General features: G+C 44.7%; 1 long non-coding RNA gene and 1 other non-coding gene across 3 annotated transcripts; one reads left to right on the top strand and one right to left on the bottom strand.

Moving 5' to 3' along the window:
* The first annotated feature begins 8,359 nt into the window (after positions 1-8,359).
* TRNAG-UCC (transfer RNA glycine (anticodon UCC)) lies at positions 8,360-8,432 on the top strand. Its single transcript has one exon. It is a non-coding gene; the product is annotated as a tRNA-Gly (tRNA).
* Positions 8,433-27,263: 18,831 nt separating this feature from the next.
* Positions 27,264-46,460, bottom strand: LOC133241213 (uncharacterized). Of its 2 annotated transcripts, none has more exons than XR_009734550.1 (4): positions 46,245-46,460; positions 43,206-43,361; positions 30,948-31,097; positions 27,264-28,059 (listed from the first exon to the last, which is right to left on the bottom strand). It is a non-coding gene; the product is annotated as an uncharacterized LOC133241213 (long non-coding RNA). The 2 variants fall into 2 exon arrangements; XR_009734549.1 differs by lacking the exon at positions 27,264-28,059 and adding an exon at positions 29,465-30,387 and having other exon boundaries at positions 46,245-46,457.
* Between the last annotated feature and the right edge of the window lie 25,629 nt (positions 46,461-72,089).

Genomic DNA, 72,089 nt, shown 5'->3' on the forward strand with positions numbered 1-72,089 from the left:
TCATACAGGTTAAATGGCTGTCATCACAAAGACAAGAGAAAGGTGTTGGTGAGGATTTGGTGTATGCCCCCTGATTTCAGTTCATGCTCTAGCATGCCCCTCTGAGCAGCTCCTCTCCCCCAGCTGCCCCTCTGTCACCTCTGACAGTGAGAGCTTTGAGTGATGGGGAACACATGTGGTGACGTAAGTGTCCTGTCTCAATGCCTTTCACGGGGCTGGCTGTTTTGTACCCTAACCCGAATGTTACTATGTCAGAGGTCCTCGACAGTGCCTTCTGGGAAAAGCAGAGTGTGCCATGGCCTAGAGCAATGAGGAAAGCAGTGTTAGTCGCTCAGTCATGTCCAACCCTTTGTGACCTCATGGGCTGTAGCCCACCAGGCTCCTCTGTCCATGGAATTCTCCAGGCAAGAATACTGGAATGGGTTGCCATTTCCTTTTGCAGGGGATCTTCCTGACCCAGGGATTGAACCAAGGATTCCTGCATTGCAGGTAGATTCTTGATCATCTGAGCTACCAGGGAAGCCCTAGAACAATGAAGGCCTCCATTCAAATATTCCAAAATACCCCAGGCTTCCAGAAAGACAGAATTCTGAGTGAACACTGCACCTGGGGCATCTGAAACTGAGGTAATTGATCCCAGAGTATTGTGTGGACCAGAGAGCTGGGTGTGGCAGAAAGAGTACAGGATTTAGCTGAATCTTGGCTTTGAATTTGTTTCTGCCCCAAGCACGTGTCTTTTCCCCTCCCTTTCAATGGTCTCAAGTTTCCCTTTCAATGGTGCCAAGTGTGTCGAGAGGCATTACATGCACAGCAGCCCAAGAGGAGACTCAGTGCAGACACAATCAGAGCAGAAGTAAGAGTAATCTTGGAGACAGAAACGCCAACCCATTCCAGTATTCTTGCCTTGGGAAATCCATGGGCGGGGGAGCTATAGTCCAGAGGATTGCAAAGAGTCAGACGTGACTGAAGCAACTTAACAGGCAAGCATAGGAGTAATCTGGGAGGGCTTCCTTTAGGAGGTGAGTCTTACCAAGGACTTTGAATGTGCTAGACCACAGTCACCCTGGAAAACACACAGATGCCAAGGTTACCCCAGGGGCCACCGGCAAGTCCCCATCCTCCACTTCATCTGGGCTTGGCCTCCTTGGCTCCCACTTCAGGCCTTTGGGGAGAGGTTGACATTCACTAACAAAGGGATCCTTTGAGAATCCTGGGAGCCCAGAAAGAAAAGCACGATCTGGACTCTCCATCTGCCTGCCTGGCTGTTGTGTAAGAGCCGCAAGGGGAAGAGGAGCAGTCGGCCCAGGGTGGCTCACAGTGGCTGCAGTCAGTCCCCAGCCGCAGAGAAGCCAACTCCGCTGGCTGACAGGCTAGGCCTCTCCCACAGGCCTTCCCTGGGACTAGACAAAGGAGGAATAGAGAACAGGAAAAGGGCGGAGGGTGCAAATAAAAATTAATTAACACTATTTTTCTTTCCCTTTCTGAAGGTAATCCGTTAATCCTAAGAATTGGGATGCATGCCTGCCCCTTGGTCCATAACAAAAAGGGAAGGTCAGGAAGAATCCATCATGTTCAAGATTCTCACCTGTTAGATTTACTTTTGTCAATGGCTCTTTGTGTGGCAAACTCCTGTGGAGTGAAATGGGCCTTCTTGGCTTGGACTAAGATGGGACAGTCATGGCCAAGGATGGCCATCACCAGGAAAGTTTTGACTTGGACAAATTGGCAGCTGCAGGAAAACTGCATGTCAGGACTTGAGTTACTGAGGGAAAAAGAGGGAGTATGATTGTTTCTCAAGTGCTTTCCAAATAAATCTTTATTCCATCAACAGGTTTTTCTCTATAGCCCATTACACTCCACTTTTTCACTGCTTCCATCCAGGGACCTTGTTAGGGGTTAAAAAGGTTCTTTTTGAGGTCTTTGTCTCTAGGCTCCAACATAATCAATATAGGAAAGCGTTTACCATCCTGGCCTCCACAATTTGGAAATGGGCAGAAGGAGGAAGAAAAGGGATGACTGGAAAGGAAATATGAAAAGTAATTTGGAACCAATCGGAAAAACCGGGAAGCTACTCTCATGCTTAACCTAAGTAAATGGACCACCATTCCCTTGGTTGTTCAAGTCAGACACTTGTGTGAGCATCACTGGTCCCTTCCCCCACCCCCTCTGCATCCATAGTGAGGGATCAAGCCATTGTGGCCTCTTGTCTGGGTTATTGGAATGGTCTTAAATGATCTCCTGATCTAACATATCATTGTCCTTCAATCTAACTTGCAAATCACGACCAGAATTTTTTGTTCAACTACACAACTCGATCATATTTCTTCCCTGGTCTAATGGCTCCCTACTGCTTTCAGAATAATTTCCAAACTCCTAAGTACGGCAATACTTTGGTTACCTGATATGAAGAGCCAACTCATTGGAAAAGACCCTGATTCTGGAAAACAGTAAAGGCAGGAGGAGAAGGGGACGACAGAGTACAAGATGGTTGGATGGCGACACCGAGGACATGAGTTTGAGCAAACTCTGGGAGATGGTAAAGGACAGGGGAAGCCTGGCTTGCTGCACTCCATGGGGTCATAAAGAGTTAGACATGACCTAGTGACTGAACAACAACGTAGTATGGCAATGTCTGGGACTCCAGGGTCCAAGCTCACCAATCATCTGCTCTAATCCCTTCTTATAATAGATGAAGACAATGAAGCTTTGGAAAATGTAGTGACTTGCTTTTGCCCAAGGATACCAAGATATTCCAGCAAAACTAATCCCAGAAGCACAAAAACCCAGTCAAATACTCCTTCCACGCCGTTCATGGCTTCCTGTCACCATCAGAGAGGAAGTGGGGGGAGGGACTGAAACCCTGCAAGGCTCTGAAAAAGCCCTTTCTCTCATCTGTGTCTGTCATCTCCTTGGCAAACTAGGGAGGACACCAGTGAGCTGTCACAGGGCATGTGAAGCCTTTGGAAAATACAAATCCCTCAGTGAGGAGAGTCTAAGCAATTATTTACTTGTCATTTTGGGAGGGTAAGGCAGGATTAATCTGAGCTCAAAGAATCAGGGTAAAAACAAAGGTGTCATTATTACTTTAATAATGATAATCATTTACTAATCTGCAGACTCTATACAGGTATTACTCCACCCTCGAGTAGTTTACCTGTTACAATTGGGGCTAAGCCAGTGGTGAAGGTGGAGAAGAGAAGGAGCCAGGTGATCGACACTGTGAGGGTCAGAAGGTAGGAAAACAAACTGGAGAAAGAAAGGGTGCTGATGTGCTGCTGATGGAGGGAGAGTGCGGATGGTCCGGCAGGCAAGACATTTTACAGTCGTAAAAGTCATAAGCTGTTTCTCTTAGGGAATACTTTATAGTGGAACTCACATTTCTTATTTTTCTTTAAAAAGACTATAAAAAAACACATCGGGTCTTAGTTATGACTTGCAGGATCCTTCGTTGTGGCGCATGGACTCTAGTTGTGGCATGCAGGGGGCTCACAGACTCAGTACCTGTGGCTCACAGGCTTTGTTGCCCTGTGGCGTATGGGATCTTAGTTTCCTGACCAAAGATTGAACCAGTGTCCCCTGCCTTGCAAGGCAGATTCTTAACTACTGGATTACTAGGGAAGTCCCTCTCATTTCTCTTGTTGTTGTTTAGTAGCTAAGTCCTGTCTGACTCTTTGTGACCCCATGGACTGTAGCCCACCAGGTTCCTCTGTCCATGGGATCTGCCAGGCAAGAATACTAGACTGGATTGCCATTTCCTTCTCCAGGGGATCTTCCCAACCCAGGGATCGAACCTACATCTCCAACATTGGCAGGCAGATTCTTCACCACAGAGCCACCTGGGAAGCCCCTCATTTTTTCTTATTAGGAACCAAAAACAAGAATGTTAAGTGAACTGCCTAAGATCCCACAACTTGTCAATGACAGAATTTGAACTAGAACTTGAGTCTTTTTATAGTTAGTTGTGTGCTGGTCCAAGAAGAGCCTACATGGGTGCTGGACAATGTAGCACTTTGGGGAAGAGAAGGGCCAGAAGATAAGGTGTTAGGATGTAGGTCTAGGGGCTAGTTCACCACCTTCCCCCTCTCCCCCAGTGCATTTCAAAAAATATAAAAGGGCCCAAGTGTGAGGAATGGGCTTCCCTAATAGCTCAGTTGGTAAAGAATCCACCTGCAATGCAGGAGACCCTGCTTTGATTCCTGGGTAGGGAAGATCCACTGGAGAAGGGAGAGGCTACCCACTCCAGTATTCTTGGGCTTCCCTGGTGGTTCAGCTGGTAAAGAATCTGCCTGCAATGGGGGAGACCTGGGTTCAATTCCTGGCCAGGGAAGATCCCCTGGAGAAGAGAAAGGCTACCCACTCCAGTATTCTGGCCTGGAGAATTCCATGGACTGTATAGTCCATGGGGTCAAAAAGAGTCGGACACGACTGAGTGACCTTCACTTTCACAAGTGTGAGGAATAGCCAAAATCCTCACTTCTGGGGCTGTCCAAATCAAACTGGCATCTAAAAGTGGGAGAGAAATTGTCGGCTCTCAGTAAGAGAGTGTGTTGCTTCCTCTGGAGCTTTTCAATTTTTCCAGGAGTGAGAACTCATATAAAGGAGGAAGAAAATAAAAGACATCATGAAAAACTGCCTTCTAGCAATTGTCCTCTTTTCTTGAGTCAAGCATCCTCAGGTCTACGTATTCTCTCGGTAGTGTGCACTTCTTCTTGGCAGCACCTACCACTGAGGTGACTTTACCTGGAGTCGTGGGGCTACTTGAGTAACACCTGCTTCCCTTGCTGGACTGCAAGTGTGGTTGGGGCAGAAACGCCCTTGGCCTTTTCTTTGCTGCCTAGTATGGAGTTTGGCACTCTGCTGTAGTTAAGATGTGCCACCCAGGGTGCCACCCAGATCCACTTCAGCGAAGAACTTGCTGCCCACCTGTGGGGAACTCAGTCAGCACAGAGCCTCCTGCTGTCAGCATCTTTAGGGTCTGGTTCCACTGCACAACAGCATCTCTGAAGGTCATACCTCCCAGGTGGGGGGCACTCTACAGTGGTGAGCGAGTGGAGCAGGGGGTAGTGAACTGAATGGTGACCCCCCAAAAGATACGTCTGGTCCTAACCCCCAGACACCTTGTAAATGACACCTTATTTGGAGAAAGGGTCTTTGCAGATGGATTTAAGTTAAGGTTCTCAAAATGAGGTCATTTGGGGTTTAGAGTAGAACCTAAATCCAGTGACAGATGTCCTTATAAGAAAAAGGCAGGGCTTCCCTGGTGGCCCGGTGAAAAAGAATCCGCCTGCCAGCGCAGAATACATGGGTTCGATCCCTGAGCCAGGAAGATCCCACATGCTGAGGAGCAGCTAAGTCCATGTGCCACAACTACTGAGCCTGTGCTTTAGAGCCCGTGCTCTGCAACAAGAGAAGTCACAGCAATGAGAAGCCCATACACCGCAACTAGAGACTGGCCTGTGCTTGCTACAATTAGAGAAAAGCCCTCGCAGCAAGAAGACCCAGCACAGCCAGAAAAAAAAAAAAAAAACAGGCAGAGACTGGAAGGATGCTGTTCAGGGATACCTGGAGTCACTAAAAGTTGGAAGAGGCAAAGAAGTTTACTCCCCATGAACCTTAAGAGGGAGCACGCCGGCCTTGCTGACACCTCATGCTGGACTTCCAGCCTGCAGAACTGGAAGGAAAGATATTTCCGATGTTGCCATTGGTTATGCATCCCTAAGAAACCAACACACGGGCATAAAGGACTGCATCTGGGCCACCGATGACCGGTTCATGCTCTGGTCACTGCTGGGTCCCCGAGGTTCTGTCAGGCCTGAATCATGTGCAGCTTCTTTTTTTGCCCAATCTGCTTTCTTCCTTCCTCCTTTCACAGATTTTGATCCCTAATAAACAACTCACACTCCAAAGTTGGTCTCACTGACGGTTTCTGGAGCACTCAGCATGGCACACTATACTAAGATATTTGTTAAATGAGTAAATTAAGTTGAGAGTGAGTTCCTGCGAAGCAAGCAGAACGGAATGTTGTGCTCAGTCAAGCCCGACTCTTTGAGACACCATGCATTGTAGCCCACCAGGCTCCTCTGTCCATGGAATTCTCCAGGCAAGACTACTGGAATGGATTGCCATGTCCTCCTCTAAGGGATTTTCCCGACCCAGGGAATCAAACCCAGGTCTCCTGAATTGCAGGCAGATTCTTTACCAACTGAGTCACCTGGGAAGCCCTTATCTGGGAGGCGAGAACTATGTCTTATTCATGCTGACAACCTTAAAGTTTAGGACAGTTTAACACAGAATATGTGTTCAATTACAATGTCTTAAAGAAAGAATGCATGAACATATAGATAGTTTGAATTGAATTGATAGATTCAAATGAATTTTGGTAAAAATACTTTTGTATATTTCATGTGAGTCTCCACTGAAGAAGTAGGAAGGAGAGAAAAGAGGGAGGAGGGAGAGAAAGAAGAGAAGAGGGAAGGAGGGTGATCATGGCTCCCTGTGCCCTGAACTCAGCCAAGTATTGTCTTCAGGCTCCTGTGAGGGTAAGAACAGAGGACACAACCTCTGTGAAGGACAGCTTTCCCCCTTGAGGGCAACATTTTTGTTCCTGTAGCGCCAAGACTCTCCCTATCAACATGCAGTAATCATTTCACCACTATGCCCCTAGACACTCTGACATAAATCCTTATGGATAAACATTTTTAGTGTAAAGAGCAAAAATAAACCAGAAGGGACATGTTCCAACAAGGCGGTGGAATGCAGGTAAGGGAGAAAGAATTGCCACTATTTTCAACAGTCGGAAAGTCTCCGTGGAGGAAATGGGATTTCAGAATGACTTTCTATCTCAGCAGGTCTCAGAGAATCAGGGCCTCAGAGGTCATGGACCGCGGCACCTTCTTTTAGAGATGAAGACACTACAGCCCAGAGACAGCAGGGGTTCTGCTACCAGGTGCCCGGAGAAACGAGGCTAGAACCTCATAGTGCTTCCCACCAACTCTGAATGGGGCAGAAGGAAGGAAGGAAGAAGCACAGGAGGAAGTGGAGGAGAGAAGGGGTACTGGCAAAATGAACAAGGTTTTAGCATGTGTAGGGCTTTCCATGTGGCTCAGTGGTAAAGAATCCACCTACCAATGCAGGAGACACAGGAGACCTGGGTTTGAGCTCTAGGTCAGGAAAATCCCCTGGAGAAGGAAATGGCAACCCACTCCAGTATTCTTGCCTGGAGAATTCCACGGACAGAGGAGCCTGGCAGGCTACAGTCCATAGGGTTCAAAGAGTCAGACACGACTGAAGTGACTTAGCACACATGCAAGGGAAGGTAATCACCCGATTCTGGCTTGGGGCTTCAGACAGACTATAGCATTCATTCCCTGTAACAAGGATGTGCTCTCTTCATTTCATCATCCAGGAAGTGAACTCAGAAACATTGGGTGAGTTTCCCAAGTAAAGTGTAAAGTTAGGATTCAAAGTCTAGTCTGACCCCTAAAACTGTGCTGTCCTAGAACAGCATGTTATAAGGGAGAAGGTGAGAATAAAGTGGAAATGAAGGATTGGCTGCGATAGATGGTTTACCTCGGGGAAGCCAAGGAAGGAGAACAGGAGTGGGGATCGAGGAACTCAGGAACCCCCAGAAAAAAGTCTTAAAGCTCAGAGTGATAGGAAAAGGGCACTAGGAGCCGTCTTCTTATCTGCAAATGTCTAAGGAGAGAGGAGATACGGCGGTAGTGTCTGTGTCTGGAGTTGGAGCTAAAAGCTAGTGTTGAAGGTGGAACACTGGGTGGGCAAAGGGGCCGTGATTATCCCCGTGGGGGAGATGCTACTGCCCATCAGTACAGAGGGCATGACTCTGCAAGTGGCAAGAAACAAGTTTCTCGGACCTTTGGAAAACAATAGACAGGAAATGGAGAGGGTCAGAAATAGGAGCTTTCTTAGGAGTAAGGGAGGCCCAGGGGAAATAAGAAGCTATCCTACCAACCTTCACTGGGGGCCCTTGTTTTAATGTCCATCTTCCTCAGTAGACTGAATCTCTGGAAGAGAGTATCTGTTTCCCAGTCCTAGTGGAGTAGACACTCAAGAAACAAACCCTTGGGTGCCTTTCAGCTCCAACAGCCTACACTATTCTGCTATTCTGTTAGCACCATTTTCACTCTAGAAGGAAAAGTGCGCTAGTTGGCCATAATTTTGTCTCTAAAGATGCTCGAAGTAAATAAAAAGTCCTTTCTCTCACCCAGAGAGCTTGTGTCAGGGTAGATAAATAAACACAGATACAAAAATTTCACAAAAGTTACCTGCCCTAAACCCCTATTGTCTGTTTTTCTAGAGTTGTCTGCAACAATAACAATGTTTTTGTATTGTTGGGACTTCCCTGGTGGTCCAGTGGTTAAGACTCTGCACTTCCACTGCAGGGGGCATGGGTTTGATCCCTGGTCAGGGAACTTAAGATCCGGCATGCCTCTTGGTGTGGCCAAAATAAAAAGTATCGATAACTTTCACAGCCACATTTACTGAATGCTTGCTGTCTTTCAGGCGCAGGACTAAAGGCTGTAATCTGCCCAAGTTCACATATCTGGCCAGCAGTGGAGTCAAGGAGAATGGGTGCCTTTGGAAGGGTGATGCGGCATTCAGTTGCCTGCTTCACATGAAGCAAGGCAGTCAGGGCTATCATGGACAAAGTACAGGTGAGCAGGCTTCTCAGTGGAAGGCAGAGGTGCCAAGTCACAGATGGAGGAAGTCTGAAGAAATGGGAGCTTTCTCTGTGGGACTTGACTCCCCACCAGCTGAGCTGATGGCTTTCCTACTTTCTTGCCATGGGTTTTCCTGTAATGAGACTAATTACTGTATTAATCCTCTCTTTGCCAGCAGATGAAGATGCCAAGCCTGCCAGACGGGCTCCTGCAGCTTCCCCTGCTGCTCCAGGCCAGTCGCAGGTTAAAGCCCTGTTGGCAAGAGCTACCTATGGAGCTGGACTCCCAGTGTGGGGCCGCAGGGTGGGGGAGTCAGGTGTGATAGAAAGAATGGAGACTGAACGGAGCACCTTCCCCCATCTGCTGTTTCTATGCTTCCAACTCCTTCCAACTCCTCTTAATGACATCGAGGAAACATTTCCAAGCTGAGCTCAGAAAGCACGGGTTAAGCCCTAAGCCCTGTGCTGGGCAGTGGCTGTTCCAGCACAGAGAGAATCACACTGGCTTCTGTATGTCTGCCTTCCTCATTCCCAAGGAGGAGGTGGAACTTCAGTTGCTAAGACATGTCTGACTCTTTGTGACCCTATGGACTGTGGCCCGCCATTTTCCTCTGAACACGGAATTCTCCAGGCAAGAATACTGGAGTGGGTTGCCATGCCCTCCTCCAGGGCGACTTCCTGACCCAGGGATCGAATGTGCATGTCCTGCATTGCAGGCAGATTCTTTACCTTCTGAGCCACCAGGGAAGACCCCTCACCTTTCTCAATTCCATTGCCAATCATACAGGACTCTCTGACATCTCAGCATCTCTGGGCAGCCCTTCCTTCTCTGAATTCTCTAACAATACACCTCTGGCACAGGGTTTAGCAGAGGTTACACTTCACACTTGAGAATCAATCTGTCGGTTCAATGTGTGCAGGATTGAGCGAGCACCTGATCAGAACTGTAGTGGGTGTTGGAGACAGGGCAGGAGGGAAGACCCAGCTCCTGCCCTAGCAGGAAGACAGATTAACAAATGGCAAGTGGAGTGTTAAGACAGGGCAGGTAAGGACTTCTGGGGTGCAAAGAACAAAGGAACTTATTTGAACCAAAAGATTCAAGGGAAGCTAGCCATTTCTGAATTTTCTTAAAAAAAAAAATTATTGGAGTATAGTTGCTTTATAGTGTTATTTTCTGCTAGACAGCAAAGTGAATTAGCTATATGTATACATATATCCCCTCTTTTTTGGATTTCCTTTCCCATCTAGGTCACTCCAGAGCGCTGAGTAGAGTTCCCTGTGCTACATGGTAGGTTCTCATTAGTTATCTATTTTATACACAGTACAGTATCAATCAATCTATATATGTCAGTCCCAATCTCCCAATTCATCCCACCCTTCTCCTTGGTCTCCCTGTTGTTCTCTGTGTCTGTGTCTCTATTTCTGCTTTGCAAATATGTCCACCTGTTCCATTTTTCTATTTTCTGACTCTTTAGTCATTTGTGCCTGGAAATGTGTCTTCCCTGTAAACTGTATGTGCTTCAAGACGAAGAATCACACATGATTTAGCCCGAATGTCCTTTGTGATTGTTAGTCCATGCAAAATCATTTGAAAACACTGATGGGTTGCAACATGGTTAATATGCTTATTAATAAGCATATTAAGATATTAACATGGTTAATATCCCTGGGTTGGGAAAATCTCCTGGAAGAGGAAATGGCAACCTACTCCAGCACTCTTGCCTGGAGAATGCCATGGACAGAAGAGCCTGGCGGGTAGAGTCCATGGGGTCTTAAAGAGTCAGAAATGAATAACTAAGTGCCTAATACTTTCATGTGTTGGATTTACAGATTACTTAGGGAATTACTGCCATCTTAACAGTATTAAGTCTTCCAATCTATGAATATAGGATGTCTTTCCATGCTTCATTTCTTTTTATTGATGAATAATATTCCATTGCATGGATATAGAACATGTTATTTATCCATTTGGATATCAGGGTTTTTTTTCCCTACCTTTTTGCTATTATGAGTAACATTGCTGTGAGTATTCATGTACATGTTTTTGTGGGGATTATGTTTTCATTTCTTGCATTATATACACAGGGTGAAAATGCAGGGCCATATAGTAATCCTATATGTAACATGTTGAGCAACCACCAGATTGTTTTCCAAAGTGGCTGAATTATTTTACACTTATCATTTACATTCTCAACAATGTATAAATTCCAATTTCTCCACATCTTAACTAGCATTTGTTGTCATCTAATTTAGGCATCCTGGTGGGTGTGAAGTGGAATCTCATTGTGGTTTTGATCTACATTTTCTTGTTGGCTAACGACATTGAACATCTTTTCATGTATTTATGGGCTATTCTTTATCGTTGCTTCAAGGGTTTTAAAATTAATGAAGAGCTGCAGGCAACTCAGGTGGTTGACTGGTCATGACTGGCTTGAGCTATGGGCATTCAAACACAGTGAGCAGGGCCCACCACCCCTCTGGTCAGTTATGAAAGGTGTGGTATGATATGGTATGGTATGGTGTGTAGTGTGGCATGATGTGGTGTGGTATGGTGTGGTGTGTGTGATATGATATGATGTGGTGTGGTATGATATGGATAGTGTGTGGTATGGTGTGGTGTGCTATGGTGTGGTATGATATGGATAGTGTGGTGTGGTGTGGTATGCTATGGTGTGGTATGATGGGGTGTAGTGTGGTGTGGTGTGGCGTGATATGGCGTGGTATGGTGTGGTATGATGGGATGTAGTGTGGTGTGGTGTGGTATGCTATGGTGTGGTGTGATATAGATAGTGTGTGGTGTGGTGTGGTATGCTATGGATAGTATGGTGTGGTGTGATATGATATGGTGTGGTATGATATGGATAGTGTGGTGTGGTGTGGTATGATATGGTGTGGTATGGTGTGGTATGATGGGTTGTCTGTGGTGTGGTATGATATGGTGTGGTATGATGGAGTGTAGTGTGGTGTGGTCCGGTGTGGTGTGGTATGTTGTGGTGTAGTGTGGTATGATATGGATAGTGTGGTGCGGTATGGGTATGATATGGTGTGGTGTGGTGTGGTATGATATGGTGTGGTATGGTGTGGTATGATGGGATGTAGTGTGGTGTGGTGTGGTATGATATGGTGTGGTATGTTGTGGTATGATGTGGTGTATTATGGTGTGGTATGTGTGATTTGATATTATGTGGTGTGATATGGTATGGTATGATACGGTGTGGTATGATATGGATAGTGTGGTGTGGTATGGTATGCTATGGTATAGTATGATAGGATGGTGTGGTGTGGTGTGGTATGATGGGGTGTAGTGTGGTGTGGTATGATATGATGTGGTATGGCATGGTGTGGTATGATGGGGTGTAGTGTGGTGTGGTATGATATGGTGTGGTATGGCGTGGTGTGGTATGATGGGGTGTAGTGTGGTGTGGTATGATATGGTGTGGTATGGCGTGGTGTGGTATGATGGGGTGTAGTGTGGTGTGGTATGGTGTGGTGTGGTATGATGGGGTGTAGTGTGGTGTGGTATGGTGTGGTGTGGTATGATGGGGTATAGTGTGGTGTGGTGTGGTATGATATGGTGTGGTATGGTGTGGTGTGGTATGATGGAGTGTAGTGTGGTGTGGTGCGGTGCGGTATGATGGGGTATCTTGTGGTGTGGTGTGGTATGATGGAGTGTAGTGTGGCGTGGTGCGGTGCGGTATGATGGGGTGTCTTGTGGTGTGGTGTGGTATGATGTGGTGTAGTGTGGTGTGGTATGATGTGGTGTGGTATGGTGTGGTATGATATGGATAGTGTGGTGTGGTGTGGTATGATATGGTGTGGTGTGGTATGGTATGATGGGGTGTGGTATGATATGGATAGTGTGGTGTGGTGTGGTGTGCTATGGTGTGGTATGATATGGATAGTGTGGTATAGTGTGGTATGATATGGTGTGGTATGATGGGGTGTAGTGTGGTGTGGTGTGGTACGGTGTGGTGTAGTGTGGTATGGTATGTCCAGCACAGTTTCCTGCAGCCCAGGGCAGCTGGTCATCCCAGCACAGTAGGCAGAAATGTTCTAATTTAGGAAGTAGTTCATTCTGAGACCAGCTAATCACTGAACTGCTTCCAAAGGAATCTGCCTATTTCCTCCAATCTAAGACAGATAACACACAGAACCACACAGATCCTGGAAACCTGACAAAGACAAACAAGTGACAAAATGCGGCATCCCGGGAGATCCTGAAAGCAGCAGCAGCCCATCTGATACAGGCTTTGTCAGAAAAAGCGCGGGGGGGTGGGGTGGTCCCAGAGAAATGATACTGCCTCCTGAGCATTAGGGGAGCACAGCAGGGAGGCATCTGAATATGTGGGTGCTTGCTGGGCCCCCTGGGGCCTAATGACGAGGTCTGCTAATGAAGAGGTCCAGCTCCTTTCTCAGGGCCCCACGATGTGGCAACTCTGAGAAAGTTCCAGTCTTGAAGCCCCTCAATTATCATTAATCAGTACTGCATCCCAGTCAAAACCAGCTGTGGGAGGAGGTTCAGAATGAAAATCTAGCTGTGACCATCTCTGTCTTGGAACACTGTGAGGCTCAGAGGGAAGCTAGACTTGGGTTGCCACAATCAATCACAAGCCCTGTGTGCTTGGTTGGCATGCTTCTCGATATGTATCATTATTAGGAAGTGGGGGTGGCTGAGTGGCTCAATGGTAAAGAATCCGCCTGCCAGTGCAGGAGACACTGGTTCCATCCCTGGGTCCAGAAGATCTCCTGGAGAAAGAAATGGCAACCCACTCCAGTGTTCTTGCCTGGAGAATCCCATGGACAGAGGAGCCTGGAGGGCTACAGTTCATGGGGTTGCAAAGAGTCAGACATGGCTTAGTGACTAACCAAAAACAAGGTCATTTCCTGCTCTCAAGTAGGTCTCCAATAAGTGCTAAATGAAATAATGGCACAGTCATCTGATGCCACAGAGAAGTCTGAGGCAGAAATCATGACCAGCAGGGATACCATAAGAGCCCAAAACTGATTTTTCCCCAAACCTAGAAATCATCACCAAAGCATACCTGAGCTCACAGGCAATGGGGAATTAATTAGCAGGGTGCCCTTGGCAAGCTTTTGGGGCTAATGGAAATGGATGATGGGAAGTGACATAAGTCAATAGGAATCAGAGACAGAGTAGAAGAGGTAAGACAGTGTCATACTTCCCAAGGTCTCAACAAACCTTTCTGATGCCATGGATGACAAACATGAGCCGTTCACATTCAGAACCAGCCACCTCCAACTGAGGTGTGCTCAGTTCTGACACAGGCCTCGCAAACTCCCATTTCTTTTTCCCTGAAGTTCTCTGTTACTTCCTCAACCATTAGAGCACAGCTGCGCACTCCTATCAACCCCAGTTACTCTGGCCTCTTGACCCTCTAAGTCCTAACTTGAGCTTCCTATATCACTGAGCCACATCCCCTTTCACACACTGGCGAGCAAGATGCCATTGTGTGTAGTGATAGACATAAGGGACCCAGGAGTGGCCACTATATGTACATGGCATCAAAAATGTACAACCAAATCAAGTGTCAGCATATTCTATTGACTAAGCAAACAGTATTCTTGCCTGGAGAATCCCAGGGACGGAGGAGCCTGTTGGGTGCCACCCATGGGGTCGCACAGAGTTGGATACGACTGACGTGACTTAGCAGCAGTAGCAAGCAAACAGGAGGACCTGATAGTAACTGACAAAAGATCAGCAGGCTTCCAGAACTGAAGAGGCCCCATAATGTGTGTGTGTGTGTGTGTGTGTGTGTGTGTGTGTGTGTGTGTAGGAATGAGGGGGAAGATTCTTCCACAGCTGACTCAGCTTCCCAAATTTCACCTGCTCGTACATGGAGCACACAGGTTGGCCTCTGGGCACCATCTGTTCCAGGGCACTGGCGTGTAGAATGCCGTACATCACCCAGTTGTCCTTGGTCTTCCAGTGGGCGGTCATCAGTGCATGTGCAGTGGCACCCCCTGTTGCTTTCACTTGGCTCAGTCCCTTCCTCTTTCCCTCCCTCCACGCATCCCAAACTTAGCCTGAGACAGGGTTATAGCCCCAGCTCCTAGGAGCTCGCATCTCATGAGGAAACAAAAGCGGAGAGCAGGAGTCTTGTGCTTAGAGTCTCAGATCAGGACAGAACTGGAAGGAAATCCCAGTGGTGCCCTGCCCTCACTTTATTCCGGGGAAACTGAGGCCCAGGAAGGTGGTGCCACTGACCCAAATTCACACAGTGGACCTAAGACAAGAATTCAGGTCTTTGCTACTCCCTTAAGCCTTGGCTGCTTCTTCCAAGCTGTGGTTGCTTCAATAACAAGAAATTCGCATGAGCCCCCTCCTTGCCAGCCTCCAAGTCTTCTCGTTGATTCAGTACCTCTGTCCATGACTCCAGGGGCCAAAGACTTGAAAACCCCCTGTCATCATCCTCTGTTGCCCCACCCTCCCCAGGCTGCATCTTCTCCCTTGCTCCCTGGGATCCCCTGCTTCCTATTATCATGATTGCTTGCCTTTTTGACCAAAACTGCCACAAGGCCTTAGATAAACCATCTGTAGAGTAAAATCCCAGCTAGAGTAAGAAATTATTGAACTAACCAAATGTTGCCATATAGACTTGAAACCCCCTTTCCCCCAGAGCAGCCTACCCAGCCCCTGCCCCTCATCCCTCTTCACATCTTTGTTTCCAGGGCCCCTGGCTGTTCTCTTGTTTCAACGAAATGACTGAAATGCCCTACAAGGGACAGCTCAAGATTTGAAATGACTACTATATTGATTCAGGCAAGTTCTTACCTTAGGAATTTTGAACGGATCTGGGCAAAAATGTGTGAACGTTCCAACACACCGACTTTAATCTCATTAGTGCAAATTCAACTGACAGGCACCGAAACAACCCTGGCGGTGGGTGGGGGAGCGGGGGCCTGAAACATGCAGACACTTACAAGGGGCAATTTCCTTTGCACCTGGAGATGAGAAATCACAGTTGTCAGCTGTTGCTTTGAAAGGCAGAAAGATGGGCGATCGGGTCTGAGCTGCACGCAGAGCTTGGACACCTTTTATTCCCTCCCAGGGAGGGGGCAAGAGCACAGAGCAGAGGAGGACCAAGAGGCAGCTCGAATAGCTCACACCTCTCATGAGGGAGAGCAGGGATTAAAGCCATCAAAACAGATCAAACTGTCTCTGCCCCTGGCTCCCCTACAGCCTCCACCATGAGCATCATTCCATCTGCCAACCTCATCAGTGGAAATTGCTGAGAAGTTCTAAACCTTTCTCTGTCCTCCTAAGAGATTAATCGACATTGTACCTGCTCCTTATTTCCATATATCTCAATGACTCTCTAGCAGTAGCTTCAAGAATTTAGACCTGGAAACTTCCCTTCTGGCATAGAATTGCCAGATCTTTATTTTGTTGAGCCAAGATAAACAAAACATCTTGCTAAAACAAAATGAAATGAAAAACAAATCTCTCTCATCAGTATGATTTCTTTCTTTTTTCTTTTTTTAAGGGCACTTTTGAATAGAGAGGCAGCTGTAGAGAATGGACTTGCGGAAACAGCAGGGGAAGAGGGTGGGACAACCTGGGAAGTGGCATGGACATGTATACACCGCAACATATAAAACAGCTAGTGGGAAGCTGCCTTAGCACAGGGAGCTCAGCTCAGCCTCTGTGATGACCTAGAGGAAGGCGGGAGAGAGGCTCAAGAGGGACGGGATGTGGGTATACTTACAGCTGATTCACACTGTTACACAGCAGAAACCAGCACCACATTGTAAAGCAATGATCCTCTAATTAAAAATTAAAAAGGGGGCACTTTTATGCCAAATAAATAAATAAAGCTCTTTATGTAGCTGTTAATTTTCTCATTTGGACATGGTCTTCATTCGGATTGAGGGGATAAAGACCCCACTGGGGGTCTCTGGATATGTCTTTGGATAACTGAAAACTGTATTTCCAACTTCAGTCCCTCCTGCTGTCCCCGACCTGCTTTCCTCCCCTAAAATATACCCTTTAATCAGTCTCAAGAAACCAGACGCATGTGTCTTCCCACTCTCTGTGCCCTTGGAAATGCCCTCCCTGTCCTTGCTGGTGGCTCCTACTCATCCTTGAGCTCCCCTCCTTCTGCAGGCAGAGGGCCACCTTTCCCGCACCTCTGCAATGCAATTAATCATACTGCAGCCTGTTTACACCAAGACATCTGCCTCTTCTTCTGCAGCTCCCTGAGGGCAGAGGTAATCCCTCTGCCATCCTCAGAGTCAAAAGCATCCTGAACAAAGTCCTCCCACCTCCCACCGGCAGGGATGCTCAGCCATTGGTTGAGCAGGGAATGGCCAGCATAAGGGCCACTAGTTCACCAAACAGGCACACAGAACAGCGCAGGTATTACTGAGGCTACACCAAAGTAGCAAACGAGGGCCGTGCCCTTAGGGAGTTTACTTTTAGGGAATTGAGCAAATCAAACGGACTTAAATGAGACAATATAAACCATTCAAAATCCGTGTGACTCAGACTGTGGGCAGAAGAGCTGAGGGAGTTTTAAGTGAAGGAGAAGTCATCGCAGGGTGGGGTTTGCCAGAGACAGTTTCATGGAAGAGTTGAGTTTTAATCTGGGCCTTGAAAGAAGTGCAGAAGTCAAGTTGGCAGACGACAGCAAGGAGCATCAAGGAAGGTAAAGAGTATGACTGGAGGCTGGAAGGAATCAGGCAGTGGCTGATCAGCTGGGTGCCAGGCTGTGGGCACATGATTAAGAATGAAGGGACCCCACAGGGGAGTCCAGGTCTGGTGGGAAACCTTGGATCAGCCAATAGGGGAACCTGAACGCCAAGCAGAGTAATTGGGTTTTACAGCTGGAAACAAAATTTCATTTTTATTGGATAGATTAGGCATCCTCTTGTCCAACCCACCCATTTCACAGATGAGAAAACCAAGGCACAGAGATTTTGTGCATGTCTTCCCCAAGATGCAGGAACAGTGGCATCAGTAGTAAAAGTCAACGCAGTGGCTGATGTTTAGAGAACTCAGACCTGCGGGACCTTGCTCTAAGCAGCTTAGCTGCACACCTCACTTAATCCATAGCATACCTCCAAGGTAGGTAGTCTACTGATGCCCATTTTGAGGCCAGGAAGCCAGAAAGTTGAGCAGCTTGCTCAAGTTCACAAGGGAAAAGGGACAACTGATGCAGTCAGCACTTTGGAACTGATCTCACCAGGTACTAGTGCTAATGGAGAGAACACAGGATTTCCAATCAAAGGACACGCATTGAATTCTGGCTCCACCTCAATCATCATGTGACCTCCGGTGAGTTGCCTAACCTTGCTGATCCTCTGTATCCTCACCAGTACAAAGAGGATAATAATTCCTATCTTACAGGACTTCTGTGGGGATTAAATAAGATTATATGTGTCAAATTCCTGGCACCTAGTACATGCTCAGTCAACACTGGTCCCCTCCCCATCTCCTTCCTTCCAGAAGCCTTGATCCCACCTTCTACGGTCCTGTGGCTGCAACTCCTCCCCTCAGCCACGTCTCCTCCCTTGGACACTGTTCCTCCAGGCTCTGCTGTTCAGCCCTGGAAGTAACTGTAGGGTAGGCGGAGTGGAGGGGGAGTGCGAGGGGAATTGGGCTTTCTGGGTGGCAGGACAAAGCTGCTCACCTGCTTCGGCTTCCCAGGTGGTTCAGTGGTCAAGAATCTGCCTGCCAATGCAGGAGACCTGGGTTCAATCCCTCGGGGTCAGGAAGATCTCCTCGAGAAGGAAATGGCAACCCACTCCAGCATTCTGGCATGGAAAATTCCATGGACAGAGGAGACGGTGGGCTACAGTCCATGGGGTCTCAAATTGCTGGACACAAGTGACTGATTGAACATGAACACTTAGGGGGAAGTGCAGAAAGATCCACAAGTGGACCAGCAGAAAGACACAAGGGGAACCTCCCTAGTGCTCCATGGACTCACCCCTCCCCAGCCCAAGCCCTTGACTTCCTGGGTTTCTGGGTTTCTTGAGGTCCTTATCCTTTGCACACACTTCCACCCCCCACCCCACCCTCCTGCCCCACCATCCTGTCCCACACACTGCCTTCACTCAAACTGTCTTATATGCCAAGTTGTGCTGCTTAATTATTCAATAGGAAGCCTCCAAAAATATGTCTAGGGAGACTGGTTGGGAGGGGTCAAGAAATTATATCAAGAACTTTGCTCAAACAAGGCTGCTTGAGATGGAGAGAGAAGATACATGTATTCTTCCCCGGCTAGGAGATGGGATAGGATGAACAATTCCTCCCTGTACATTTTAAGTGTTTAACAGCTTCTTGGGCTCTCAGTTGCAAAGTACTATCCTCCACCCACTCAAGTGCCAGATAGTTTGAAATTCATTCGCTGGGTTACCAAGTCCCTCTGAAGGACAGGTTACTTAGGTAAACCAAATGGTAATAAATCTGCGTGTTATAGACCCTGTTTCCATCAGGTTTAACTGATGATGGAGGAGGACTCAGAGAAGACATCACAGGGATGGGACTGAGCTTTCTGAAAGCGCCCACTGTGTACAAGACACCGGGCTAGACTTTGTGCTTGCTTTTTCTTACTCTTTCCCACAACCTAGGAAGCTGATGACACTGAAGCACCCAGCCAGTCAGTCCTGGGCTGTGGTCAGCCTCATTTCCCAGCTGTGGACCCAAGACACACTAACCTCTCCCAGCCTTGATGTCCATATTGAAAAGCAGGGACGACAGCACCCATCTTCTGAAGGAGCTCCGGGGATAAAGACTGGAGGGCAGGTACCATCCTGACCTAGGGCTGATGCTTGGGACTGGCTGGGGCTCAGCAGAGAGGCCAGGGAAGTCTGGGGAGGGCTCACCTGGGCCCAGCTCTGAAGCTATCGATTGTGTCTTGATGCATCGAGTTGAGTTTCACGCTGCCGAAAACAAGTGTGAGCTGTTCAGCTGAGCCTGGAGTGCTTGGGAGAGTGTGAGAGAGCCATGCGGCAGAGGTTAGAGTGGCCTACGGCTGCCAGGTCCAGGTCACGGGCCTCTCTGCAAGTGACATGCTGGACCCGGTGATCGCTACAGTTCCTTCCCGCCCAGCAGAGAACCCTGTGTTCCAAAACGAATTCATTTATAGAATCTTAAGAGTCCCGTTCCGGCTTTTCACATATGACAGGCAGCTTAGGACGTACAAGGAAGATTTCTCTCAAGCAATTTCAAAACAAAACAAAGCAAGCTGCAGGCGCTGCCTCGGCCTGGGGTGTTTTCCACTTCTTACCCTGTTCACCTGCATGGGGAACAAAAACAAGAAAAGTTTTTTTTTTTCTTCTTCTCTTAAATAACACACACATTGTCTTTCTACCTGGCTTTCCCTTGGGCTGGGTGCCAGCAAGGTGGATAAGATCTTTAAGGAACTTTTATAATGTCACATACTTATGCAAATTGGCAAAGTGTTTATAGCAACAGGCACCACAACAGCGCCCTGAGGTTTCAATTAGTGAGAAAAGCAGGGCAATCTAAGCGGCTCCAGAGCATGGAGGGTGAGGTTGGATCTAGAACATTTGGGACTCTAGCTTGGCAGCTGCCCGGCCACACCACTCCATCTCCTGAGCCTGTCTATCTGTGTATGGAGATGATGTTGTCATTCCACGTGGAGTGCCCGACAGACCCCGGGCATGCTGGACACACACACAGAGTTGACTGTCCACCAATGCGATTCCGACTTCCATCACATTGACTCAGAGGCCTGTAAGCACTCCAGTCCAAAGGCCCACTGGGCACACACCCACACGCACAGTGCCAGGCAGGACACTGTCCTTCCAGCTAGGGACAGGCAGGACACTGCACTTTCCTGCTGGACAGACCTGGAGGGAGGCCTGGGCCATGCCCCACTCTATCACTTAACTTGTTCTGTGACTCTGAGCAAGATACCAGCCTTGAGTCTTACTTTCCTCATTTATTAAAAAGACAGTAGACCCGTGGTTTGGTCATGCCTATGTGGCGTGCACTGGTCTTGCTGGGCTGCCTGGGAGTTAAATGTTGATGAGGTGGTGCTAGTGGTAAAGAACCTGCCTGCCGATATAGGAGACATAAGAGATGTGGGTTCAGTCTCTGGATCGGGAAGATCCTCTGGAGGAGGGCATGGCCACCCACTCCAGTATTCTTGCCTGACGAATCCCATGGACACAGGAGCCTGGTGGGCTACAGTCCATAGGGTTTCAAAGAATTAGGCATGACTGAAGCAACTTAGTACTCAAGCACTAAAGAACCACCACTGTGCTTGACAAGTCATAAGCTTCAGTGTATCCTGTCACCATACCAGCATCATCTAGGATGAGTCCCAAGTTGTATTTGGGGAGAGGGATTAATAGGCAATATGTAGAAAATGGGTCTGGGATCAGATTCAGGAGTGAGGTGCCAAGCAACGGAGGAGCAGACATGGATGAGGTCTCCGGAACTTTCAGAGGGGGTTACAAGGCTCTGTTTCCAAATTGATTTGTCTTCAGAAGGCCCTCTCATTGTGTGCCATGTGGGGACCAGCAATCCATGAATCACCCCTGGGAAATCCTAACCATGGCCTGAATGGGAGAAGAGGAATCCCAAAAAGGAGCACCTGCAGACTTCCCTGCCGGTCCAGTGGCTAAGACTTCACACGCTCCCAGTGCAGGGGACCTGGGTTCTATCCCTGGTCAGGGAACTAGATCTTGCATGCTGCAATTAAAGATCCCACATGCCGCAACTAGGACCTTGCACAGACAAAAAAATACTTATTTATTTCAATATTTAAAAAGGAGAGAGAGGTGAAGACATCTGAAGAAGAAGCAAAGATAAAGGATTCGGAGAGAAAAGACAAGGACACCCATGTACGCTGGAGCCATCTGGACCCCCCATGAGACATGGATACCCAGGGAGCTGCTGTTCACAGTAGCTCATTTTGAATCGCCATACAAACCTTTTGGGAAGCTGGGCTGGACTGTCCCCACTTCACAGATGCCCACAGTCAGGCACTGACAGGTTCAGCTGCAAGCCCAGGACCATGGGACTAGCAGGCGGTGTACCTGGGATGCGAGCCCAGTGTCTCAAAGTCAAGTTCTAGAGTGTCCTGTGTGAGTGAGAGGAAGACCCATGTGGATTCTAGCAGGCCGATCATTCAAACTCCACTTAGCCTGGGGCAGTTCGATCGTTAAGATCACTTTGGGCTTCTTTTTGGCTTGAGATGTCACCTGATTGTTTTCACTTTGTAGCCTCTTTCCAATGTTTACATTTGGAATGTTGTAAAACTTTGCTCTGTTGAGAGGCATAATTGGAACCTTACCAAAAACACTGCAAATGAGTCTTAGATTTAGTTGAATCAAGTCCCCCCTTCCTGTCTCTCTCTCTCTCTAACCCCAACACTACAAGGGCCTTGGGTACCGTCTTCTGGACTCAGGTTACCCTCCCAGGGCCCTATGACCTCACTGCAGAAATTGCTGAAGTCAGCCTGTTCCCTTCACAGTCCTTAGAGAGAAGGGAAAAATCCCAGGGGCCTGTAAATACTGCAAGAAACAGCACCCCACCCAGCACTCTGTTTAGCTTGGATGAAAAACGTACGCGGTGACAACGCAAAGCGCCCCGGGCAGCGACAGGACCCAGCGATGTTCCTGTATCTCATCGCTGGTTGATTAATTACCAGGCTACATACATGGGCTGTGGAGTCAGGAGTGGTGCTGTGTGTGCTGTGGGATCGTTCTTCTCTCTGCTGCTGTGTGTGCAGAGCCAGGAATCCCTGCCTGCCAAGCGTGAGAGGTGCCAGCGATAAACACTCCAGCCAGGTGGTGGGGACCAATGAGGGACAGAGTGGAGGCCGCCTGTCACACCCGACCTTCTCAAAGCCGGCTCTCAGCACCTGGGGTGGTATGTGGAGGAAGGCCTTTCTCTTTTCTCTGTTTTGATGGCTGGCTTTTGGGTTTTGTTTTTGTTTTCCCTGGGAAACCAAAAGGCATGGCCTTCAGCCCCAGACTGCAAGAGTGGGGTCTCTTTCCCTCTTAACTCAGTCCCTCAAAGACCACTGATGAATGCTTTGTTGTGTACACAGCATTGGGGTGAGACCATGGAAGAAATGAGGTCTGAGGGCTTCTCACCAGGAGCTCACAGGCCAGCTGAGTGATGAGATCCTCCAACCAAGCAGAGGGGGGAAAGATAAGACAGGGTAACATCCCAGGGAGCTATAGTGGACGTTGGTCATTTGTGTCAGCTCTGTGGGGGCATCACCCTTCCATGCGGCAGATGGTCCCAGAGGGGCTGGCCACCACCATCTCCTATGTCCTCACCCCTAGCAGAGGAGTAAATGAGGAAGCTACGCTTTTCTGCAGAGGATCTGCAGAGTAGGGACACAGAGAAAATAAACTGAGGTTCATAAGGGTTTAACTTCCTTCAGGTTACTGCGTGGGAGGACTGAGCCTTGAATCTAGGTTTGTCTGACTCTAAGCTTGTGCTCTTCCTCATGGTATCACTTTAACCTCCAGAAAACGAAAGAAACAAGGACTAAAGAAGCAGAATCCATCTTCTCTATCCACTCATCTGCTGATGGACACTTAAGTTTCTCCCATATCTTAGCAATTGTAAATAATACTACTATGAACATCAGGGTGCATGTTATCTTTTTGAAATAGGGTTTTTGTTTCTCAGATATGTACCCAGGTGTGAAACTGCTGGGTCATATGGTAGTTCCGGACTTCTCAGGTGGCACTAGTGATAAAGACACTGCCTGCCAATGCAGGAGATGTAAGAGACTTGGGTTCGATCCCTAGGTCAGGAAGATCTCCTGGAGGAGGGCATGGCAACCCACTCCAGAATTCTTGTCTGGAGAATCCTACGGACAGAGAAGCCTGGCCGGCTACAGTATAGGATCCACAAAGAGCTGGACACGACTGAAGCAACTTAGCATGCACACATGCATGGTAGTTCTATTTTTAGTTTTTTGAGAAACCTCCATACTGTTCTCCATAGTGGCTGCACCAGTTTCCACTCCTACCAGCATGTATGAGGGTTTCCTTTTATCCACATCCTTATCAACATTTATTGTTTGTGATGTTTTTGATGACAGCCATTCTGACAGGTATGTGGTGATATCTCACTGTGGCTTTGATTTGCTTTTCCCTGATGATTAGTGATGCCGAACATCTTCTCATGTGCCTGCTGGCTATCTGCATTTTCTCTTTGGAAAAATGTCTATTCAGCTCTTCTACCCATTTTTAATCAAGTTGTCTTCTTGACATTGAGCTGTTTATACATGTTGGATATTAATCCCTTATCGGTCAAGTCAATTTGCAAATATTTTCTCACATTCAATAGATTGTCCTTTCATTTTATCAATGGTTTCCTTGGCTATCAAAAGCTTTTAAGTTTAATTAGGTCCTACTTGTTTATTTTTGCTTTTATTTCCTTGGCATTTTCATAAGTATTGTACTGAGTCCATACACACACACACACACACACTGGAATACTACTCAGCCATAAGAACAATGACATTTTTGCATTTGCAGAAACATGGATGGACTTGAGGGCATTATGCTAAGTGCAGTAAGTCAGCCAAAGAAAGACAAATACTCTATGATCTCACTTATATGCAGAATCTAAATGATACAACAAGCTAGTGAATATAACAAAAAAGAGGCAGACTCACAGATTTGAGTACAGACTAGTAGTTACAATGGGAAGAGGGAAGGAGAGGTAACCTGGGGTAAGGAATTAAGAGGTACAAACTATTAGATATAAAATAAGCTACAAGGCTAAATTGTATAATATGTGGAATATAGTCAATGTTTTGTAATAACAATAAATGGAATAAAAACTTTAAAAAATGCGAATCATTATGTTGTACATCTGTAACCTATAGTGCATACCAACTATACTAAAAATATTTAAATTTAATTTTAAAAAAGAAATGGAACCCAGAGCTTCCCATAGGAACTGCTCTGCAGAACTGCCAATGCCAAAAGATGACCTGGAATATGCTGTCATGAAACTTAGAGGGGCCAGAAATGATTTGAAAAAAAGGATCTAATCCAACCCTCAGCTCCTAATATTGAGCAATAGACTGAGGGTAGCAGCTGTGCTTTAGTTCACTTTTCTCCCCAGTGTCTAACGCTTGCTTATCCAACGGTCTAATACGATACCACTATTTCCTTGGAACAGCAGAGTGATTAAAAGCATGGGCTTTCAAGGTGCAAAGGTCTAGGTGTAAATATCTCCTTCATTGAAAAAAGGGAGCTTTTTACATGGAAATCATTGAAAAGGATCCCCTTCTCACACCTTCAAAAATCAATACTGAATAGATTAAGAATATAAATATCAAGGCAACATTTGAAAACTTTCAGAACTAGTGAGTATCTTAATAACCTTGGAATAGGAAAAGATTTCTTAGTCAAGACATAAACATTTCTAGTTATACAAGAAAAGATATATAAGTTTGACTATATTATAACTAAGAATTTCTATTTGTCCAAAGAGTCTCCAATGGGAGGGAACCCTCCTACACTGTTGGTGGGAATGTAAACTGGTTTAGTCATTATGGAGAATAGCATGGAGGTTCCTTAAAGAACTAAAAATAGAGCTACCATATGACCCTGCCATCCTACCCTTGGCATGTATTAGGAGAAAAACATGATCTGAAAGGATACATGCACTCCAATGTTCATTGCAGCACTATTTACAATAGCCAAGACATGGAAGCAGCCTAAATGTCCATCAACAAAGGTAAGATGTGGTACATATATACAATGGAATATTACTCAGCCATTAAAAAGAATGAAATAATGCCATTTGCAGCAACACGGATGGACCTAGAGAGTGTCATACTGATTGAAGTAAGTCAGACAGAGAAGGAGATATATCATATGACATCCCTTATAATATGTGTAATCTAAAAAGAAATTATGAACTTACAAAATAGACAGAGACTCACAGACTTAGAAACCGAACTTATACTTGCTGGGGGGAAGGGATAGTTAGGGAGTTTGGGAAGATCATGTACACACTGATATATTCAAAATGGATAACCAACAAGGACCTATTTTACAGCATATGGAACTCTTACTCAATATTATATGGCAGCTTGGATGGGAGAGGTTTGGGGGGAGAGTGGATACATGTATTTGTATGGCTGAATCCCTTTGCTGTTCATCTGAAACTACCACAACACTGTTAATTGGCTATCAGTTCAACTCAGTCACTCAGTCGTGTCCAACTCTTTGTGACCCCATGGACTGCAGCATGCCAGGCCTCCCTGTCCATCACCAACTCCCAGAGTTTACCCAAACTCATGTCCATTGAGTCAGTGATGCCATCCAACCATCTCATCCTCTGTCATCCCCTTCTCCTCCCACTTTCAATCTTTCCCAGCATGAGAGTGTTTTCAAATGGGTTAGTTATACACATCAGGGGAGCAATGTATTGGAGTTTCAGCTTCAGCATCAGTCCTTCCAATGCATATTCAGGACTGATTTCCTTTAGGATGGAGTGGTTGGATCTCCTTGCTGTCCTAGGGACTCTCAAGGGTCTTCTTCAACACCACGGTTTAAAAGCATCAATTATTCACCGCTCAGCTTTCTTTATAGTTCAACTCTCACATCCATACATGACTACTGGAAAAACCATAGCTTTGACTAGATGGACCTTTGTTGGCAAAGTAATGTCTCTGTTTTTTAATATGCTGTCTAGGTTGGTCATAACTTTTCTTCCAAGTTTTTTTCCAGGCAAGAGTCTTTTGATTTCATGGCTGCAATCACCATCTGCAGTGATTTTGGAGCTCCCCAAAATAACATCTGTCACTGTTTCCACTGTTTCCCCATGTATTTCCCATGAAGTGATGGGACCAGATGCCATGATCTTAGTTTTCTGAATGTTGAGCTTTAAGCTAACTTTTTCATTCTCCTCTTTCACTTTTATCAAGAGGCTCTTTAGTTCTTCACTTTCTGCCATAAGGGTGGTGTCATCTGCATATTTGAGGTCCTGGCAACCTTGATTCCAGCTTATGTTTCATCCAGTCCAGCATTTCTCATTATGTACTCTGCATATAAGTTAAATATGCAGGGTGACAATATACAGCTTTGATATACTCCTTTCTGGATTTGGAACCAGTCTGTTGTTCCATGTTCAGTTCTAACTGTTGCTTCTTGACCTGCATACAGATTTCTCAGGAGGCAGGTCATGTGGTCTAGTATTCCCATCTCTTGAAGAATTTTCCACAGTTTGTTGTGATCCACACAGTCAAAGGCTTTGGCATAGTCAATATAGCAGAAGTAGATGTTTTTCTAATAGGCTATACCTCCAAACAAAAAAAAAGTTTAAAATTTGAAAAAAAAAGTTAAAAAAAATTTAAAAAGAGTCTTCAATGAAGGTAAAAATATAAGCTACAAACTTGAAGAAAATATCTGAAACATATACAGCCAACAGAAAAGCAGTTTCAAAAATATATAAAGCACTCCTACAATCAAGAAAAACCTCAGCTCAGCATAAAAATGGGTAGAAACCATAAAGAAACATCTAATAGAACAAGAAATACGTATGGAACCAATCATTTCAGCCTGTAGACAGGGAGGAGCTAATGAAATATAATTAAGCAATATGTGGGGTTTGCTTCAAGTTTTAAATAAAAGTTGTTTCATATTTATTTTTAAAAAAGAAACACATGATCAACAAAGAGGCGCTCATCTCACTAATAATCAAGAAGAGATGGATGACATTTTGTCCCCATGAAATACTGATTTACATCTATTTGATCGACAAATCTAAGAAGTCTGACAATACCAAGGTGTTGGATGTGGAGAGGGTCTCATACACATAGCTGGTGGAAGCTGAAAAACCATGTAATGTTATCTTGGAAAGTTGAATGCCTGCATACCCAGCAAATTTAATCGGTATATATTCAATTTCTGTGGGGCTTCTCAGGTGATGTAATAGTGAAGAATCTGCCTGCCAATGCAGAAGACACAGGAAACACAGGTTCGATCCCCGGGTGGAGAAGATCCCCTGGAGGAGGAAATAGCAACACACTCCCGTACTCTTGCCTGGACAGTCCCATGGACAGAAGAGCCTGGTGGGCTGTGGTCCATCGGGTTGCTAGGAGTTGGACACGACTGAGCAACTTCACTTTCACTTTTCACTTTCATGCATTGGAGAAGGAAATGACAACCCACTCCAGTGTTCTTGCCTGGAGAATCCCAGGGATGGGGAAGCCTGGTGGGCTGCCATCTATGGGGTCGCACAGAGTCGGACATGACTGAGGTGACTTAGCAGCAGCAGCAGCCAGTATTCTTGCCTGAAAAATTCCATGGACAGAGAAGCCTAGTGGGCTACTGTCCAAGAGGTCGTAAAGAGTCGGACGTGCCTGAACAGCTGAGCACCCACGCACGCACACCAATTTCTGTAAGGATATACCCAAGAGAAAATTTAGCATGTGTAAAGGAGACAATATACAAACAATAATAACAATTGAATGTATTAAATTACCAAAACACTGGAAACAATCTCAAAACCCACTGAAAAAAGAGTGCATAATGAAATCATAGTGTATTTAGAAAATGCAACATTCTATGACATGAAAACAAAAGGGCCACCGAGGCACTCCTCTGCATGGATGAATCCATGTTGAATGAAAAATCCTAGTCCCAGAAGACCATATACAACCTGAGAGACTTTTTATAAAGTTCAAAAACTATGGAGAAGCAAATCTAAAACTAAGCCAAGCTAAATATGCCATTGAGGCATGCATATTGCTATTTTTTTTTTAGAAAAAGGCAAGGAAATGGTAAGCACAGTATTCAGAGTGTGAGCTAAGCCACTTCAGTTGTGCCCAACTCTGTGTGACCCTATAGACTAGTCCACCAGGTATTGTCAATGGGATTCTCCAGGCAAGAATACTGGAGTGGGTTCCTCCTCCAGGGAATCTTCAATACCTAGGGACTGAACCTTTGTCTCCTGCATTGCAGGCAGATGTCTTTACTGCTGAGCCATCAGGGAAGTCCCACAGTATTCAGGTTAGTGCTTATCTCTGGGGAGGAGTCAGGGATGTGAAAGAAGAGAACAAAAAGGGAGCTGGATGTTGTTGGTGACATTCTAAACTTGCTTTGGGGTGGGGGGCATCAGACGTATTTATTGTATTATTCAGCATGCATACATGCATAAAATAAAGTAGAATAAAAGATGGCCTTTAGTGGATCAAAGGGGATTATGTACCATGAACCAAAGATTATGATTAATCCAATTTTGTGAAACTAAGATCCAGTCAATCAATCAATAGGAAATCCTGGGTCCGTTACATGCTAATTATATGGGCCAGATTAAGTTGCTTTAATACATCTTAATATCAGTCTTCTTGACTGTGGAATAAAACCATGAGCTATTATAAAGATTAACTGAGCAATAAATGGGCACTAATATATTTTTAAAAACAGCTTTACTGAGACATAACTCACATTCCATACAATTTACCCATTTGAAGTTGACAATTTAGTGGTTTTTAGTGTATTCAGAGTTGTGTAACCATCACCACAATCAGTTTAAGAACCTTTTAATCACTCCAAAAAGAAACCCTGTACCTGTTAGCAGTCACTTCCCTTCATGACTTCTCATGTCCTGCTACCCAGCCCTGGGCAACCATGAATCCACTTTCTGTCTCTGTGGATTTGTCTGGTCAGGACATTTCATATACAGGTAAATGCAACCATATAATATGTGGTCTTTTGCAATGGGAACCGATTTTTTTCTCTCTTTCCCTAGAGCAGAAATTATTACAATAGAGCTGTGTGAATGCTTGTTGGCTGTTTGTATTCATATCAGCTGTAATCAGGACCATCTAACATAGTTTTCTTTTAAACAACTGACTACTATCTACCATCAAAACACTGCAATACATTTTCTTATTCATACAAGTCTAACAACACCCTGTGAAGCAGGCATACAGAAGCCAAGCTACTTAGTCACATGAGCAGTTACTGGTTTAAAGCAGTAATCCATACACAGCTCTATCTCTAGAATCTAGAATTTTAATCACTACCTGATTTGTTGTGTTGTTCAGTTGCTAACTGTGTTCAACTCTTTTTCGATCCCATGGACTGCAGCACACTAGGTTTCTCTGTTCTCCACTATCTCCCAGAGTTCGCTCAAACTCATGTCTATTGAGTCAATGATGTTATCTAACCATCTCATCCTCTGCCCTCAATCTTTCCCAGCATCAGAGTCTTTGCCAACAAGTCTCTCCAGATCAGGTGGCCAAAGTATTGGAGCTTCAGCTTCAGCATCAGTCCTTCCAATGAGTGTTCAGGGTTGATTTCCTTTAGGACTGACTGGTTTGATCTCCTTGCAGTCCAAGAGACTCTCAAGAGTCTTCTCCAGCACCACAATTCAAAAGCATCAATTCTTCAGCATTCAGCCTTCTTTATGGTCCAACTCTCACATCCACATGATGACTGGAAAAACCATTGCTTTGACTATGCTGTGACACATGCTTTGACATAGCTATGACATATGACATATGCTTTGACATAGCTATGACATATGACATATACTTTGACATAGCTATGATCACCTGATAATGCCTCTGTATATGATGAAATGCTATTCTTATTTTTTATAGTCAGGAAGGGTGTGTAATCAGTTTCATTTTAATACAACGACTTTTATTTTTCCTGCTGAAGCTGAGTTGCAGTTTTCACAGGGATGGAGTAGTGGTAAGGGTTTGGGTATTCTTTGCCTGAAATAAAATCAATCCAGTATTAACCACAAAGACCTACTGTACAGCACAGGGAACTCTGCTCACATGATGCAGCAGCCTGGATGGGAAGGAGTTTGAGGGAGAATGGATACATGTATAAGTATGGCTGAGCACCTTTGCTGTCCACATGAAACTATCACAACATTGTTAATTGGCATTAGTTCAGTTCAGTTCAGTCGCTCAGTCGTGTCCGACGCTGCGACCCCATGAATTGCAGCACGCCAGGCCTCCCTGTCCATCACCAACTCCCGGAGTTCACTCAAACTCATGTCCATCAAGTCGGTGATACCATCCAGCCATCTCATCCTCTGTCATCCCCTTCTCCTCCTGCCCCCAATCCCTCCCAGCATCAGAGTCTTTTCCAATGAGTCAACTCTTCGCATGAGGTGGCCAAAGTACTGGAGTTTCAGCTTTAGCATCATTCCTTCCAAAGAACACCCAGGACTGGTCTCCTTTATAATACTCCAACTTAAAGAAAAAGTTGTTTTTTTTTTAAAAGTCATCCAATAGCTAACCTATTTTTCTCTAAAAAAACTTACCTGTGGGAAGAGTGGCAATTATCACTCAGGAAAACATGTGCCAATGGATGAGTAGGAGGTTGTTGACTTAAAGGGTTGGTTGGTGAAACAGAGAGCTTGCTAAGTCCTGAATTACTGCTGTTAAGGATGTACCTTCCTGTTCTGATGTTCCTGTGAGTCAGAGAAACAGGAGCTAGTGTTTTATGGGCATTGGGACAGATTTTCTCAGAGTGTCTGGCAGCTATCACTGAGTCGGGGGGACCGATGAAACCTAATTTAACATGTATGTTTAAACTATTATGCATATTGTTACTCTATTAGGCCTTGGAGATTCCACAATTTCTTTTTAAAAATTTATTTATTTTTAATTGGAGGATAACTGCTTTACAACATTGTGTTGGTTTACACTAGTTTTACAAAGCAGGGAATGCTGTATTTACTTTGATTATACATTGATTTGAAGGAGGGGATGCTGCTTTTGGAAGTGTACTTTCCCACAGAAAGACACAAAATTCATGGCCCCTTCTTCCCTCTTTAGCCTCAAGGGAGCTTAACAGAGACTGATTAAGCAAGGAAAGCCATCAAAGCTTCAAAGCTCAGAAATCCCTGGGCTTGAGTTGAGTTTTAGGTGAAGGGTTCATGTTGGTGTCAAACCAGTTTCTGCCATCTCGTCACTGTGCATACTGACAGCCAGGGGACATGCACTCAGGTCTGAGATCCGAGGAAAGAAACACCTGGCTGCAATTACCTGCAACTATATGGTTAACTTTTTTAAAAATTAATTTTTAATGGAGTATAGTTGCTTTACAATGTTGCATTAGTTTCTGCTGTAGAGCAAAGTGAATCAGCTTCATGTATACGACTGAGTGACTTCACTTTCACTTTTCACTTTCATGCATTGGAGAAGGAAATGGTAACCCACTCCAGTGTTCTTGCCTGGAGAATCCCAGGGACGGGGAGCCTGGTGGGCTGCCGTCTATGGGGTCACGCAGAGTGGGACACGACTGAAGCGACTTAGCAGTAGCAGTATACATATATCCTTTTTTTTTTAAAGGGAGATCAAGATGGCAGAATAGAAGGATATGAGCTCATCTGCTCTTTCGAGAACACCAAAATCACAACTAGCTGTTGGACAACCATCAATAGGAGGATGTTGAAATCTACCCAAAAAAAGATACCCCACATCCAAAGGAGAAGCCACAACAAGATGGTAGGAGGGGCACAACTGAGGTCACCATAAAGCACTGAGTAGAATTTCCTGTGCTATATAGTCAGTTCTCATTAGTTATCTGTTTTATACATAATGACTGAGTGACTAGCAGACACACATACAGTACATATATATGTCAATCCCAATCTCCCAATTCATCCCACCCACTCCCCCACTTCTCTCTTTGGGATCCATATGTTTGTTCTCTACATCTGTGTCTCCATTTCTGCTTTGAAAAAAAGTTCATCTGTATATTCAGTGGATATTACTCAGCCATAAAAAGGAATGAAACTGTGCCATTTGCAGAGACGTGGATGAACCTAGAGACTGTCATACTGAGTGAAGTAAGTCAGAAAGAGAAAAACAAAAATCATATATTAACACATAGATGTGGAATCTAGAAAATGGTATAGATAAACTGAGGATTTTCATGTAGATCTGACTGACCCCAAAGCTCATTATTATTTTTTTTACTACACTACCAAGAACGAGGGGCTTCCCCAGTGCCTCAGCTGGTAAAGTGCCGGGAGCCAGCGTGAGGAACTCCGCCCGTGGCAAATGTCATGAGGAAGAAGGTTCGGCATACGCAAAGGCAGGATCGAGCCTCAGGAGTCCCCCTGGAAATTCTCGAGCATCTACCTCCAAAACCAGAGTCTGCCTACTTTACTGCTTTGTGCTCTCACCTACACTTCTGACTTTACGGGGGGCTGTCCCCCACCACCATCTCTCTCTCTAAAAAAGAGTTAACTTACAGCTCCAGTTAATAAAATTCCTGGGTGTGACAAGACTGTTTCGACCTACAAACTCCTTTGGAAGTCCTCTAGCCTGCCTGAATAGGTTCTTCCGGCCACATGTGATTGTTCAGAGCCTCCCAACTGTGAGAGGCATGAGATGTTCTAAACTGTCTAAATACAGATTTCTTTGAGCAGTTAAAAGATTGATTAGAAATTGTATTGGTGAAGGGTTTTTCACTTGTTGGGCCAATGTTTGCTGCTAAGTTTCCATATCCCTTACCTACGGTGTCCCTGGCAGTGTATTGATTAATATACTTGGTGTATAGAAATGTAAGTAGTAGCTTTAATGTTTGTAACCTTGGACCCTTGAGTTAATTCTTTTCTTATTATAGCCCACCACACCTTTGCCCTATAGGAATGCAACTTTATCTAATGCTTTTGGAGGGTGGCACCTGACTTTAGAATAATCACCTTTAGAGAAAAATAAGTTTTCTGAAGAAAGGATCTTAAAATGTTAACAGGCATCTTGGCCAGAAGATGATGTAAATCACCTAAACTTTTGCATATGATAAGTTTGAAAGCCTGGCTTCGATTAGGATCAAGGACTGCTGTCCTTGCATGACTCTACCCCTTCCCCATTATCCTCTATGCACAACTTAAGGTATAAAACTACTTTGGAAAATAAAGTGCGAGTTTTGTTCACCAAAACTTGGTCTCCCCATGTAGTTCTTTCTCTCACCTTCTGGCTGAATTTCCATCTGGGGCATGGAGGCTTGTCAAGCCTACTAATTTTGCCTGGGCTTCTAAGATCTGACCGGGGAGGCCTTAGTGTCTCCTCTCCTTCGGGAGAATGGGAGGATGCCTGCGTCCTACGTAGGTGATGCAAATTCCTTATTTTGGAATTTTATTAGCTTTCCACGTAAACCAAGTTATTCAGCCTCTTTTCTCCACTGAGTTTCCTCACTGAGCTATCCTTATTTAACCACTCTTTATATCCTTAATTAACATTTAATTAAGCAATTGTTTCCTGATCCTCGCCGCCAACGTCCCCGCTTCGAATTCCCTGGATCCACCTGGGCTGGATCTCAGCAGTAAAGAACATGCCTGCCAATGCAGGAGACTCAAGAGATAAGGGTTCAATCCCTGGGTCAGGAAGATCCCTGGGGAAGGAAATGGCAACCCATTCCAGTATTCTTGCCTGGAAAATTCCATGGACAGAGGAGTCCGGCGGGCTACAGTCCATGGGGTGGCAAAGAGCCAGACATGACTGAGCACAAATGCATGCATGCACAAAGAAGGAAAAGCGGAAAGTGATGCCTATTTGTGTGTTGTTATTAAGAAGGAAAACCATGTGCCTTGTCATGAGAAAAAATATCATTCCTAGTCAATGATTCCTGACTCTAACATGAGTCAACCATTTCCATGTTAATGTTATTATCTATGGTAATACTAATGTGGGTTACTATTATATTCTTCTAGAAATCATCTCAAGTTTGTAAAACATGATCAGACATCTGTATGGGTTCTCACTATATATAGTGTTAAGTGGAGAGAAGTCTTCTGGTGTTTGTTTTGTCATACTTAGAAGAATATTCTGTGTATAAAGGCCAGAAATCTGACCCTTAAAGACTATTTAAATACTCCATGATGCAACATGCTTATTAATTGATTACTGTATAAGAGTATGAACATTATTATGCCTCCTCTGGCAGTGATAAATCACTTCACCATACAACCACCAGGTTATATTATAATACATGAATCAGGCATTATGGCTAGATGTCAGTTTTCTAGAAAAGAGGTGACATGACATGATAGGTAGGCATCCAATATAAAATGGCAGGTGGTCTCCCTGGTATGCTAAATACCAGAGAGACTAGACATCTGCACAAGATGTTGATACAAAAATGAACAGGTGTATGTGCTAAGTTGCTTCAGTCAGTCCGATTCTTTGCGACACTTTGGGCCATAGCCCGCCAGGCTCCTCTGTCCTTGGGATTCTCCAGGCAAGAGTACTGGAGTGGGTAGCCATTCCCTTCTCCAGGGGATTTTCCCAACCCAGGGATTGAGCACACATCTCTTACATCTTCTGCATTGCAGGTGGGTTCTTTATCACTAGGCACCACCTTGGAAGCCCCCAAATGAACATATCCCTCACCATTTAGTGAAAGACAGGCAGAACTGGGGTGACAGGGCTAATGGGGAAAAGATGAAAATAGCCTTTCTAAATCTCCTCTCCTGGCTCCAAGTTAAGCTCTCAAAAATGCACATCGATGTCCCCTCATAGTTCCTTAGCTAACTAATAAATACATTTCATTTTTAAAAAACCACCTTAACCTGTATTTTCCTCCATCTAGTGCACTGTCTCTCTGATCACCTTCCCAACAAAATTCTTTGAGAGTTGTTCATATGAACTTCTTTTCCCCAGTTCTCTCTCAAACCACTGAAACAGCTCTGAGTACGATCACCAGTGACCTCTGAGCTGCCACATGTAATGTTCAATCCCGGGTTCTTGACCTCCCAGTTATACTTGACAGTGAGCCATCCTCTCCTCCAAGAAACACGTTCTCCACTTCACTTCTAGAACATAAGCGTTACCATTGCACTTGCTGATCTTTTGCAATCGCCTCTGCAACTTCCTAATTTCTTTGACCTCTAGAAACTAGAGACCCCCAAGTTTCAGTCTTTGGAGTGCTTTTGTTCTGCAGATGACTTTATCAGTCCTTCCTGTTTAAATACAATCTATGTATCAACAACCCCACATTCATATCTCCAAGTCTGACCACTCCCTGAATGCCAGACCGGCTTACCTTCTGCCCACTCTACATCTCCACTTGAATATCCAATAGGCAGTTCAAGCCTTACTTGTCCCAAACTGAATGTCTAATCTCCCCAACCCCCCTAAACCTGCTTCACTCATCATCTTTGTCTCAGGTGATGCAACTCCATTCTCCTGATTGTTCGAACCAAATACCTTAGTGCCATCCTTGACTCTTCCATGTCTCCCATATGTCTTAGGAAATCCTGTTGGCTTTACCATAAAAATGTTTCAAGACACTAAGTGCCCCCTCAGCATTTCATGGCTGCTGCCCCACTGAAGCCATGACTGTCTTTAGCTTGGATTACTGATGTTGCCTTCTTGCTGATCTGCCTGCTTCCTCCCTTGTTCCCTATAGCCTGTCCTCTATTACGGCAGCCAGAACCATCCTATGAAAGCCTGAGTCCAATTATGTCACCCCTCCATTTAAAAACATCCAACAGGACTTCCCTGGTGGTCCAGTGTTTAAGAATCCACCTGCCAGTGTAGGCGACATGGGTTCAATCCCTCATCTGGGAAGATTCCGGGACAGTTAAGCCCATGTACCACAGCTACTGAGCCCACACTCTAGAGCCTGTGCTCCCCAACAAGAGAAGCCACTGCAGTAAGAAGCCTATGCACCACAATGAAGAGTAGCCCCTGCTCGCCACAACTTCTAGAAAAAGCCCATGCGCAGCAACCAAGACCCAAAACACCCAAATAAATAATTAAATTTTAAAAATCTTCTCAATCAACAACTTCTCAATTAAAGTCGAGTCCTTACAGGGGTCAAGAAGACCCTATGTGACCTGTCCCCCATCACCCTTCTCAGCTTCTTGTCTCCTACTACCTCATCCACTCACTCATCTCCAGTTCCACCAGCCTCCTTGCCTCTCATAAACATGTCATACTCACATCTGCCTCAGAGACTTTGCACTTACTGTTTCTTCTGCCTGCAGTGCTCAATATTCACCTGGCTCATTCCCTGACTTTATTAAGGTCCCTGCTTACGTGCTGCTGCCTCAGGGAGCCTTCCTGACCCCACTCCTTTGTTCCTTGTCCTCTTAACTGACTTTATTTTTCTTCCTTGCATGTATCACCAGCTGATATTTTCTGTTATCTGTGTGGTCTGTCTGCCCTGGTTTCCCTTCGGTCTCTACGAAGGCTGGAATTTTGAATATTGTATCCCAAATGCTAGAAGAGTCACTGGTGCCTAGTAAGTGCTTAATACATATTTACTGAATAAACGCTTTACTTCCTGGAGAGAGTGAATCTTAAAGACCAGGTAAAAATTAACCAGGCAGGTGAGAATGGAAGAGGATTCTAAGCAAAGAAGGTAGCAACTTGAGGCCACAGTGGTCTCAGAATGTGGCAGAGTAATTATAAGCAGTTCTAAATAAGTCTGTAGGAGCCTCCCCATTAATACTCATGTCTTTTCCATCTAAGGAGTACCTTAACAGTTTTCAAAATTGTTTTCTTTTTCACATACACATAGGAGTTAACTTTTAAATTGATTAAAAACTTCTAAATGATCTTATTTAATCAGTATAGATTTTAGTAAGAAAACATGATGAAACAATAAGAAAATATTTTATCAGAGTTAATTTGGCAACAATTTTTCTTCTTTAGTTTTACAAAAAATAATATGCCTCATGATGGCATTTTAGGTTTAATAAGGAAGGTACTAATTGAGAAATCATATTAATATTTACAGTCAGGGAACACGGGTTTGGCTTTAACCTGGTCATAAAATAGATACTGAGGACCTAATTATACTGTAATAAACCAAATGGGATATTCTATGTAGAGAGAACCGGACATTATAAAAGTATTGCTTTTGATAGTGAAAGTCATCTCTTACATTTGATGTACTTTGAAGCTTTTAAAATAAAATATAACTTGGCTTTTAAACTCAGTAAAGAGATTTCTGTCTCACTGGGAAAAAGAAAAAAATACTCATATCCTTCCAAGGGTTCCTGTAAAGCAAGCCTGCTTCATCCCAGGGTTATCAGGCCAGTGCTCAACTTCTTAAGAGTTCCTTGGACTGCAAGGAGATCAAACCAGTCAATCCTAAGGGAAATCAATCCTGAATATTCATTGGAAAGACTGATGCTGAAACTGAAGCTCCAATACTTTGGCTACCTGATGCAAAGAGTAGACTCATTAGAAAAAACCCTGATGCTGGGAAAGACTGAAATTAGGAGAAAGGGATGACAGAGGACAAGATGGTTGGATGGAATCACTGACTCAATGGACGTGAGTTTGAGCAAGCTCTGGGAGATGGTGAAGGACAGGGAAGCCTGGTGTGCTGCAGTCCATGGGGTTGCAAAGAGTCAGACACGACTGAGAGACTGTACAACAACAACAGCAACTTCTTCTAGGGAGAATCTTGAAGTCTGAGTTGGCTAATTGCTCCCTGGCTCAAGACGTCCCACCTGAGGACCAGAAGCTGGGGGTGGTGGTGGAGTGGGGGTGGGTGGGGGCTGATGGAAAGCTAGGAGGTGAAAGTAGAGGAGAAGGAAGGAGCTCTCAGTTTAATCCTATGAGTTCATTACCCTGGAAAGATGCGTCCAAGTGAGCCATGTCTGGCAAGTAACGGGCCTTGCCCGAGTGACTCAACAGCATCAGCTCAGCAACCACACTGAGTCAGCTGGAAGGAAACAGAGCTCCCCAACCAAGGCCTGATGAGTGAAGCTGAAAAGAGCTCACTGAAAGGCACTGCAAAGCCATTCACAGTCCCAGAACCAAATGCAGAACTAATCCAAAAAGAGGGCATCTTGATCCCTGTTCACAATGCATGTGGGCAAGACAACCAGCACGTGCCAGGAGGCCAAGGTTCCAGCACACTGGGACACAAAGCCCTGCTGAGTGTGTGGTCCATTAGTAGAGGTCCACTGCCTCCCAAAGGGCCTGGGATTTGGATCCTCAGCCTCCGTGCTCATCCCGAAGCACTTTCCCAGGGAGAATTTTTTGCCCCATTTGGCGGATGTGGCTCAGAGAAGCCAAGTCTTGCCTGCAGTCAACCAGCAAGTCAGTTTCCTGAGGTGGGAACCGAGGCCCAGACCTACCAGTCTCGAGTGGTTTCTTGACGGTGTCCTCCCAGAGACTCAGAGGACAGCAGAGGCAAGGGGGTCAGCCCTCCTGCATGGGAACCACGGCGGACAATGGGGACGGGCAGGCGGGTGTGGAGCACTGCAGACCCACCATCACAACAGGGAGAACAACTCAGACCACATCCTCCTGGGGGCGGGGAGGGGATGTTGGTGACATTTTCTTTGTAAATGAACGACATCAGTCCTGAGGTTCGCAGCTGTACAGTCTAAAATGTTGGAGTTGCATGGGGCACTGGGAGACATCAATCCAATTTCTTTTGTTTCCTGGTTGAGGAAATGGAGATGCGGAAAGACTAACTCGCTGTTCAAGGTCACACAGCTGGCTCAGGCCAGAGTGAGGACAGGAGCCCATGTATCTTAAGCGTTGACCCCGTTCTTTTTCCAAACACCACTCTTACAATAATGACCTGTCCTCTGATGACACCATGAAACAAGGTCAACAACAGCCAGTTTCTCTCCTCTGCTTTCCTAACATTAGAATGAAAGTGGAGGACCCTGGAGTGAAGGCGTGGTGTGCTCAGCTCAGACCTGCAATCTAACACTCAAAACCCCCTGAATCTTCCACTCATTTGGTCTTGGAGCCAAGATTAACATAGCCATGGAAAGAAAGGCTGGGAGACTGCAAAGAGGTTCTTGGAGAGCCCGCCCCTGGGAGATGGTGAACTGGGTCTCACCGACATGGTCAGGCTCACTCCAGGGCACAGCTCTACGGCAGATGTGTCTGGAACAGTGTTCTCAGGCTTCCTGCCTGGGCCCTCCATGGCACACAGTGATGAGCATGGCTCTGGGCAGAGGTGGCTGCTGCCAGCGGGAAGCTCTCCCATCACTCACCCACCAGGTGTTCTTCCCAGCAACCACTGCAGCTTGGCAGGAAAACCACAGTGGGGCTGCAGGGCCGGGCAGAGAGGTGCAGCTCCCTCCGCTGTGCCGTCCAGGTGTCAACAGATGGGTTATGGATCTGCCTCTCCCTTAACAAACAAACAGGACTTTTACAGGCTGAGTAATCCCACATGGGGTAAGCCAGACTGTCACTCAGCCAGCTTTCCCAGCCAGGGACTAGCCTCCCTAGGCCCTGTTCCTATAAGGAGAGGTGTTTCCAGAAGGCTGGCCATCCCAGGACAGTAGCAAGGCTGAATGTCCTTCCCACCCATGGAGTCACAGGGAGCCAGGTAGTCCTGGGAGCCACCATGTCCTTTAAATGTCCCCCCAGGCAAGTATCCCTGCCAGTTCCCACAGTCTGCAAGCTCGAGGTTCTATGCAGGTGTGACCCTTCCTCCCATCCAGCCCCGAGAGAGCAGAGAGTGAAAATGCAGATGAGATGGCTAAAGGAAGGAAAACTCTCCCTTGTTGAGAGTGGCCTCAGAACCAAATCTCTCCATCCTTCTCCTGACGGCTTTCAAACCTTGGGGAAATGGGCCAGGAGACAGGCTCTTGGACTATTTTCCTCTTCTGATTCCTGTCCAATATCTGGCCTCTGAGTAAGAGGGGCAGTCTGGCCTGGTCTGGAGGGGCCCCAAGAGCAGGACGAAGATCAGGTAAGGAGCCAAGTCCTGTAGCCCAATGGTCACCGGTGCTGCATATAAGCATGAGAGACCACGGAGTGCTAGACCAGGAATCCGATGTCTGGATGTCACTTACTTTCCTGAACCTCGGTTTCTCCATCTGCAAAATGGGGACAGTAATACCTCTCCCTGCCCTCCTTCAAAGGAGGTAAAAGAGGTGGCCCTGGGGTTTTCACTTGTCCTCCCTACTTCCTGTACACGTTCTACCAGCACCATGCCAGGGACTGTTCCAAGGCGCAACAGATGAGGCAAAATCCCTAACATCAAGGGTCGGGGGCCGGGGGAGAAGCAGACTAACTCCCTGGTCCAGCCCCTGATGGTGGTGGCCTGATTCAGGTGGGGGATACACTTCAGGACAACACACTCTGTGTCAGCCCCGATTAATAAAAACCAGTAACCACGGGAGAACTTTCTGGCTCTTTCTAGCCCAAACACCAGCTGAGCAGCTGGGGAAACCAGCAGTCCAACTCTCTCCAAGTGGTCACCTACCTCTTCCCACCTGCACACGAGGCTGGTTCTCAGCGCAGGGTCACGCTGAGGTGAGCCGTCAATCCGGGCCTGGAGCTGCTCACCTCTGACTTAGTCACAGTCTCCAGGTTTGTTATCTCCCAAGCAATGAATTGGCACTTTTCACCGAGGGATGACTACTGGGCCCTTTAGAGCTTCATTAAGCTCCATGACTTAATGACTCTCCTGTTTAATGGAAGCCAAAGCTGTTTAAGTGGCCACAGCTGCCAGGAACTGGGGTAAAAGAGTGAAACTTCGAGAGCAGCCGCACTAATCTGCCCGGCACCCCTCCCCAGCCCTGATCGTGGCCTGTTTTGACAGCTCCCAGAGCCAGTCCCACTGGGAGCGGCGGGGGCAGCTCCTTTCCCTCACGCTCTCTCCTCCAGCACATCGCCTGCCGCAGGGGAGAGGAAGAACAATCAAGCATTGTCTTGTTCTGGCCCAGTGTGTCAGGGCCTCCTGGAATAAATATTATTTGCCTGGGAGGGAAACTGGCTGAGAGACAGCTCAGGGTCAGGGCTGCGGAGGACGAGAGGGAAGGCGGTGATGTTTGGGTTTGGTTTTATTGTGAGTTTAATCTCTTTCTCCCTGAGTTCTGCACATTTCCCCTGCCTCCCCATCCCGAACGGGCCATTAAGCAGGAAGCCAGTGCTGGGCGGGGGGCTCTGCCAGGTAGAAACAAAAGGAATGTTCTGCAGCGTGTACCCTGGGTTGCTCTCAGCCCAGCTCTGGGTGAGTAAAGGGCGTACACTCCGGGGACTCATGCGGGCTGCAGGCACAGTGGCCCACCTGGCATGGCATGGCAGCCCCTCACACGCAGATGCGCTTTACCCTTCTGCCCTTTACTCCTCAGCAAGTACTGTCTGGGCCCAGCCCCCTCTGTGAGTCTGGGGAAACTGGACCCCAGATACCCCAGGCAGTCAGCACTTACTGAATTCCTACTGTGTACCGTTCACCAGGTGTACTTCCTGTCACCTAGAAAGCTTCATGACTCTCCCGAATGAAGAGCTAAAGACCAACTATTGAATAGGAGACTTGTAGGGGCTGCCCGGAAAGGCCAGGCACCCCCCACTCCTCCTTCTCCCGGCTGTCTCAGGAGAAGGAGTGAGTGGGAAACAAAGGGCCAAGCTGCCTGTGACAGCCACAGGCACTGGGGCATCGAAGGGGCGCCTCTGCTGTGCTGTCCCAAGTCCCCCTTTCCACTAGGAAAATGAATCTTCCCTTTATCCTTAAAATCCACGCTGGGAGCAAGACACATACCCAACAGCCGAAACAAGAGCTATCGATGATTACATGCTTACTCCATGTCGGGCACTGTGGAGAAGGCAATGGCAACCCACTCCAGTACTCTTGCCTGGAAAGTCCCATGGACGGAGGAGCCTGGTGGGCTGCAGTCCATGGGGTCGCTAAAAGTCCCGGACACTTTCACTTTACTTTCACTTTTCACTTTCATGCATCGGAGAAGGAAATGGCAACCCACTCCAGTGTTCTTGCCTAGAGAATCCCAGGGACGGGGGAGCCTGGTGGGCTGCCGTCTATGGGGTCACACAGAGTCGGACACGACTGAAGCGACTTAGCAGCAGCAGCAGCAGCAGTGCTAAGTGCATTACGTATATCATTTCATTTGACAGAAGCATACACGTTCAGTCCACTTCCATAGATGGGAAATGAAGCTTGGAGAGGTCACGGAACTGGTCCAAGCTTACACAGCTACTAAGAAGGCTTCAAACTCACCTTTATCTGCTTCCAAAGTCTTGACCACTCAGAGGTACTTCCCAGAAGTGGTGATGGGTTTGGAAGCCACCCCACACACCCCTGTGCCACTTCTTGTCAGCAAGGACACACTTTTGCCAAGGAGGATGTGTGCTAGGATGCTGGCTCTTCGGGCTACCCTGACACCTTCACTCACTGGGGATCCTTTGTTCCCAGAGGCAGAGTTCCTCCCTGTGGACTTTACTTAATTATTTTTGTGTACAAAATAGTTCATTGCTCTGCTCAGTGCCATGTACAATTACAGAGTTAATACCTGCTTTGTAAGAGTGATAATGATCTCACCACCCAGCCAGTGAAATAAACATTGCCCCCCACCCCTCTTCTTGAGAAACAAAGAGCCAGAGAAGGCCAAGCCATCCAAGCACTTGACATGGGGCACGGAGAACATGGGCGTGAGTCCGCAGACCTGGCATCAGGTCCTGGATCAGCCACACACTAGCCAGGTGTCTGCGGCAAGCCAGCTGACCTCATGAGGCCGTGTTTCTTCAAATGTGGGGGCAGGTCACAGTGCAGACACAATAACCTGATGTGTAACTGTGAAGATCTGGTGAGAAAGTGCCCACAAAGCTCTAAACAGTCTTACCTGGTAGAGTAGGTGTTCAACGTCGGTTTCCTCACTTAGTGCATCTTTTTTCTTTCAATGGAGCTCTCATCATCTAAGAATCTTGATTTACTTCTGCCTTGGGGACATTCCCACCACTGCATGCTGCTGGCAGTCTCAGTGCCTCGGTTTCTGCATCTGTAAAATGGGAAGGAACAAATGACTTAACACACAAAGTCCTTAGAATGGTACCCAGCACATAGTAGTTGTTAAATAATTATAGACATTTTTATAAACATTGTTGTGATTAGTGACTATTATTATTCTTCCTCAGAGTTTTGCAGGGAATAAACAAGATGATGGATGTGAAAACATGTTATCAACTACAAGAATAAGAGTAAGCACTCGGTGGCTCAGACAGTAAAGCATCTGCCTACAACGCGGGAGACCCAGGTTTGATCCCTGGGTCAAGAAGATCCTCTGGAGAAGGAACTGGCAACCACTCCAGTACTCTTGCCTGGAAAATCCCATGGATGGCGGAGCGTAGCAGGCTACAGTCCATGGGGTCACAAAGAGTTGGACACGACTGAGAGACTTCACTCTCTTCACTCACTCACTCGTACACACAGAGAGGGTAACAGGAAAAGACCTGGCCCCAGACATGCACTTGAACAATCTCAAACCGCCCTCCCCTTGACACAAAACACAGAGTTCCTCCTTCAAAGAAACAATCATTCACCTTCTGGTTTTTGTTAGTTTGTTCTAATTTGAAAGTGAAAGTCGCTCAGTCGTATCGACTCTTTTCGACCCCATGGACTATACAGTTCATGGAATTCTCCAGGCCAGAATGCTGGAGTGAGGTAGCCTTTCTCTTCTGAAGGGGATCTTCCCAATCCAGGAATCAAACTGGGGTCTTCTGGATTGCAGGTGGATTCTTTATCAACTGAGTTATCAGGGAAGCCCTCTGTTTCAATTTAGACCAGATCTTTCATGTTGTGTATTTCATGTTGTGTTTGTATTTCATTGACGTATCCACGATCACTGCATAACAAGGGCATTGTTAAAGAAGCATCTGGTCTAAGCAGTCCTTGGATATCCTGATGTGAACAGAGAATACAATTAAGCTGTCTCTCCCTCTCAGGTAATCCAGGTGCAATCTTTCCTGATGGGTTGGAAGAACCAGGCGGGCAAGCCACTCAATGAGGGGGAGTTGCAGATAGCTGATTAATGGCTGGAAGCCCAGTAACACCACCCCTCAAAGGCTTGAAACAGAAGCTCCTGGACCCATCTTTGACCAGGTTTACAGTGAATCTGGTCAATCAGCCAAACAAGAGACACAGGGTGTGGGCTTCCCTGATGCCACAGTGGCAAAGAATCCGTCTGCAATGCAGGAGTCAGGGGTTTGATCCCTGGGTTGGAAAGATCCCCTGGAGGAGGACATGGCAACCCACTCCAGTATTCTTGCCTGGAGAATCACATGGACAGAGGAGACTGCTGGGCTACAGGTCCAATGGGTCACAAAGAGTAGGACACAACTTAAGTGACTTAGCATGCATGCAGGAGACACTGGGTGAGACTTTTTGCCCAGCACCTTGATGGAAACCACGGGGAATGTAAAGCAAGTGCCTAGGCCACAGTCCCTGCCCTTAGGGAGACCACCCAACTGATGGAATAAGACAGATGAAAATGAAAGGATGAGAGAGTCAGAAAATGCAATGATATAATAAAGGCTAGATTTTATGGCCCAGACTGTAAACACTGGCGCATGGAGTAAAGGGAGATGGGTGAGAGCTAGAGGGAGTGGAAAGGCTCACACAGGAAGGGGTTTCTTAGCTGGGTGTGAGTCTGGGTGAGCTTCGGGAGTTGGTGATGGAAAGGGAGGCCTGGCGTGCTGCGATTCATGGGGTCGCAAAGAGTTGGACACGACTGAACGACTGAACTGAACTGAACTGACAGGTGTGTAGGAGTTGCACTGGTGAGAGGGAGAGTGGCAGTGCAAGTTGGGGAAACTGTGAGAGAGGTCTAGGAGGAAGAAGGACTTTCTACAGGGCAGAGGTGAACCGGGCATGTCTGGAGCAAGAGTGCATCCTAACTGCCAAAATTAGCATTCCTTTAAAGAACCAGGAAGATGAACTCTTATCAGTAATAAAACTAGTTGAAGGCGGTCTAGTTTGTTCTAGTTTGTCTCCCATATTAGTGAACTTCAGCAAGTCACTTAACCACCCAAGTGTGACTCTCTTGCCCTGTGAAATGGGGATGATGATACATGTCTAACTGTTCCTATAAAAGGTGCTGATTCCAGGGGCAAGTGCTAATAGGCAGGCAATGAGGGCATTTCTCCCCCAAGCTCCCTGGTAGGTGACTCCAACTCAGGGTCACCGAGTTCTCTTCTCCCTGCAAGGAGGGAGAACCAGGCTCTGTGTGAGTTACCTGCTGTTGACTCTGATCCACAGGGGCTGCAGGAGGAGCCTGTCGAGGGCCCATTCCCCCAGAAAGCAGGACTGCCCCTGCCACGTAGAGACAGGATGGGATACCCTCCAACTTGACGGCTTCTGAACCAAGCCAGGGGTCCCAGCCGGGGAGAGGGGGTCCCTCCTCCTGCCCCTCTCCTCAAGAGGATGGGGGGGGGGCGGGGGGGGTGGGTAGGAGTGGCCTGAGAACTCACAAGTGCCAACTGGCCCGAGGGAACGAAGGTGGCCAGGTACGGAGTCAGATCAGAGAGGAGCCCCAGGAAGAAACCAGCGTGTTCGTGAGCAGACGCCGCGGAGACTGATCCGGTGGGAAATTAACCACCGACTCTGACGCCCCGGAAGGAAGCAGCAGCTAATGGACCAGCCCCGAGGGCCAGGCCCGCACCTCCTGACAGTGTCCTCGGCCTGGTTTCAGGGCCGGGAGTCCAAGTTTCTGCCACGGACCCAGGGCCGAAGCTGTTCCCAAAGCGCTTGATAACCGTTTTCCCCGCGCGTCTCGCACAAACCCGCGCCTCGGGCGCGCCTGTCCTCTTCTCCCACCTGGGCGCCCAGAGGGAATCCTGAAAAGGGAGCGGGAGCGGGACCCTGGGACCCTGGGGGCGCTGCCCACCTGTCTGCAGCGCGGAGCCCAGCTGTGAGAGCGGAAGGGAACGGCCAGTCAGGACTCACGTTCCCCGGGCTCCGCTCCGCGCCGGCCTCCTTCTGGCCGCGCCCGCACGTTGCAGGGGACCCGCAGAGCGGCCTCGCGATAAGCGGCCCCTGGGCGCACGCGCGCGTCTACTGCCCGCACCTGCGTGCTGCGCCTTGGCTTAGGAAGGGACTGCCCCGCAGGGTGGGTGCGTACGCGGGTGTGTGTGTGCGTATGTCCGTGCGTGTGCGTAGACCTGTGCGCATGTGATCACAAGAGAGGGCTGCGAGGCAGGGAGCAGGGCGTGTGCGTTGTAAACAGGGACAGTAAGGAGGTGCCCTAATAGGGACTTCTCAGCAGCCCAAGACTACCTGAAGCCACTGATAGAAACTTCTAGGATGTAGGCTGTTTGAGGGGGGCTTGGTGTTTGATTGTTCACTGCCGTATCCCCAATGCCCGTTACGATACCTAAAACTTAGGAGGCTTTTAATAAATAGTTGCTGAGCTAATGCCTGGATGTCAGGGGTGGAGGGAGGGCATTCTAGAACCAGAGAGAGTGAGAACAAAGCCACATTTCACCCGCTTGGCGATTCTTCCTGGCACCAGCCCTGGCACTCCCTCAAGGCCAGCCCTTCTCCACATCCAGGTGATGCCAAGTTTTCTTTCCCACTCCCATTCTTGCATGTTCTCCCCTTGACCTCTCTGTTTTATGGGTCTCCTGCCTATTACCCTCCGCTGCCAGAGAGGGACAGAGGGGAACGCAGAGGACCCGAGCTCTGCCAGTGGAGCAGTGGCCCGGTGGCCTCCCCATTCTGAAAGCAAAGAGTGGGAGAAAAAAATGCTGGAACATGCAATGGGTGCTCCAGAAATGTTAGTTCCTTTCCCTGAAGAGTAGGCAACATTCTGGGCGTGCCCTTTGTGTGGCTGGGGATTGGTTCTGGTTTGATAATCACCGCCAGAACACCCCTCCTTTTTTTTCCTAAAATGCCTTGAGGGGGATTTAATGGTAGCTGAAAACTAAGGCAAGCTTCATTTCTAAAACATTCAGAAGTTAATATGCTATGAGTCATGTATTCTGCAGAGGCCTCCTTACACTCAGGAGAAAGGTTTTCCAAGTAATTAAACAATCCTGTTGGACCAACCTGAAGTGCCCCAGCTCCTGCTTCCCCACTGTGGACTTTCCTCTGCCCACACCAGCTGCCTCCACAGCTATCCTGGTTGAGATTAGTAAATTCTTCCTTCAGCTGTGGGAGACACTGTGTGAAAACCAAATCCTACAATAACATTTTTCATCACTAAAGGAAGGATCAGGTTTCACCCTCCTCAATCTGATTTAAGGACCTAACAGAAATAACAACCTTCATGGGGTAATTAGGAAATTATCCTCTTACAAACTGGTAGATGTCTCCTTTCTTTTCCGTGGGATGAGATGGGAAGGGTATTATTTTTCTTTTTCCATGGTGAAGTGCCTGCGATTAACCATGCCACCCGGGTAATTGTTCCCTTGTGTGTAAGCTGATAGCCTGCCATTCCGGGGTGTACCTGCCAACGCACTCCAGAATAACATATTACAGCCTCCATGCCCTTCCTGATGAAAGGAAAACTTCAGTCATGTTTAGTTAAAGGAGCTCTTTCAACCTGGCCAGTCAATACCCTAGTATGCTATGCCAAGTTGCTTCAGTTGTGTCTGACTCTTTGATACCCTATGGATTGTAGCTACCAGGTTCTTCTCTCCATGGGATTCTTCAGGCAAGAATACTGGAGTGGGTTGCCATGCCCTCCTTTAGGAGATCTTCCTGACCCAGGGATTGAACTGACATCTCCTGCGTCTCCTGCATTGGGAGGTGGATTCTGGAAGCCCCAATACCTTAGAGGTGGAGAATTACACCAAGGGTAAGCAAAGGTTCCCTCCAACTAGCTAGACACTCATTTGTTAAAAGAGTGTGGGTGCATGCAGTGTGAGCCTTATCAATACTGCCTATTTCTAGGCTTGTGGAGAACAGTGCTGATATTTCAGAGAACCCAGAACCCAGCAAAGATTTTTATTTGACAGGAGGGAGAAATTCCTAGCTGAAGATTCCTAACTCCGGATCTGTTTTAATTTATAGATCTTCTAAGATGTTATCAGAAACAAGACCAGAACTCAAAGATAAAAATGGAATTAACATTGGCCTCCTTTTCCCACTCCATTCTACTCTAATTATCTCACTCCTTTGTCTTGCGATCTCTCTCTCTCTCCTTCACATGCACACACATGTACACACATACATGCACACACCCACACACACAGAGCAACCATACAACAGGTTTGACAGATCTCTTGGATTCCTTAAGGGACTTAGGGAGTTTTTGATAGCTAAAAGAAGTACTGAAAGATACACATGTGTCTGTGTGTATGTACATAAACATATTTTTCACCTTGTTGAAAAATATGTCTTGTTGTTCGGTTGCTCAGTCGTGTCTGACTCTGTGGTCCCATGAACTGAAGCACTCCAAGCTTCCATGTCTTTCACCATCTCCAGGAGCTTGCTCAAACTCATGTCCATTGAGTCAGTGATGCCATTCAACCATCTTGTTCTCCGTCATCCCCTTCTTCTCCTGCCTTCTGTCTTTCCCAGCATTAGGGTCTTTTTCAATGAGTTGGCTCTTCACGCCAGGTGGCCTAAGTATCAGCAACTGCTTTCAGTTCAGTTCAGTTCAGTCGCTCAGTTGTGTCTGACTCTTTGCGACCCCATGAATCGCAGCACGCCAGGCCTCCCTGTCCATCACCGACTACTGGAGTTCACTCAGACTCACGTCCATCGAGTCGATGATGCCATCCAGCCATCTCATCCTCTGTCGTCCCCTTCTCCTCCTGCCCCCAATCCCTCCCAGCATCAGAGTCTTTTCCAATGAGTCAACTCTTCACATGAGGTGGCCAAAGTACTGAAGTTTCAGCTTTGGCATCATTCCTTTCAAAGAACACTCAGGGCTGATCTCCTTTAGAATGGACTAGTTGGAACTGCCTAGCACTTGATGTATTCCAAGAGCTCACACACATTCTTTAATTAATGCAGCTGGCAGACAAAAGGCTGCCAGGCAGCATCCACACCCCCAGTCCCACCAAGGATGAAACTGAGACTAGGACACAGGGAGGTGAGGCGACTTGGGTAGCGTCATGCTATCAGGATAAGACGCAGCTGAACCCATCTTCCCTCCCAGGTCATCTGCCATACCTGAGAACTTATTAGAGATGCCAGTTCTCAGGCCCCACCCCAGAACAGGGGACGGGTCCAGCAATCTGTGCTAACTAGCCTTCCAGGTAATGCTGGTGTGCACTCAAGTTTGAGAACCACTGCATTAGAGCCTACAAGAGAATACCCAGACAGCCCTTCAGGATTAACTGACCCCCCTCATCAGTTCCTTATAGTCTTAACTGCATCCACCTGACACTCACTGTTCCCTAAACATTTCTTTTTCATGTTTTTGATACCATGCTCCTGTTACTTTGATAATTCTGTTCTTCTTTACCTGGCAAACTCCTGCTAATCATTTAAAACCCAGTTCAAAGACCTCCCCATCTTAAGATTTCACCCATCTTCTCCAACAGTCCACTTACCTACCTCCACTGTCCCCCAACAGCCCCGGGACATACCTCCACAGCATCATCATGCCCTGGACTTCAGTTTCTCAGCATCACCTTCCTAGTGGATGGCTTAAATTTTATTGCCTCTTGGTACTCTCAGTAGTTAGCCCTGTGCCAGGAATACAGTAGGTGCTTAATAAATATGTATTGAATTAATGAATAAGTGAATGCATGAGCTGAAGCATCATTACAAGTGTGTTGAGTAATGGAGACAGGCAACTGGCCTGGGCACACAGCTGGCTGCTCCAGAGCCTGGCGTGACCCCCAGGCATCCTGACACCCAGCCCAAAATAGTAATTGTCTAATTTCTTTCACCTTGACTCCAGTCTTTAGGTAATGTAATTGTTAAACAAGAGAGTCATTTTTGGCTACTTTGTGACAGATAATTATGACAAGCACACTGAACAGGTAAAATTCTCCCCTTTAGGCTAAACTGTAACTTGACGAGGTCACAGCCTGTCAGTTATCTCTGCATCTCTCTGTGTTTGTATTTATATATGGCACCTATTGCAATGGTATCTAGACCAATTATTAAACCATTTAGAATGCCCAGGAACCAATTTGTGGCAGCCAGCAATTAGCTCCATTCATGTTTTAAGTTTTTCCTCCTTTTGAAGTTTAATAGATAGTTATTATGATGTAGTCTTTACTGCCTCCAAGTTTGCAGGCTGCTTAAAGCCTAATCTGCAGCGAGAGGAGGTTAGACTTGAGAGGGAGCATGCACATAACCTAAAGCGACTCTTCGATTTCTGCTCCTAAGTCTGCTGCTTTGCCTGAGTCTTCTTCCTCTGTGAGGAGAGTTGGGATGAAAAGTCTTTAGGAAGGGAAAGTTGACAATCATGATGAATTCTGATCCTTTACTCACAACTCCCTGTCTTCTGCAATGTCCTTACTCCCCAAAGTCACAAGTGACTTGAAGAAAGAGAAGTTCCCTTTGATTCAAAACAAACTGGGGTCAAACTTTTGGCTGTGCCTGACACCCACAAGGAAGCACTGCTGAGAAATTATGCCCACTCTTCCTGCCTCCTCCTGTCCTCTTACCAGACTCTCACTGACCTCCATCCTTCACAGCCTGGGCCTCTCGTGAGTTCCCGCCTGGATTTCAAGCATCTATCTACCTCTATGAAGGTAGGTTCCACATCTTGCTCCCTGGGGATCCCCAGCACCCTAACACGAGCTCACTAAATGTGTGTTTTTATGAATGAATGAACACTTCACAGAGCTCCTAGCCTGGTGGGAGAAGGAAGGGTTGGAGTGGGAATTCACCATCCACTATGATGGATGTTACGTAGAGGCACAAGGAGGGACGGTTGCCTATGTGGAGAGCTTGAGCATGCACAGCACCTAGCCAGGTGACAGGGAGGGGAAACCCGGAGGTAATAAAGAGGAAGGCATTCCAGAAGGGGTGAAAGTAGCTCCCAGGCTGGTTCAGGCTAGACATTGGTCTGCATCTTCAGTGGGATGCTTGAAATCCAGGCGGGAACTCACGAGAGGCCCAGGCTGTGAAGGATGGAGGTCAGTGAGAGTCTGGTAAGAGGACAGGAGGAGGCAGGAAGAGTGGGCATAATTTCTCAGCAGTGCTTCCTTGTGGGTGTCAGGCACAGCCAAAAGTTTGACCCCAGTTTGTTTTGAATCAAAGGGAGCTTCTCTTTCTTCAAGTCACTTGTGACTTTGGGGAGTAAGGACATTGCAGAAGACAGGGAGTTGTGAGTAAAGGATCAGAATTCATCATGATTGTCAACTTTCCCTTCCTAAAGACTCTTTGCCTAAGACTTATAAAACATACTTAAAAGTCTCTTTCAGGGGCTTCCCTGGTGGTCCAGTGGCTATTACTCACTTCTCCCAGTGCAGGGGGCGTGTGTTCAATTCCTGGTCAGAGAACTAGATTTCACATGCTGCAACTAAGAGTTCACATGCCATAACTAAAGATTTCACGTGCCACAATGAAGACAGAAGATCCCGTGCACTACAACTAAGGCCCCGCACAGCCAAATAAGTATTTTTTTTAAGAAGTCTCTTTTATCCTTAGCAAAATGATCTAACTAAGTACAAGCCTTCCTTCACACTGTGATACTGGCAAGCTCTCCCTTTAACTCCTTCCTTCCTTTGTTAACCAAGTTCCTCCACAAAATGCACTCACCTTCTCCTTTCATTCACTTTCCATCCATAGCTGTCAGGCTTGTGTTCTCTACACCCACAGAAACACTAGGATAAAGGTGGTCAATGGCCTTCAATGGCCATGTGCAGTGGACTCATTCACTGATCCAGTCAACAAAGCTTTGTGTCTTCTCTGCATCAGATGCTGTTCCTGGCCTGCAGATCCAGCAATGTAAAGGCTTTCTCACAGTCTACCTTTCGGTGGGCTCCTTTTAGTTCTTAGGTCTCTGCAGCATTTGTCGTCTTTGAACTCTGCTTTCTGGGAACACTCTCTTGCTTTCCATTCACCAATCTCCTATGATTCTTCTATCTTCTTTATCATTCCTTCTCTATTGATTCATTAGGGCTTCCCTGGTGGCTCAGTCAGTAAAAAATCCACCTGCAATACTAGATACTCAGGTTTGATCCTTGGGTTGGGAAGATCCCATGGAGAAAGAAGTGGCAACCCACTCTACTCTTCTTGCCTGGGAAATCTCAAGGACAGAGGAGCCTGGCGGGCTACAGTCCATGGGGTCACAAGGACTCAGACACAACTTAACGACTAAACCACCACCACCACCATCTATTCATTAAAGCCTTACTTTAAGTAGGTTGTGTTCTAGGCTGTACACTTACCCTCCAAGGTTTTATCCTTCTCTTTGATTTTATTTGTTAGATATATATCTCAATACCTGTATAATCAGCTCGCTCCATACATCTCCACGTGGACACCACCTTGGTGTCCACCTAACCACAGCTGGACTCTAGGAACTCTGTGCCAACTCTGCTCCTCCTCCTGTGTTTCCCAGTTCAGTGAATCCTGCTATGTGACTGGGGACACTGAGAGTCACCCTGGACCTGTGATTTTTCTTTTTTACCTTTTTAGAATATTTATATATCTTTAGAACACATTTACTCGGTGGAAACAGTGTCAGACTTTACTTTTCTGGGCTCCAAAATCACTGCAGATGGTGACTGCAGCCATGAAATTAAAAGACGCTTACTCCTTGGAAGGAAAGTTATGACCAACCTAGATAGCATATTCAAAAGCAGGGACATTACTTTGCCAACAAAGGTTCGTCTAGTCAAGGCTATGGTTTTTCCAGTGGTCATGTATGGATGTGAGAGTTGGACTGTGAAGAAGGCTGAGGGCCAAAGAATTGATGCTTTTGAACTGTGGTGTTGGAGAAGACTCCTGAGAGTCCCTTGGACTGCAAGGAGATCCAACCAGTCCATTCTGAAGGAGATCAGCCCTGGGATTTCTTTGAAGGAATGATGCTAAGGCTGAAACTCCAGTACTTTGGCCACCTCATGCGAAGAGTTGACTCATTGGAAAAGACTCTGATGCTGGGAGGGATTGGAGGCAAGAGGAGAAGGGGACGACAGAGGATGAGATGGCTGGATGGCATCACTGACTGGGTGGACGTGAGTCTGAGTGAACTCCGGGAGTTGGTGATGGACAGGGAGGCCTGGCGTGCTGGGATTCGTGGTGTTGCAAAGAGTCGGACACGACTGAGCGACTGATCTGGTCTGATCTGATATATATATATATATATATATATATATATATATATATATATACACACACACACATATATACATATATATATATACATATATGTATATATATAAATTTTGGGGGGCACACCATGTAGCATGGAGGATCCTATTTCTCCAACCAGGGATCAGACCATGCCCCCTGCAGTGAAAGTGTGGAGTCTTAACCACTGGACCAGCAAGGAAGTCCCTGTAAGATATTTTTTAATGTGCTCTCAGATAAAAATCTATGTTGTCCAATGTACTGAATAAGGTGCCTGGACAAGAAAAAAACCACAGCTCCAGCAGTGGCCTTGTGATTTGACCAACTGTAGAGAGACGGCAAAGCACCCCAACTACCCTGCTCATCACTCTCACACTTGGACCTGGACTTTTCTTATCCCTGTGCTCCCAACGCCTACAGCCCCTGTCCTAGGCAGGACCCTCATCATCACTTCTGGAACACTGCTACAGTCTCCTTGCCTCCAGACTGATTCCATCCAACTCTTCATTCTGCTAGCAGAGTGATTTCCCCAAATTGCAAAATTGATCATGTTCCTCCCCAATATTCTCATCTCCTCCAGCAGCAGTTCTCAATATGAAACCCCAAGACACTTTCAGGAAGCCCACAAGTCAGATTTATTACATGATAATAGTAAAGCATTACTTACCCTTTTCACCGTGCTGACATTTGCACTGATGGGGCAAAAGCCTTGGTGGGTAAAACGGAGGGAGACTTAGCACCGATTATGGCCACAGAACCAAATGGTGCTATGAACTAGTCGTTCTGGTCTTAACACTGTGAACTCTCAGAAGAGCTGGTTTCATTTAAGGAAATGAATGTCCCCGATGAAGTAGAAAAATATTAATTTTATTCACCTCAGCCCTGGAATGAGCATCTTTTTAATATTCTGGGACAACATGCAAAGTACCCATAAGGCAATTATGTACCAAAGTGTGATGGTCGTCTCAGAGAAAAGCACTAGCATGATCATTTGAGTTGCAAGCTAAACTAGTCTTGTTTCCCCTCACCTAACACCATTTTTATTTGAAAGTGTGACTGACAAACTGTGCTTATTCAGACTTGGGTATTTGGCAGGCACATTCTTAAAGATTAATGAAGTGACTTGTCACTTTAAGGAAAACACCTGACAGTGTTTGCTGCCAGTGGGAAAAATTGGATCTTACAAGCAAATATTAGAATTTTGGAAAATGCATCTGCCACTACGAGCATGGCAGCTTCCCAATACTTACTGACTTTTCTGATGAGATTGATAGTGATGTTAACAAATATGTGAGGTTTCTCTTGGATCATGAGATGTGTTAACATTCAGATGAGTTACATGACTCTGTGAGTCAATATTTTCCAAATGGCCAATGGTTGATGTTACAAAATCATGCATGAGTAAAAAAAGATCTGTTCAAGTGTGAGACAGACCAATGGGTGTTAATGTAACATTTTGAAATGTTCATTAATACAGCTTCAAATTCCACATTGCAACTCACCTTTAAGAAACTGCCTGTTATCAAATTTTAGTGTAGTATCAAAGAATATTCAAAGCTATCTAAAAAGGTTATTAAAATACTCCTTTCTTTTCCAACTACATATGGGGAAAGCAAGATTTTCTTCATATACTTTGACCAAAATATCATATTGTAAAAAATTGGGTGTAGATATGACAATCCAGCTATCTTGCAATAAAGCAGACACTTCTTGCAAATATTTGTCTCAGACAATACAAATATATTATTTGTCATTTTTAAAATTATTTACAAAATAGTGTGTGTATGTATGTGTGCGTTCAGTCATGTCCTACTCTTCATGACCCCATGGACTATAGCCCTCCAGGCTCCTCTGTCCATGGGATTTTCCAGACAAGAATACTGGAGTGGGTTGCCATTTCCTCCAGGGGATCTTCCCGACCTATGGATCAAACCCATGACTCCGTGTCTCTTACATCAGCAGGCAGATTCTTTACCACTGTACCAACTGGGAAGCCCTATTAAACATTCTTAATTTCAATTTTGAATAATAATACGTGAGAGTATCAATATGTGTAATTCACATAAACATAAAATACTTTGAATCCTAAACAATTTTTAAAAGTGTAAAGGAGTGTTAAAGCCAAAATATTTGAGAATAGCTGACCTAGAGGATTAAGGTCCCCATTTTTTTCTAGGTAGTTTATTTTTACAGAATAATTTGACTCAATGGTCAAGGTTGAAATATTGATGGCTGATAAGTAGCAGTAGGGTTTTTTTTGGCTGCAGCACACAGCATGTAGGGTATTAGTTCCCCAAACAGAGATCAAACCCTCTCCCCTGCCATTGGAAGTGCAAAGTTTTAACCACTGGACCACCAGGGGAGTCCTGTTTCTCTCTGGTGGGGCAGTGGTAAAGAGTCCACCTGCCAATATAGGAGATGCAGGAGATACAAGTTCAAGCTCTAGGTGGGGAAGATCCCCTGGAGAAGGAAATGGCAACCCATTCCAGTATTCTTGCCTGGGAAATCTCATGGATAGAGGAGCCTGGCGGGCTACAGTCCATGGAGTCACAGAGTCAGAAACGACTGAATGACTGAGCACTCATGCAAACCTATACTAAGATTCACCAACTGTTAAATTCTTACCAAGTCTGTTGCTCCCACCTTTCTCCCCCTCCCACATATAGTTATTTATATATATATATATAATATATATTTTAATATTTTTAAAAAATCATCTGAAAATTGGCTATATAGGACACTTCACTCCCAAATATTTCAACACATTCCCAAAGAACAATAACATTTTGTATGCAGCTACATCACCATTACCACTCCTAGGAAAATCAACATTAATTCAATAATATCTTGTGATATTCAAATTTTCCCAGTTATGCCAAGTATATGCATTCTAGCTGTTTTCCCCTTTGATTTAGGAACTACTCAAAATACATGTATTGCAACAGCTCAATATCAAAAAGACAAACAACTCAATCCAAAAATGAGCAGAAAACCTAAATAGGCATTTTTCAGAAGAATACATATAAATGGCCAACAGGCACACAATAAGATGCTTGGCATCACTAGTTATTAGAGAAATGCAAATCAACCAATAATGAGGTATCACCTCACACCAATCAGAATGGCCATCATCAAAATTTCTATAAACAATAAATACTGGAGAGAGAGAGAGCAGAGAGAAAGGAACCCTCCTACACTGTTGGTGGAAATGCAAGCTGGTGCAGTCACTATGGAGAACAATATGGAGGTTCCTTAAAAACCTAAAAATAGAGTTACCATATGATTCAGCAATTCCAATCCTGGGCATATATATTCAGAGAAAAGCCTAGTTCAAAAAGGTACATGCACCCCAGTGTTCACTGAAGCACTATTTAAAATAGGCAGGACATGGTGGCAGCCTGAATGTCCATCAACAGAGGATGGATAAAGAGTATGTGGTACATTTATATAATTTTAAAAGTTAATTTATATTTTTATTAAAGGATAATTGCTTTACAGAATTTTGTTGTTTTCTGTCAAACCTCAACATGAATCAGCCATAGGTATACATATATCCCCTCCCTTTTGAACTTCCCTCCCATCTCCCACCCCATCCCACCCCTCTAGGTTGATACAGAGCCCCTGTTTTGGTTTCCTAAGTCATACAGCAAATGTAAGGTTCCATGTTACTCTCTCCATACATCGCACCCTCCCCTCTCCTCTCTCCATGTTCACAAGTCTGTTCTCTATGTCTATTTCTCCATTGCTGCCCTGTAAGTAAATTCTTCAGTACCATTTTTCTAGATTTCTTATGTATGTGTTAGAATACGGTATTAATCTTTCTCTTTCTGACTTGACTTCACTCTCTATAATAGGTTCAAGTTTCATCCACCTCATTAGAACTGACTCAAAGGCATTCCTTTTTATGGCTGAGTAATATTCCATTGTGTATATGTACCGCTTCTTTATCCATTCATCTGTTGAAGGACATCTAGGTTGCTTCCATGTTCTAGCTATTGTAAATAGTGCTGCAATGAACAACGGGGTACATGTGTCTTTTTCAGTTTTGGTTTCATCAGGGTACATGCCTATGAGTGGGATTGCTGGGTCATATGGTGGTTTTATTCCTAGTTTTTAAATGAATCTCCATACCATCTTCCATAGTGGCTGTATCAATTTACATTCCCACCAACAGTGCAAGAGCTTTCCCTTTTCTCCACACACTCTCCAGCATTTATTTTTTGTAGACTTTTTGATGATGGCCATTCTGCCTGGTGTGAGGTGATATGATATCTCATTGTAGTTTTGATTTGCATTTCTTTAATAATGAGTGATGTTGAGCATCTTTTCGTGTGTTTGTTAGCTATCTGTATGTCTTCTTTGGAGAACTGTCTGTTTGGGTCTTTTTCCCACTTATTGATTGGGTTGTTTGTTTTCCTGGTGTTGAGCTGTGTGAACTGCTTGTATATTTTGGAAATTAATCCTTTGTCACTTGTTTCATTTGCTATTCTTTTCTCCCATTCTGAGGGTTGTCTTTGCACCTTGCTTATAGTTCCTTTGCTGTGCAAAAGCTTTTAAGTTTAATCAGATCCCACGTTTACATTTGTTTTATTTCCATTACTCTAGGAGGTGGGTCATAGAGGATCTTGCTTTGATTTATGTCATTGAGTGTTCTGCCTATGTTTTCCTCTAAGAATTTTATCTTTTCTGGTCTTACATTTAGGTCTTTGATCCATTTTGAGTTTATCTTTGTGTAGGGTGTTAGGAAGTGTTCTAATTTCATTCTTTTACATGTAGCTGTCCAGTTTTCCCAGCACCATTTATTGAAGAGGCTGTCTTTGTCTCATTGTATATATATTCTGGCCTCCTTTGTCAAAAATAAGGTACCCATAGGTGCATGGGTTTATTTCTGGGCTTTCTATCTTGTTCCATTGGTCTATATTTCTGTTTTTGTGCCAGTACCCTACCGTCTTGATGACTAGCTTCGTAATATAATCTGAAGTCATGAAGGTTGATTCCTCCAGCTCCATTCTTCTTTCCCAAGACTGCTTTGGTTATTTGGAGTCTTTTGTGTTTCCATATGAATTGTGAAATTTTTTGTTCTAGTTCTATGAAAAATGTCATTGGTAATTTGATAGGGATCTCATTGAATCTGTAGATTGCGTTTGGTAGAATAATCATTTTCACAATAATTGATTCTTCCTACCCAGGAACATGGAATATCTCTCCATCTGTTTATGTCATCTTTGATTTCTTTCATCAATGTCTTATAATTTTCTGTGTACAGTTATTTTGTCTCCTTAGGTAAATTTATTTCTAGATCCTTAATTCTTTTTGTTGCAATGGTGGATGGGATTGATTCCTTAATTTCTCTTTCTGATTTTTCATTGTTAGTATATAGAAATGCAAGTGATTTCTGTGTGTTGATTTTGTATCCTGCAACTTTGCTAAATTCACTGATTAGCTCTAGTAATTTTCTGATACTATCTTTAGAGTTTTCTGTGTACAGTATCATGTCATCTGCAAACAGTGAGAGCTTTACTTCTTCTTTTCTGATCTGGATTCCTTTTATTTCTTTTTCTTCTCTGATTGCTGTAGCTAGGACTTCCAGAACTATGTTGAATAATAGTGGTGAAAGTGAACACCCTTGCCTTGTTCCTGATCTTGGGGGGAATGCTTTGTTTTTCACCACTGAGAATGTTTGCTGTAGGCTCATCATATATGGCCTTTACTATGTTGAGGTAGGTTCCTTCTATGCCCATTTTTTGAAGAGTTTTAATCATAAGTGGATGCTGAATTTTGTCAAAGGTTTTTTCTGCATCTATTGAGATTATCATATGGTTTTATCTTTCAATTTGTTAATATGGTGTATCACATTGATTAATTTGCATATATTGATGAATCCTTGCATCCCTGGAATAAATTCAACTGGATCATGGTGTATGAGCTTTTTGATGTGTTGCTGAATTCTGTTTGCTAGAATTTTGTTGAGGATTTTTGCATCTATGTTCATCAATGATATTGGCCTGTAGTTTTCTTTTTTTGTGTTGTCTTTGTCTGGTTTTGGTATCAGAGTGATGGTGGCCTCATAGAATGAGTTTGGAAGTGTTCCTTCCTCTGTAATTTTTTGAAAGAGTTTTAGAAGGATGGACATTAGCTTTTCTCTAAATGTTTGATAGAATTCTGTGAAGCCATCTGGTCCTGGGCTTCTGTTTTTTGGGAGAGTTTTGATCACAGTTTCAATTTCACTGCTTGTAATTGGATTGTTCATAATTTCTGTTTCTTCCTTGTTTAGTCTTGGAAGATTGAGCTTTTCTAAGAATCTGTCCATTTCTTCCAGGTTATCCATTTTATTTCCATATAGTTGTTCATTATAGTCTCTTAAAATCCTTTGTATTTCTGCATTGTCTGTTGTAACCTCTCCCTTTTCATTTCTAATTTTATTGATTTGATTCTTCTCTCTTTTTTTCCTTGATGAGTCTGGCCAAAGGTTTGTCAATTTTGTTTATCTTCTCAAAGAACCAGCTTTTAGTTTTATTAATCTTTAGTATTGTTTCTTTCATTTATTTTTCATGTATTTCTGCTCATATCCTTATGATTTCTTTCCTTCTACCAATTTTGGGATTTTTTTGTTCTTTTTCCAGTTGTTTTAGGTATAAAGTTAGGTTGTCTATTCAATGTTTTTCTTGTTTCTTGAGGTAGGATTGTATTGCTATAAACTTCCGTCTTAGGATTGCTTTTGTTGCATCCCATAGGTTTTGAGTTGTGTTTTCATTGTCATTTGTTTCTAGAAATTTTTTGATTTCCCTTTTGATTTCTTCAGTAGCCTCTTGGTTATTTAGAATTGTATTGTTTAATCTCCACGTGTTTGTGTTTCTTAGAGTTTTTTCTTGTAATTGGTGTCTAGTCTCATTACATTGTGGTCGGAGATGTTTGATACAATTTCAATTTTCTTAAATTTACTGAGGTTTGATTTGTGACCCAAGATGTGGTCTATCCTGGAAAATGTTCCATGTGCACTTGAGAAGGTGTATTCTTCTGCATTTGGATGGAATGTCCTGAAGATATCAATGGGATCCATCTCATCTAATGTATCATTTAAGACTTGTGTTTCCTTATTCATTTTCTGTTTTGATGATCTGCCCATTGGTGTGAGTGAGGTATTAAAGTCTCCTACTATTATTGTGCTACTGGCAATTTCTCCTTTTAAGTCTGTTAGTGTTTGTCTTATGTGTTGAGGAGCTCCTATGTTGGGTGCATGGATATTTACAATTGTTATGTCTTCCTCTTGGATTGATCCCTTGATCATTATGTAGTGTCATTCCTTATCTTCTTTATTTTAGAGTCTATTTTGTCTGATATGAGGATTGCTACTCCAGCTTTCTTTTGCTTCCTATTTACATGAAATATATTTTTCCATCCTCTCACTTTCAGTGTATATGTGCCTTTACACCTGAAGTTGGTTTCTTGTAGACAGCATATATATGGGTCATGTTTTTGTATCCATTTAGCCAATCTGTGTCTTTTGGTTGGAGCATTTAATCCATTTACATTTAAAGTGATTATTGATATATGTGTTCCTATTGCCATTTGCTTAATTGTTTGGGGTTGATTTTGTAGATCTTTTCCTTCTCTTGTATTTCTTGACTATATAAGTCCCTTTAACATTTGTTGTAAAGCTGGTTTGGTGGTCCTGAATCCTCTTAACTTTTGCTTGTTTGAAAAGCTTTTTATTTTTTCATCAATTTTGAATGAGATCCTTGCCAGGCACAGTAATCTTGGTTGTAGATTTTTCCCTATCAGTATTTTAAACATATCCTGCCATTCCCTTCTGGCCTGCAGAGTTTCTGCTGAAAAATCAGCTGTTAAACATATGAGGTGTCCCTTGTATGTTACCTGTTGCTTTTCCCTTGCTGCTTTTAATAGTCTTTCTTTGTGTTTAGTCTTTGTTAGTTTGATTAGTATGTGTCTTGGCATGTGTCTCTTTGGTTTTATCCTGTATGGGACTCTTTGTGCTTCTTGGACTTGATTGACTATTTCCTTTTCCATGTTGGGGAAATTTTCAACTATCATCTCTTCAAAAATTTTTTCATACCCTTTCTTTTTCTCTTCTTCTTCTGGGACCCCTATAATTTGAATGTTGGTGCATCTGATGTTGTCCCAGAGGCCTCTGAGACTATCCTAAGTTCTTTTTATTCTTTTTACTTTATTCTGCTCTTCAGAAGTTATTTCACAATTCTATCTTCCAGCTCACTGATTCGTCTTTCTGCTTCAGATATTGCTATTGATTCCTTCTAGAGTATTTTTAATTTCAGTAATTGTGTTGTTTGTCTCTGTATGCTTATTCTTATTTCTTTTAAGTCCTTGATAATTGATTCTTGCATTTTCTCCATTTTGTTTTCAAGATTTTTGATCATCTTTACTATCATTATTCTGAATTCTTTTTCAGGTAGTTTGCCTATTTCCTCTTCATTTATTTGGACTTCTGTGTTTCTAGTTTTTTCCTTCATTTGTGTAGTATTTATCTGCCTCTTCATTATTTTTTTTTAATTACTATATTTGAGGTCTCCTTTTCCCAGGCTTCAAGGTTGAATTCTTTCTTCCTTTTGGTTTCTGCTCTGTAAGGTTGGTCCAGTGGTTTGTGTAAGCTTCTTATAGGGTTAGATTTGTACTGAGTTTTTGTTTGTTTTTCCTCTGATGGGCAAGACTGAGTGAGGTGATAATCCTGTCTGCTCACGATTGGGTTTGTAGTTTTGTTTTGTTTGTTGTTTAGATGGGGCATCCTGCACAGGGTGCTACTGGTGGCTGGGTGATGCCGGGTCTTGTATTCAAGTGGTTTCCTCTGGGTCAGTTCTCACTATTTGATACTCCCTAGGGTTAGTTCTCTGGTAGTCTAGGGTCTTGGAGTCAGTGATCCCACTCCAAAGGCTCAGGGCTTGATCTCTGCTTAGGAATGAAGATTCCACAAGTGGTTTGTTATGGCATTAAGGGAGATTAAAACAAATACCCCAAAATGAGAAACCAAAGAGGAACCCCAGACAAATGGCAGTTACAAAATCAGTCAAATAATAATTAAAATAATGGCATATACACATATACATATATACCCATAAGCAAAATCAAAACAGTCCAAGAAAAATAAAGTACAGCAGATTGACCTAGCAAACAAAGGAAATCAAAATTATATTTACCAGTTAAGAACAAAATTAACTAAAGCACAAACCAGAACACAAAAGTAAAGCAAAGTGCCAAGTGGGGAATAAAGCAATGAAAATAAAACTAACAAATAAGTTGAGAGGAAAGGAAAAAAGAAAAGAAAGAATAGATATGCAAAGTTAAATAGAGGTAGATGAAGATTTATATACATTAAAGGTTAACTGCAAGGAAAAAAGAACAGTAGGAAAAGCAAGCAAAGGAATAAATGTTGAAAAAATAATAATAAATATAAAAATATATCAGATCAGATCAGATCAGTCGCTAGTCGTGTCCGACTCTTCACGACCCCGTGAATCACAGCACGCTAGGCCTCCCTGTCCATCACCAACTGCCGGAGTTCACTGAGACTCACGTCCATCGAGTCAGTGATGCCATCCAGCCATCTCATCCTCTGTCGTCCCCTTCTCCTCCTGCCCTCAATCCCTCCCAGCATCAGGGTCTTTTCCAGTGAATCAACTCTTCGCATGAGGTGGCCAAAGTACTGGAGTTTCAGCTTCAGCATCAGTCCTTCCAAAGAAATCCCAGGGCTGATCTCCTTCAGAATGGACTGGTTGGATCTCCTTGCAGTCCAAGGGACTCTCAAGAGTCTTCTCCAACACCACAGTCCAAAAGCATCAATTCTTCAGCACTCAGCCTTCTTCACAGTCCAACTCTCACATCCATACATGACCACAGGAAAAACCATAGCCTTGACTGGAGATGAACCTTTGTTGGCAAAGTAATGTCTCTGCTTTTGAATATGCTATCTAGGTTGGTCATAACTTTCCTTCCAAGGAGTAAGCGTCTTTTAATTTCATGGCTGCACTCACCATCTGCAGTGATTTTGGAGCCCAGAAAAATAAAGTCTGAAACTGTTTCCACTGTTTCCCCATCTATTTCCCATGAAGTGATGGGACCGGATGCCATGATCTTCGTTTTCTGAATGTTGAGCTTTAAGCCAACTTTTTCACTCTCCACTTTCACTTTCATCAAGAGGCTTTTTAGTTCCTCTTCACTTTCTGCCATAAGGGTGGTGTCATCTGCATATCTGAGGTTATCGGTATTTCTCCTGGCAATCTTGATTCCAGCTTGTGTTTCTTCCAGCCCAGCGTTTCTCATGATGTACTCTGCATAGAAGTTAAATAAACAGGGTGACAATATACAGCCTTGACGAACTCCTTTTCCTATTTGGAACCAGTCTGTTGTTCCATATCCAGTTCTAACTGTTGCTTCCTGACCTGCATATAGATTTCTCAAGAGGCAGATCAGGTGTTCTGGTATTCCCATCTCTTTCAGAATTTTCCACAGTTTATTGTGATCCACACAAGCAAAGGCTTTGGCATAGTCAATAAAGCAGAAATAGATGTTTTTCTGGAACTCTCTTCCTTTTTCTATGATCCAGGGGATGTTGGCAATTTGATCTCTAGTTCCTCTGCCTTTTCTAAAACCAGCTTGAACATCAGGAAGTTCACGGTTCACATATTGCTGAAGCCTGGCTTAGAGAATTTTGAGCATTACTTTCCTAGCGTGTGAGATGAGTGCAATTGTGCGGTAGTTTGAGCATTCTTTGGCATTGCCTTTCTTTGGGATTGGAATGAAAACAGACCTTTTCCAGTCCTGTGGCCACTGCTGAGTTTTCCAAATTTCCTGGCATATTGAGTGCAGCACTTTCACAGCATCATCTTTCAGGATTTGGAATAGCTCAACTGGAATTCCATCACCTCCACTAGCTTTGTTCATAGTGATGCTTTCTAAGGCCCACTTGACTTCACATTCCAGGATGTCTGGCTCTAGGTCAGTGATCACACCATCGTGATTATCTGGGTCGTGAAGATCTTTTTTGTACAGTTCTTCTGTGTATTCTTGCCATCTGTTCTTAATATCTTCTGCTTCTGTTAGGTCCATACCATTTCTCTCCTTTATCGAGCTCATCTTTGCATGAAATAGTCCTTTGGTATCTCTGATTTTCTTGAAGAGATCCCTAGTCTTTCCCATTATGTTGTTTTCCTCTATTTCTTTGCATTGATCACTGATGAAGGCTTTCTTATCTCTTCTTGCTATTCTTTGGAACTCTGCATTCAGATGTTTGTATCTTTCCTTTTCTCCTTTGCTTTTCGCTTCTCTTCTTTTCACAGCTATTTGTAAGGCCTCCCCAGACAGCCACTTGCATTTCTTTTCTATGGGAATGGTCTTGATCCCTGTCTCCTGTACAATGTCACAAACCTCATTCCATAGTTCATCAGGCACTCTATCTATCAGATCTAGGCCCTTAAATCTACTTCTCACTTCCACTGTATAATCATAAGGGATTTGATTTAGGTCATACCTGAATGGTCTATTGGTTTTCCCTACTTTCTTCAATTTAAGTCTGAATTTGGCAATAAGGAGTTCATGGTCTGAGCCACAGTCAGCTCCTGGTCTTGTTTTTGCTGACTGTATAGAGCTTCTCCATCTTTGGCTGCAAAGAATATAATCAATCTGATTTCGGTGTTGACCATCTGGTGATGTCCATGTGTAGAGTCTTCTCTTGTGTTGTTGGAAGAGGGTGTTTGTTATGATCAGTGCATTTTCTTGGCAAAACTCTATTAGTCTTTGCCCTGCTTCATTCTGTATTCCAAGCCCAAATTTGCTGTTACTCCAGGTGTTTCTTGACTTCCTACTTTTGCATTCCAGTCCCCTCTAATGAAAAGGACATCTTTTTGGGGTGTTAGTTCTAAAAGGTCTTGTAGGTCTTCATAGAACCGTTCAACTTCAGCTTCTTCAGCGTTACTGGCTGGGACATAGACTTGGATTACTGTGATATTGAATGGTTCGCCTTGGAAATGAACAGAGATCATTCTGTCGTTTTTGAGATTGCATCCAAGTACTGCATTTCAGACTCTTTTGTTGACCATGATGGCCACTCCATTTCTTCTGAGAGATTCCTGCCCGCAGTAGTAGATATAATGGTCATCTGAGTTCAATTCACCCATTCCAGTCCATTTTAGTTCGCTGATTCCTAGAATGTCGACATTCACTCTTGCCATCTCTTGTTTGACCACTTCCAATTTGCCTTGATTCATGGACCTGACATTCCAGGTTCCTATGCAATATTGCTCTTTACAGCATCAGACCTGGCTTCTATCACCAGTCACATCCATAGCTGGGTATTGTTTTTGCTTTGGCTCCATCCCTTCATTCTTTCTGGAGTTATTTCTCCACTGATCTCCCGTAGCATACTGGGCACCTACTGACCTGGGAAATTTCTCTTTCAGTATCCTATCATTTTGCCTTTTCATACTGTTCATGCTGTTCATGTACTTTTCATACTGTTCATATATATAAAAATATATAAAATAAAAATAAATAAATAAATATTAATAAAAATAATAATCATACTTTTTTAAGTTTAAAAAACTAAAAATTAAAACTAAATAAAGAGAGAGAGAGAAAAAGGGAAACTCCACAGAACTGCAAAAGCCCAATGTAGAGGCAGAGGTTTATAGCAACAATAAAAAGTGTGACTGAGAAAAAGAAAAAGTTTAAATGCTTAATTACATTTCATAGTGCCAATAAAATCCACAACTACAACAGAGGGGGGAAAAGAAAAGAAAAAAAAAATCCAAAGGAATCTACAGGACAAGTCAAAACACAAGAAAAATAAATGTTTTTCTTGAGTCACTGCTGTCAGAGTCCTTTCCCTCTCTGGGAGTCACAGTCCACCTCACCTGCCTAGGATGCCCTCTAACACTGTGCTATTGGACCTATTGTAGGGGCAGCTCAGATTCTAATTTTGGTCCTACTGCTGTGTGTTCTTGCCTCCAATGTCCACAGCTGTCAGAACTAGTGCATTTTCTTTTGTGGGAGCTCTCAATGACCTTTTATATATTCCATAGACACAGAGTCTGCCTAATTGATCGTGTGGATTTAATCTGCAGCTTATACAGCTGGTGGGAAAGTTTTGGGTCTTCTTCCTTAGTCATACTGCCCCTGGGCTTCAATTGCGGTTTTATTTCCACCTTTGCATGTGGGTCATACACTGGGGTTTGTTCCTGAGGCTTCCCTGGAGGACTTGCGTTTACCCCTTTGAAGGCCAGGTGTGGAAGTGGTGCAGCTGCTTGAGTCGCAGGGGTTCTGGCAGCACCATGTACTCAGGGGAGTTGGTGGCTAGGGAAGCAGGAAATGTAGTACTCTGGAAGGGTATGGCAACCAGTATTGGCCAATATGCTCCAGTATTCTTGCCTGGAGAACCCCCATGACAGAGAAGCTTGACAGGCCACAGTCTACAGGGTCGCAAAGAGTCAGACACTACCAAAGCAACCCTATGTGCATAGAAGCAAGATTTTTTTCCCCTGGGGCAGCTCTGCCCCAGTGAGAGTTGACCATGAAGGTGGTGCAGCTGCCTGGCTCATGGGGACTCTGGTGGTACAAAGTGTGCAGCGACACAGACTGCCTCTTTTCAAGCCTCTTGTAGCTGGTGATCAGAAGGCCTCTTTGGTCAGCCTTTCCCCATAGCTCTGCCCCTTCAGGCACTTAGAGGGCTCCCTTACCTGGGGTACTTCTCTGTTGTTCAGCACGTCAGGCACATAGAGAGGCCTTCCTGGCTGGGGTCCTACTTTGTGGATCGGTGCATTAGGCACTTAAAGGGGCACCCTGGGTGGGCTCCTGCTCTGTAGTTCAGTGTGTCAGGCTTTTGATGGGCCAGCCTCTCTATTGTTCAGCTGCAAATGCTGGCATGTGGGGAGAGAGAGGCTATGGTGATGGCTCTACCCTCTAGGTGTGACTCAGCAGTATCGCCTTGTTTCCATGGCTGCCCGGCTTTCCTCCATAAGCATTTTCCACACCAATCTCCTCCCTCCCATCCCCTGGATCCATCTCTCCACAGTCAATAGAAGCCCTTGCCCTGGGATTGCTCCACAATCCCTAAACTCCAGCTCCCAGCCACTGCACCTTCCATGAGACTTGGGTCCCTGTCCAGGGTATGTATGGCTGCGGCAAGGACTGTCTGATTCTCATTCCATTTAGGCTGCCGTAGATCAACTGTTTCACTCTTAGCCTTAAATGTTTCTCCTCTGACTCAGACAATGGCCCCGATGTGGGGATCGGACCCCTGCCTCAGTTCCCCCACCCACCGAGGGCAGGTCCCGTCCTACTAACACTCCTGTTTTTCCCTCTACTTCCTTAGTCCTACCGAGATTTGTGTGGTTCTATATATTCTTTTCCACTGGTCAGGTACTCCTGTCAGCTCCCAGCTGGTGTCCTGCATGCACTTCTGTGTCTGAAAGTGTATTCCTGATGTATCCATGGAGAGAGATGTACTCCACATCCGCCTACTCCTCAGCCATGTTGTTCTCCCATATTTACAACTGAATATTACTTGGCTATAGAATAGAATGAAATAGAATGGAATCATACACTAGACACTTTTTTTGCCTGTATTATTTCATTTAGCACAATGATTTTTGAGATTCATTCATGTCCCTTTTTGTGACTATTATTCTATTGCATGAATATACCACAAATTTATGTATCCAAATGGGCATTTGGATTGTTTCCAGTTTGGAGCTAAATCCTGAACCTAACAAAATATGAATCATAATCATTTGAGAAATCAGAAAAATGAGAGAAAATATTATAATTTCCCAGTAAGAATTAGAGCTTAACTATTAACATAGGGACATTACTGGCTCAAAGGAATCCACTCAACATCAAGGCAAAGGCTAGAGCCAGGAACAGTGAGCTTCAGAGCTGAACATTAAATTTGGTGTCCCTGGAACCAGGGGAGGAACATCAGGAAAGAGACAAGCATTCAGCCTTGATCTGGCTAGTGGCACTGGCGTAAGGATGTTTTCATGGTCCTGTCTGCTAATCATAATATCATTCTTGCCAATAAAATAAATATTAATATGCTTATACATATTGTTTACTTTATACTAATTCTGTATGTATGTACTAAGAAATAAGTTTTGGAAGCCAAAATAAATCTCTACGTGGGCAATTTTGGCAAATAATTCTGTGAAGATCTGTTAACCTTATTAGAGGATATGAATCTTACTAAATGTTCATTGATGTTTCTAGTGTTTAAAAACCCGAAGCCACAGTTCTTTGCAAATATTTTAACAAGATACATACAGTGAGAAAAGCAGGTTAATGTTATTTAATGACCTAAGAGATCAGAATCTGATCTAAAATTTGAATTTAAAAAAGCAATGCCTATTTCAAAGGCAAAACAAAAACCAGGGCAAACAGACAAAATATTCTTGTTACTGAAAAAGGAAATTATCTAATTTGAAACAACATGCTCGCTAATCACTCAGTTTGAAGATGCTTTTGAACACACCCTCAACCAACCAATTCCATGAACCTCACAAAAGATGAAAGACATTTTTCTGTATCTGGAATGCTTATCTTGAAACTAAGAAGATTTCACTGTTGGACAGCAAGATTCATGCTTGTATGATTTGTAATTTTAAGAGTAATTTTTAAATCTTAAATATTTGTGATATTATCTTTAGATTTTTTAAATGGTTTTTTACTTGACATTTATTTTCTGTTAATGTTTCCTTTTAATTTTATATTCTGTGTGTCTATGCTTAGTCACTCAGTCACGTTCAACTCTTTGCAACCCTTTGGCCTTTAGCCTGCCAGGCTCCTCTGTCCATGGGATTTTCCAGGCAAGAATACTTGCCTTTCCTTCCTCCAGGGGATCTTCCCAATCCAGGGATCTCTCCTGTATTGCAGGCGGATTCTTTACCCACTGAGCCATTGGGGAAGCCCTTAATTTTATCTTCTTCTCAAATGTCCATAATAGGTACATGTCATTTTACATGTTATTGAAACAAATAATTTTGTTCCAGTATTTTGGTTCACACAGTAATAGCCTGATGCTGTGAAAGACTGAGGGCAGTAGAAGAGGGCATCAGAAGATGAGACGGCTGGATGGCATCACCAATGCAATGGACATGAACTTGGGCAAGTTTCAGGAGATGGTGAGGGACAGGGAGGCCTGGCGTACTTTAGTCCATGGGGTCAGAAAGAGTCGGACATGACTGGGTGAATGAACAACAACAATAAATAATAATAGTCAACAACTTATTATTATATATTTTCTTCTTTACAGAAAACGTTTCAAATATCTAGTATAACCCTATCATAGAAAAGCTGTTCATTGTTCATATTGTGACCAATTTTTATCATTTAAAAACATATAAGTAAAGTGTTATGGCCAAAGTACTGGAGTTTCAGCTTCAGAATCATTCCTTCCAAAGAAATCCCAGGGCTGATCTCCTTCAGAATGGACTGGTTGGATCTCCTTGCAGTCCAAGGGACTCTCAAGAGTCTTCTCCAACACCACAGTTCAAAAGCATCAATTCTTCGGCCCTCAGCCTTCTTCACAGTCCAACTCTCACATCAATACATGACCACAGGAAAAACCATAGCCTTGACTAGACGAACCTTTGTTGGCAAAGTAATGTCTCTGCTTTTGAATATGCTATCTAGGTTGGTCATAACTTTCCTTCCAAGGAGTAAGCATCTTTTAATTTCATGGCTGCAATCACCATCTGCAGTGATTTTGGAGCCCCCCAAAATAAAGTCTGACACTGTTTCCACTGTTTCCCCATCTATTTCCCATGAAGTGATGGGATCAGATGCCATGATCTTCGTTTTCTGAATGTTGAGCTTTAAGCCAACTTTTTCACTCTCCTCTTTCACTTTCATCAAGAGGCTTTTTAGTTCCTCTTCACTTTCTGCCATAAGGGTGGTGTCATCTGCATGTCTGAGGTTATTGATATTTCTCCCGGCAATCTTGATTCCAGCTTGTGTTTCTTCTAGTCCAGTTTCTCATGATGTTCTCTGCATAGAAGTTAAATAAACAGGGTGACAATATACAGCCTTGACGAACTCCTTTTCCTATTTGGAACCAGTCTGTTGTTCCATGTCCAGTTCTAACTGTTGCTTCCTGACCTGCATACAGATTTCTCAAGAGGCAGGTCAGGTGTTCTGGTATTCCCATCTCTTTCAGAATTTTCCACAGTTTATTGTGATCCACACAGTCAAAGGCTTTGGCATAGTCAATAAAGCAGAAAGATGTTTTTCTGGAACTCTCTTGCTTTTTCCATGATCCAGCGGATGTTGGCAATTTGGAGAAGGGGACGACAGAGGATGACATGGCTGGATGGCATCACTGAGTCGATGGACATGAGTCTGAGTGAACTCCGGGAGTTGGTGATGGACAGGGAGGCCTGGTGTGCTGCAATTCATGGGGTCAGGAAGAGTCGGACATGACTGAGCGACTGAACTGAACTGAACTGAAAGTGTTATGGAAAAATACAGAATAAATTATGATTTGGGGAATACCTTGGAATTCCAATTTCTTGTTTCTGCCTCACGAGAATTACTATCTGTTCAGGAATTTGGAAATGCTATCCTGTATTAAGCAGCCACAGTGAAAGTAGAGAGGAAAAGAAAAAATAAAAGGATATTTAAGAGGTAAATCATCAGATTTAGTGGCTGATTTAACATGAGAAATAGGGAAGATGTGAGTCCAGAATAATTACTGAAGTGTCTGGTATTGTGGACATGGGTGGTGAAGATTTTGGGAAGAGAAGCTGTGTGGAACAGCTAGATTGTTGGAATACAAAAGGTTTGAGGAGCCCAAGTCATTCGAGTGAGAGTGTTCCCTCTGTTTGGGGCTCAGCAAAGAGGTCTGTTCTAGAAACAGAGGCTCAAGACTCAGTAACAAATAGGAGTCAGAATTCTGGGCAAGTTGGTATTTGCTTCCAACTATTTGGGACTTGTTTAAGACATTGACAATATAACAGCAGAGGTGGGCGTCTGGGAGCAGGATGGGTAATTATTTTAGTGCTTTCCCAACCTTACACATTATCTTAGTCATTTTGGCAAGCAAACAAACCATAATGACAACCAGTTATGGTTTTTAGCCTCTTGAACTTCCGAAGTTACAGATTTATGTACTTCAAAACAATGAAATAGAAATGCCTTTTGGTTTTCCTTTAGTTGAAACCACAATTCAAGTGAGAAGGAGAAATATTTCCCCATTCTTTTTCTTTTAATTACAACATTGTAAAACATAGAGGAAAAACTTTTGAAAATAAGGTAAATCAACTAGGAAGTCATAGAAGAGAGGAAGAGAACCCGGCATTATCTCATGTGTAACCCGGCATTAGCCCATGTGCTACCTTTAACCTTGTGGGCCACAAGGTCCTCATTCTAATTATTTTTTAAAAATTGATCTGTGACTGTGTTCTTGTTTGTATGCTATAGAGCTTAGTTAAGCAAGAGCTCCAGAGTTAGACAAATTAAGGTTTGAATCCTGACTCCACTGCTTCCAGCTATGTGACCTGAGGTAAAC

The sequence above is a fragment of the Bos javanicus genome, chromosome 29, assembly GCF_032452875.1.
Source record: "Bos javanicus breed banteng chromosome 29, ARS-OSU_banteng_1.0, whole genome shotgun sequence".
Taxonomy (NCBI): Eukaryota; Metazoa; Chordata; class Mammalia; order Artiodactyla; family Bovidae; genus Bos; species Bos javanicus.